The sequence below is a fragment of the Macaca fascicularis genome, chromosome 3 (genome assembly GCF_037993035.2).
Source record: "Macaca fascicularis isolate 582-1 chromosome 3, T2T-MFA8v1.1".
Classification (NCBI taxonomy): domain Eukaryota; kingdom Metazoa; phylum Chordata; class Mammalia; order Primates; family Cercopithecidae; genus Macaca; species Macaca fascicularis.
In genome coordinates, this window is record NC_088377.1 from 183,992,060 (window position 1) to 184,063,440 (window position 71,381).

The following is a 71,381-nucleotide window of genomic DNA, read 5'->3' on the forward strand; positions in this document are numbered from 1 at the left end:
TCAGGAAAGTTAAACCTTTTACTTCCAGCATTATTTAAGGTTTCTGTTTAAACTCTATTGCTTTTTTTTTTTTTTCATTTTCCTTGCAATTGGGTTTACTTATTGGGAACTAAACAATGCAATAAATTTTTATTTGTTCAAATTTGTTCTATTTCTTTGTAGAAGGACCAAAGTGTTTTCTTGCTGAAGTAGATACCAATTGAAATAATTTTAATAGGAATGATATTAGAGTTTGAAACAAGATTAATTTTAGGTTTTTATCTAGTATAGCAGGTTAGAGGTCCATCCTATATGTAACCCGTTGAGGGGAAGAATATTCAACCCCACTTTCTTAAAATCCAATCTACATTCCTTTACCTTCTTTTTTTTTTTTTTTTTTTTTTTTTTGCTTTATGGGCCACAACGAAAATCTGATAATATGTATACATTAGAGGAATGCTAAAATTTTCTTCCTGACTGAACATATCCCCAGGTTAAAACAAACCTAAATTATAAATCCTTGACTAAAATCATGGATAAGTATCCTCCCTAGGCCGAGTGTAGATTTACATATAACATAGATTTACGACCCTAATCTCACTCCTACAATTACAATGATCATCACAAAATGGTTATACTGCTGTAATACAACAATAAATAGATGGTAAAAATCCCTTAGAAAGTATGAATCATCTCATTTTTGTGTTTATTTGTGTTCATTTGTATCTTCACATGTTCTAGAATGAAAAGTCAATATTGGCATAACTTTACATTTTAAGAAAATTGATGATATTTCAATAAATGGTCACGAAGCATAAATAGCGTATGCAGCGAAATAGAAATGACCCATAGGAATTCATCGAGCTGGTTTCAAGTTGGAAAACTCTCCACAGAACTGATGACCTAATGTGGTTTCTAACATTTTAGAAATGGAAGGGCTTTGGAGATCATCTCCTTTCAGTTCCCCTGATTTAATATATGAGGAAATGTGGCATCACATATATGAAGTGATGGAACACTGACATACTGATTACATTTCCTAAAGTTCATGTAAGATACATTTTTATTCTCTAGCTGGTCACGGTCTTGCTCTGTCTGGAGTGCAGTAACACAAGGCTCACTATAGCCTTGACTTCCCTGCTCAAGCAATCCTCCCACCTCAGCCTCTTGAGTGGCTGGGACTACAGACATGCACCATTACATCCGGCTAATTTTTGGTAATTTTTGTAGAGATAAGGTGTTGCAACGGTGCCCAGACTCAGACATAGACAATTTCTGTTGAGTAAAACTTTAGAATGTCTTAGGTGTGGGGATACCTGGTGTTCCGACTGTTGACGCTCTGTATTGTTGCCAACATCTCTTTCCTTTTCATTCTCCCCTGGCCTTTCAAACCCATCCCTGCTGCCCAGGGATGTGGGATATGGATCCAGTCTGGATCCTGACACTGGGTTGGTGAGTGGCCAAGTGCTCCTTTGGCCACAGGGAGGAGCTGTGCTCCCGTGAAACCTCTGAGGCAGGGACCTGGGGAGGGATAGAGAGTGAGAGGAGAGATGGCCCAGGAGGGATCTTGCCCACGGGGAGCCATCCGTACCTCGAATGAGAGCATGGCTGTACTCAGGTCAAGCACACTAACATCAGCTTCAAGCTGATTTCCCTTTCCTTTGCACCACACACCTTGCGTTGTTCTTTTTCAGCATCCTGTGTATGTTAGCTCTAAGCCCAGCCAAGCCTCATGCCCTCCACTACAGGGACAGAAGGTGGCTCATCCCTTTCGTGCTCCCTCAGCTCCCTCCCCAGTGCCTGGTTGCTGGTTGGCATCACAGTCATACCCTTGAATGATGGGCGCTGGTCCACACTGCATCTGTGGTCATGCAGTCATCCTCCCTCCACAGAGCCAGGCAAAAAGGGCTCCACCGTGCTTAGACATTGAGGGAAGGGATGTTTTGAATGGTTCTGTCTTGTGTGATCCCGCAGGACAGAAGGCGATTCCTTGAATGGGAGTGGTCTGTTGCTGAGAGGGGTCCTGAAAGACAGGGAGACAGAGATAGAGGGAGGATCCACTTAATGAGGAAGCAGCTGAGAGCAAAGAGCCCCTGCCAGAGGAATATCCTTGGGGGGTAAAAAGCTGGCTCTGTCCTTTCTGCCCAGCCCATTCATCCCAGCCCAGAGTATTCAAATCTACCTTCTATCAGAACTTAGAAAGGATGTAAAACGGCTAGGAAGAAACATCCCCTGGGTCTGGGGAAACTGTCAGGAGCAGTGACATCACAGGGAAAACCACCAATCAGGGCCAAGGAGACCAGAGCCCAGTGCCTCACCCAGAGGACCCCAGTCAGAGGCCTCATCTCAGACCCGAGGCTAGCATGGGCTGCAGGCTGCTCTGCTGTGCGGTTCTCTGTCTCCTGGGAGCAGGTGAGTTAGGTTCAAACTGTCTGTCCTTGAACTCCAAGCTTTTTCCTTGTGGCTGCAGCAACAACCCTCCTCCTGGGCTCTGCCTGAATTTTGTCCCTTTCCTCCTACAGTCCCCACAGACACTGGAGTTACCCAGACACCAAAGCACCTGGTCATGGGAATGACAAATAAGAAGTCTTTGAAATGTGAACAACATATGGGACACAATGCTATGTACTGGTACAAGCAGAAAGCTAAGAAGCCGCCGGAGCTCATGTTTGTCTACCAGTATGAGAAACTCTCTATTAATGAAAGTGTGCCCAGTCGCTTCTCACCTGAATGCTCCAAGAGCTCTCTCTTCTACCTTCACCTACGCGCCCTGCAGCCAGAAGACTCAGCCCTGTATCTCTGCGCCAGCAGCCAAGACACAGCCTTGCAGAGTCATCGCTTTCCTGTGCAGAAACCTTCGGGGCCTGCCGGGAAGCTGTGGGGGCCACGGAGGGCTCGGGTGAGCATTTCCTGCAAGAGCCCCGACAGAAGCTTCAGAACATCACAGCACCTGCTAATTCATCCATGTGGCAACTTTACATCCTGTGCACATATTTAGAGTGTGGGTTTTCTTTTGCCTGAGTGTGACTCTGCCCTGTCAACTGCTTTGAAAAAAAGATAAACATATTCAGATCTACTTTTAAAAAATGCTTTTTTAAAATCATGAAATAGGCTGGGCATGGTGGCTCAGGCCTGGCCTGTAATCCCAGTACTTTGGGAGGCCGAGACGGGCAGATCATGAGGTCAGGAGTTTGAGACCAGCCTGGCCAATATGGTGAAACGCTGTCTCTACTAAAAATAGAAAAATTAGATGGGCGTGGTGGCATATGCCTGTAATTCCAGCTACTTATGAGGCGGGAGAATCGCTTGAACTCGGGAGGTGGAGGTTGCTGTGAGCCGAGGCTGCACCACTGTACTCCAGCCTGGGTGACAGAGTGAGATACCATCTAATAATAATAATAATAATAATAATAATAATAATAATAATAATTCTGAAATGAAGCAAGCATGCTCTAAGGATTTTTTAGCTTAAAATTTTAGAAGAACCCTCTAAATAATCACCTGTGTCACCACAGAGTTACACCTTGCACTAGGTCAGACACCATCCTGTGAGGAGCTATGTTCTCCTGACACTTCACGTCCAGTGGTTTTCATGACTCTTCTTTGGGACCAAGGGTTCCCTTCCATCATAGGTTGTTGTCATGCAGAGTCAAGCAGCACTGAGCATTGTGAAATCAGAGAACGAACTTCCAGGCAAGGGTCCCAGTCCAGAAGTCAGCTAGAGAGGACAGTAGTAGACTTACTCTTTGGGAAATGTGTTTGAGAAATATGTATCAATTTTCACCACTTCTATTGTTCTATATTCCAGTTTGTCTGTTCTCTATTATCTCGTTTTTACACTGAAAGCTAGACTGTGGATTCTAGCCCTGATCAAAGCTCCGAATGTGCACAGACACCTTCTCTGAACCCAGCAGGCAGCAAACGTGCCTCTGTCTGCTCCCCTTGCTCTAGAGCCTGTGGATCATGGTCTAGAAGCTTCCTGACTCATCCACTCTCCTTCCCTTGGCTGGAAGTCTCCTTGTCGGTTTCAGATCTCAGCTCCTCCCTGGATTTCCTCTCCAGACTGACATTTGAAGGATTATTTTCGCCCTACGGTCTCTTTATTCCCAGTGTGTTAAATCATCAGGCTCAGAGCCAGATGCCTCCAGAGCTCTACATTAGCCTTTAGAGAGGAGGGTGGGTCCTGGCTGTTCTGTTTACATCTTTTTTCATTCACTAATTCATTCATTCATTTATGATAGAGACAAAAGGCTCCCTATCCCAAGATATACGGTCATTTGTGCTGTATCAAAAGAGAAGATATTCTTCTCACAGTTTTGTGAAATGAGGTAGCTTCACAACTTGGGGGAAAGCAACCTTTTAAGTTAGTTGTCAAAATTAGCCTTTTGCCTAAGTTAAGTTAGGATCCTAAATTGGGCTCCTACCCCTCCCACAAAAACTGGGCGACAGGGACTCTATCTTCCATGATGATTACATCTGAAAATATGGTTCCCAGGAAAGCCTGGGAAAGGAAGGTCTTGGGAAAGACATTCCTGGGTCATAAAACTGGCAAGAGGTTTATATAGATTTTAACAGGATTTACACACATTTCAAAGAGACAAAGGAAGAATTTAGAATTTCAAGACTTTGAAACTAAATGCTCTTAGAAAAGGGGTGAGGAGGAGTTTCTTGCATTACTTTTCACAGGAAAAATTAAGCCTCTTTTATTTATTTTGCATTTTCCCTTACAGTAGCAGTAGATGAGTTGATACTTTAAAGCCTCCGGACCCAGCCACCCTGATGCGGTGGGGAGGTCATGGGGAAAATGGGAAGGGAGTTTTGCTGTGGGGTTTCCCTGACAGATCTGCCCTGATTCAGGAGCACAGTCCTTAAAGAACCACAAAAGTCTGAGCACACAGGCAGAATCTGGCTCTCAAGCTTAGCAATGCAGACACCTGAGTACTGGGGACTTTATTTGCAGCAAAAGACCCTTTCCCTCCCCAGTCCCTACCCCTGAGAGCAGCAGGCAAGGCCAGTGTTTCAGGCAGGTGGGAAGAAAGGCAGGACCTTTGGGAAACCCTGGCCAGCAGCACCCATGAGGCAACCCTTACAGAGCTCAACCGAAGGGGCAACGTATTTTGTGAACAGTAAACAACTCTGGGCTCCTTAGGAATATAAGGAAATCAAGCCCTGGATGAGGCTGGACTTCCAGGGATGCTGGTATGTTCAGGCCCAGAGTTAGTACCATTCGGATACCCGTGAATACGTGGCCTTCGTTTGTAACAACTGTGCAGTGAGCTCTGTGAACGTCTAATCACCTTTACATAAGTCATTTTAGAAAAGTGCTAGTTGAAAGAATAAATGCAGAAATATTAATGATTGTTAACTCTGGAGAGTGGGATATATTTTTGTTACTCTCAGTGAACTATGTAGTATTAAGCGTTCAGTTACATGCATTTTATCAAATGCAGTCACTCCGGTAACACCACCACGACCAAAATGTGGAGTATTTTATCACTTCTTAAGAGGAAGTGTTCCACTTTCTTTCAATGTCCCCTGAAACCCAGGGCAAATTTTATTAAAATGTCGCTAAGTAGTTAGTATTTTTGATGCTATATATTTTTTAAATTTCATCCTTTATTTTAGATACAGGGGGTACATATGCAGGTTTGTTACCTGGGTATATTGCACCCAGGTAGTGAACATAGTACCCAATAGGTAGTTTTTCAACCCATGCCCCCTTCTCCACTCCTCCCTCTAGTAATCTGCAGTGTCTATTCTTTGCATGTTTATGTCCACGTGTGCTCAATGTTTAGCTCCAACTTGTAAGTGAGAGTATGCATGTATTTGGTTTTCTGTTCCCAATATACAGAAGCTATAATGAAGTTAGACAAATCAACAAGCAGAAAACAAGTAACCCCATTTAAAGATGGGCAAAGGACATGAACACTTTTCAAATGATAATATTTTTAATGGCACTCCTTAATTCCAAATTTTTCTTGCTTTCACATTTACATAGAAATACAGTTTAATTTGGTATATTTAAAATGTATCCTAAAATTGTGCTAGACTCATTTATTATTTCTGGTAGAATTTTGTACCCTGTTTAGGGTTTTCCACATAGGTGCTTGGGTCCTCTGTGAATAAAGACTGTTTAACATCATCCCCTACCCTCTGTGCTTTGCTAGGAGCTCCATGGTCATGTTGAAAAGAAGGGATGAGGATGGGCATCCTGTTCTTCTTCCTAATCTTTGGGGAAAAAATTCAGTCATTTTTTCAGTTTTTGACCATTAAGTATGATATTAGCTATAGATGTTCCACGAATGCCTTTTATAAGGTAGAGGACTTTTTTTGTTGTTGTTGTTCCTAGTTTGCTAAGAGTTTTTAATCAGAACATTGAATTTTTGGGAAATAATTTTTCTATATCTATTAAGATGATTATAAAAAATTTTTTCTTTCCAAGTTCTATTTTAGTTTTAAGGGCTACATGTGCAGGTTTGTTACATGGGTAAATTGCATGTCGTGGGTATTTGGTATCCAGATAATTTTGTCACCCAAGTAATCGGTTCAATACCCAATTGGTAGTTTTTAATCCCTACCTTTCTCTCACCCCCCACCTTTCTGTAAGCCCCAGTGTCTACTGATCCTTTGTTTGTGTCTATGTGTGCTCAATGTTTAGCTCCCACTTATAAGTGAGAACATGTGTGGTATCTGGATTTCTGTTTCTGGATTAGTTAACTTAGGACAATGTCCTCCAACTCTCTCTATGTTGCTGAAACGAATGTGTTCTTGTTCTTTTTATGGATGCATAGTATTTCATGGTGTATATGTAGCACATTTTCTTTATCCAGTCCACATTGATGGGCATTGAGGTTGATTCTATGTCTTTGCTATTGTGAATAGTGCTACATTGAACATCATGTGCATGTTATCTTTATGGTAGAGTGCTGTATTTCTTTTGGTATATTAATTGGATTGCTGGGCCGAATGGTAGGGTTTTTTTGTTGTTGTTGTTTGAAAAATATCCAGACTACTTTCTACAGCGGTTGAACTAATTTACATTCCCACCAACAATGTATAAGCTTTCCATTTTCTCTGCAATCTTGCCAGCATCTGTTATATTTTGACTTTTTAATAACAGTTATTCTAACTGGTGTAAGATGGTATCTCATGGTGGTTTTCATTTGCATTTTTCCTACTAATTAGTTATATTGAACATTTTTTTCATAGGCTTGTAGGCTTCATGCATTTCTTCTTTTGAAAAGTGTCTATTCATGTCCTTTGCTCATTTTTCTTTTTTGAGATGCAGTCTTGCTCTGTCGCCCAGGCTGGGGAGCAGTAGCCGGAGCTCGGCTCACTGCAAGCTCTGCCTGCTGGGTTTACTGCCATTCTCCTGCCTCAGCCTCCCAAGTAGCTGGGACTACAGGCGCCCGCCACCACGCCCGGCTAGTGTTTTTTTTTTTTTTTGTATTTTTTAATAGAGACGGGATTTCACCATGTTAGCCAGGATGGTCGTGATCTCCTGACCTCGTGATCCGCCCGTCTCAGCCTCCTAAAGTGCTGGGATTACAGGCTTGAACCACCGCGCCCGGCTGAATGTCTTCTATTCTTTCTCTTGTGTGATTGCTCTTGCTATGTCTGCCACTGCTGTGTCGATTGGGAATGGTGAGAATGAGCATCCTTGTCTTGTTCACAGGAATGCTTCCAGTTTTTGCTGCGTCAGTGTGTTATTAGTTGTGGTATGTCATAGATAGTTCTTAATATTTTGAAATATGTACTTTCAATGCCTAGTTTGTTGAAGGGGTTTTAACATGAAGGAATGTTTAATTTTATCAAAAGCCTTTTCTGTATTTATTGAGATGATCATCTGGGTTTGTTTTTAGTTCTGTTTATGTGGTGAATCACATTTGTTGATTTGTGTATGTTGAACCAATGTTGCATCCCAGGAATGAAGCCTACTTGATTGTGGTAGATAAACTTTTTGATGTGCTGCTGGATACAGTTTGCCAATATTTTGTTAAAAATTTTCGCATCGAATTAAATAATTTTTAAATATGGTGACTTACATTAATTGCTTTTTAAATATAGAACCAATTATGCATTCCTGGGGCAAATCTCACTTACTGATTAGATATTAATCTTTTTATACATTGTGAGTTAAATTTACTTTATTTTTGTTAAGGATTTTTGCTTCTATGTTAATATTAGTACTATTTGTTCCTCACAATTTGTAAATTGATAAACTTGGGCAATTTCATCAATAAAGTAAGCTGGGTCTGGAGTTTTCTTTCTGGAAAAGCTTTTAATTATTATGAGTTCAATTTTTAAAACTTCATCTTTGTGTATTTTTTAATATCCCTATGGACATTCAAGTTATCTACTGCTTTTTGAGTGAGTGTGTTTCTTGGGGAATTTGTTTATTTTGTCTGCTGTTGAATTTATTGGCATAATATTAATCTTTCATTGGAGTTCTAATTTGCATTTCTCTAAGGATTAATGATGTTGAGTACATTTTAACGTTTTTATTACCATTTGCGGATATGTCTTTTTCATATACCTATTATTAATGCTTTTGCCCAGTTTTAAAAGTTAAATTATATACCTTTTATATTGATTTATAGGAATCCTTTATATAATCTGGATACAGTATTCTAGTCCAATACATGTATTGTGAAACTTTTTCCTCGGTCTGAAAATTTTCCTTTCCACTTTCTTGATGGTACCTGAACACAATCCCTATGAAATGAGAGTACCCTTCTTTCTCCTTTTGTTTTCTCTCTACCTTCACCCTTATCAGTATTAGGCAGGTAATTAATTCAGTCAGATTGAGATATGCAAAGGGTTCTAGCTAGTCCTCGCAACACTGGCTTGGATATACCTCTGATCTCCAATCACACGAGACCATTTTGCCAGCCCAGAAGCTACCCCTGCTATGTATTCTACCATGAGTAGACCTTCAATGCACACCTCCCACTCTCTCCGTAATACATATGGTAGAATGGTGATGGATCCTTCTTTTGGCAGACTTTCCACAATGCATGGAGCTATGCCTATCCAAGCACATCTCTGCATGGACTAAGGACGGGGTGAATAATTGAGTCAGTGTTCCTGCTTCTTGCTTGTGAGTTTTCCCCAGTAAATCTTGTTTTATGTGTATATTGCCCAGGGCTAGTGCTGCCTACATGTCCCTTTATATGATTGTGCTCTCACAGAATTCTGAGGCTGGAAGAAACAAACGAGTTCTCATAAAGAGAAACTTAATCACCTCTAGAAAGAAGTACATGCTAATGGCTTTGGAGTTTCTGTGAAAGAAGGGTTTCCTCCTGCCTTAGAGGGTGGGAAAAGTGGGCAATGTCTTCACCAAGTCAGCAACACTAGATTTCAGCCAGAGGCAGAAGTGGGGTTCTCTGATAATGCCCAATTGTGGTTATAGAGGCGCTACATGAGCAAGGCCATGGAGGTGAAAATGGAGGCATTTGGGCCGAAATGCTATAAATTGAAGTAAAACGGAAAACTCAGTACGCGTTCCAATGGAAGATACAGCTTCCTAATATTGTGCTTTCATTTAGATTCTCTCATCTGTAATTACTCCACACACTGTCTCAAATCATTAACACAACTGTGTGCCAGGTAATCATTTAGCCCCTTTGCTTGGTACAAGGTAGCCAAGATCTCTACTTAGCTCCCTATTTTTCTCTGGGAAGCTTTTCCTGAGATCTGCAGTCACCATGCTTCTCAGACTTCCCTCTTTCTTATTGTCCTTTCCATTTATATTTTACCTTTAATTGTAGTTTATTTGATTAACATCTGACATTTTTGTGTTTCTCTTTTACTTATTTGTCCTCACTTAATTGTAACTGGCCAGCTGCTGTTAATCAAGTTACATTTTCTGGGGTTACAATGGTTATTTTTTCCTCTAAAGTTTCTATCTCTGTAAGAATTGAGGTAGCAGAGCCTTGTCTTTTTTAAAAACAGGGTCTCTTTCTGTCACCCAAGCTGGAGTACAGTGGTGCAATCGAGGCTCACTGCAGCCTCAACCTCTGAGATTCAAGCAATCCTCCCACCTCAGCCTCCCAAGTAGCTATGACTACAGGCACACACCACCACCACTCGCTAACTTTTTTGTTTACATTTTTGGTAGAGATGAGGTCTTGCTACATTGCCAGGTTTCTCTCAAACTCTTGAGCTCTGGTGATCCTCCTGCGTTTACCTCCCAAAGTGCTGGGGATACAGGTATGAGCCCCCATGCCTGGCTTCTGCTATTGATTTCTAAAATTTAAATGTAGATCAGATTGTCTCCACGCAAGGAGGAAGTCAGACAGGGCAGAGCTTAGCCAATGTCCACGGTTTGTTTTCTCACTGCAGTCTTGGGCTCACCACTCATCTCTTCATACTCTGGCCCCAAATAGCTTCAATCTTCCCAGAAGATTCTCATGGTTTTCAGTTTGTTTCTGGTTTCTTAGTTATATCTTGTCTCATCAGGTTTCCCTGGGGAAGGAGCCAGGAGATGCTACAAGTCTGCAATTTTATGGGGAGTCAGATCGAGTGCTCTGGTATTTCACACATTTTTATAATATTATCTAAGCCTTCTCTTCTCTGAATATAATGGCTATTCATCATGGGATATGAGGCATCTCAGAAGCAATCTAGATATCTGTTTTGTTTCTTTTTCTAGTAAAGAATTGACCAGTATTCTAGCAATTTTATTTAGTTGAATCAGAAAAATTTTAGGCATTCCTTTTAAAGCAAAAAATACATAGTTTTTCTTAACGTGACTTCTACTGATAGTTGATATTTTTATGATTTTGTGTAGTAGCTTTACCTTCCCTAGGATCAGAAACCACATCAGAAAATCAGCTTCTATTATGAAAGGTTTTGGAGAGTTAGGTATGCAGAAAATCCATAAAAAGTATTAAGTTGTAGAACACTGCCATCTGAACTTGAGATAATTTTAACAGGTTTATATCCTTGAATACTCCCACAGTAGGGTATTTTTGTGATGGCCTCTTGGAAGAGGTACTGGTTATTGATCACATCTCACTGGCACATTGGCTAGTGACTGCTAATGTCAGATGCAGCTGGATTGGAACCTCTTCTCATTGATTTCTCATGGGGTCGTTTGCCTTTGGACTTAAATATCAAGAAATACTTCATAATGACAATATCTAGACTTGCTCTACATATGTAACTATTATTAAAATTCGATGACAGATATGTCAAATGTCGATATTTAAAGAAATTTGGATTGGAAATAAACTAAATCAGAAGTAGCAAGTGAAGGATAGTGGTTCTATAATGGAATCTTTCTCAGATTCTGTTTTCCCAAGTCTCATGTTTCTTTTTTAAATCCAGTCTGGCCTCTCCTCCTTAGCTTACTAAGCATAGAACCACAAATAGAGACTTAGAAATTTAATCATTTTCTGCACATATCTTTACTCATATATGGGAAAATGGGCAAGAGGATATTGTCAGTGAAATCAGCAAAAAGAGGATTTCTAAGAGAGAGAAACAAATTCCCCAGCAGCATGGCAACAGTGGGTATTGTTTTCTTTATTTTTGGATAAGCTGATTAGTTGGCACGTAGCACAGAGTGGTCTGAAAGGTCTGCTTCGAGGAAGTTGGCTGGAGTCATCACAGAAAGAAGAACTTTAATAATGAATCACCTACAAATCCCTGAGAGTCTGCCTGCAGCGAGGGGGACGGGATGACTCGGTGTGATTTCTGGCACAGTTCTTCCCGTAGCACACCTACATGAGCTAGGCCGGGTTTGCATCATCTCCTTCATCAGAATTTTCTCAAAGGTAAAATTTCTTCTCTATCACTTTTTCCCCTTTTACAATGCAAAAAGTGATCTTGAAGGACATAAATTTTAAAATGTGGGGGCTTCTTTTAGTTCCCCTAGAGAAAAAGTATAATAGTCAAGATGGTGAAATCGTTCCTAATTTAAACATGTCCCATGCACCGTGTTAGAAAGGCTGTATCCATCAGCTCAGACAGCCACAGCAAATAGCACAGACTGCACGGGTTAAACACAAATCTTTTTTTTTCTCACAACTCCAAAGTATGAAAAGGGGATGCCAGCATGCGGGGCTCTGGTGAGGGCCCTCCTCCTGGCTTGCAGAGCACCCTCTTCCAGTTGAATCCTCACATGGTGGAGAGAGAACAAGCCAGGCATCGAGTGCCCCATCCCAGAGGACATTAACCATACTGGATCAGAGCTCCACTTTTATAAGCTCATGTAAACATAGTTTTCTCTATAAAGACCCTATCGTCAAATATTGTCTCCCTGGGGGTTGTATTTTGGAGGGACATACATATTCAGTCGGTTAACAATGGCAAAATCTTGGTTACTGCGCAGCGGGCCACACGGGGGTGCTGTGGAACCACTGAGCTCCAAATGTCTCTGGGGTGTGCACAGAGCCAGGAGCCTGGGACACGGAGGGTTAAGGAGCAGCCTTGCTTGATGTTTGTGCTCACTAAAAATGTGATGGCAGATACGTAAAATTGCAGGTGTGCCTCTCTTCAGGGAGCCATGCACTTCAGCTCTGCGTGGGTTAGGAAGTCTCCGTGAGCTTGCAAGGGAGAATGAAAATGGGCTGTCCCATGCTGGGATGGGACCACCTGCATGTCCCCGGCAGGCACAGACAGAGGAACAACAGCCTGGAGGGAAAAGCAAAGGAACTTGGGGTGGGGAGGGACATGCAGCCTAACCTCATTCCAACTCAGAGCAGCCCAGTCCAGCCCCACATGGTATGTGAGAATATTTACAGCACAAAGCAGAGGTCTTCGATCGGGTAAGCCAGGGGCATAACAAGGAAGGCAGAGTGCATGAGAACCTGCAGAGATGACATCAGAGCAGTGACATCACAGCCTAACATCCGATCAGAGATGCGGTGCTCAAAACCCCAGCTCTCAGAGGACCAGTATCCCTTGCAGGTTGACACCTGACCAGCTCTGTCCCACCCGGCCATGGGCTCCAGGTACCTCTGATGGGAAGGCCTTTGTCTCCTGGGACCCGGTGAGTCCTTGGCACAGGTGGGATGTCTCTGAAGCAAGCCTCATCCAAGGCATCCTCAGGCTCCCTCCTGTGTTCTTGCCCCAGCCTTTGTCTCCCTCCGTCACAGGCCCAGTGGATTCTGCTGTGCAGAACAGAGAGCAGTGGACCTCGGGAGGCCCGCAAGGGGAGGACATAGGAGAGTGACATCACAGGATGCCCCTCCCACCAGGAAAAGCGAGGCTGAGAACTCAGCTCTTCCCCAGGAGGACCAAGCCCTGAGCACAGACACACTGCTGCCTGCCCCTTGGTGCCACGGGCTCCATGCTGCTCTGCTGGGCCCTGCTTTGTCTCCTGGGAGCAGGTGAGTCCCTGCAGACAGGACAGTACCCCATTCTGAGCCTGCCCCACCCCTGTGTCTTCCACTTTACCTTGGGGAGGTACCACCACACTGTCTCCCGTGCTCATCCTCCATCTGCTTTTCCCACAGGCCCAGTAGAGGCTGGAGTCACCCAAACTCCCAGATCTCTGATCAAAATGAGAGGACAGCAAGCGACATTGAGCTGCTCCCCTATCTCTGGGCATAGGAGTGTGTCCTGGTACCAACAGACCCCAGGACAGGGCCTTCAGTTCCTCTTCGAATACTTCAGTGAGACACAGAGACAAAAAGGAAACTTCTCTAATCGATTCTCAGGGCGCCAGTTCTCTAACTCTCGCTCTGAGATGAATGTGAGCACCTTGGAGCTGGGGGACTCGGCCCTTTATCTTTGTGCCAGCAGCTTGGCACAGCCCTACAAAGCCAACCACATTCTGTGCACAAACCTCCCGGGCCCAGTGTGGAGCAACCTCAGCCCTGACATATCTGTGAGAACCTGGGGACTGCAGGGAGAAAGAAAGGCAATTTAGAATGTTAGGACCCACAGCCTGGGGCTTTCTGCAATTCGGGGTTGGAGGAAACAAGGGCTGGAGAAAACAAGGCCAAGAGAGCCTACTCAGAGGACAGGTACTGCTTCCGCGGGTTGGCTGCAACATTACCTTCTTTGCCGACACAGTAAGCTACAGGGATAGAGGAAATGTTTGTAATTTAACAGCTGGCACGCTCCTTTTCAAGACAAGGGATTTAATTTTGTGGTCAAGATTGTTGATAACAGCGTAGTGTAGAAGGGAGAATAACAGGGTTTTCTTTATACAACTTGGGGAGAAGAAATCAAGATTTTGGGGAAAGTCAAGGATAGAGAAAATGAAAGATGATTGAAAATAGAGATAGAGCAGAAGGTGATGAAAAGTGGTGTTCTGTGCACCATGAACTCTCTTCTCCCCTCTCCCAAAGTTTTCAATACCTAGAAAAATTAAGGAAAGGTCTTATAGCAACTGGAATCACCTGGTAGCTGGTCCCAGTTGGAGACATCACCAAAGAGCCTCTTGGCCATTGTGAGAGCCCTAGAGCTGCTTCTGCTGTCTTCCTTCTTCCGGCCCTAATCTCCACTCCTCAGGCCACAGTCAGGTACTTCCCAAAACACAGAGGAAGGTAAAGTCACCCTTGTTCCTAAAGGGGCAAATACTTTCCAGTTTCCCCCCAAATACATTCTGTGGCCCTGGGATTCCTTTCTGACATTCACCTCCCAGATCCAATTACCTTCTATGACCAAATGCTCTTTGAACATTTTCTAAAACTCAGCAGTCTTTACATCCTCTGCGTTTGTCCTCACTATTTCCATGGCCCGGGAGGACCTTTGTTCTCCTAAGACGGGGTCACATACCAATCATCTGCCAAGGACAGGCTCACATCTGCCTTCCTCTTCACTTCTTACTGTGACATTCCCTGGGACTGTACTGTATCAGTCTCTTCCCTTTATTTTCATAGGAAAAGTCAAGTGTATAATTGATACTCTTTGATGTTTGTAAAACTAATAAGTTATTGCCCTCTTATACAGAATCCTGGAGTGTGATTAAGAGACTCCACTTGAAATATCATGCAGAATGATTATGAATAGTCTTAGTATTTCATGTAACTTCTGTAGTATTCCTAGCAATTGTGTCTTCACACAGGATTGATGACCAGTGCTGTTAAGTATCCAAAGTATATCTAATGCTGGAATTTGCAAATGTTCTTTTGGAGTGAAGAAAATTATGTTATTTGTGCTGATTGAAGAATCACTAAAAAAAGAAAATTATGGTATAGTAATATTCCTAAAGACTCATAATCCTGCAAAAAACTTCCTCACCATAACCACGCTTTCCACAACCACATTTTTTTTTTTTTTTTTTTTGAGACGGAGTCTCGCTCTGTCGCCCAGGCTGGAGTGCAGTGGCCAGATCTCAGCTCACTGCAAGCTCCGCCTCCCGGGTTCCCGCCATTCTCCTGCCTCAGCCTCCCGAGTAGCTGGGACCACAGGCGCCGCCACCTCGCCCGGCTAATTTTTTTTGTGTTTTTAGTAGAGACGGGGTTTCGCCGTGTTAGCCAGGATGGTCTCGCTCTCCTGACCTTGTGATCCGCCCGTCTCGGCCTCCCAAAGTGCTGGGATTACAGGCTTGAGCCACCGCGCCCGGCCTCACAACCACATTTTTAAAGATTTGGCGAAAGTGGAATGTAGTCAAAGGTGCTTGTTAATCACCCTTGATGAAATCAACCTAAATCAACCTAAAACATTGAAAAAAAAAAAAAAAACTAGTTTTGCTCAGTAATGGAATCTTATCATCCTTGACAATGAAAAGATATGTGTTTGTGAGTGTGTGTGTGTGTGTGAGTGTGAATGTGTGTGTGTGTTTTCTTGTGGATATTCACTCACACAGAAATAGTTTCTCCCCTGGTGGCATTTTATAAGGTGCTGGGTCACTAGCAGAACTCCTAAGCACTTCTAGGTAAGGATAGGAAATAGTAGACCTAACTGAATCTGCCTAAGTTATAGCTGATAAGATAGTTTATTTCAAGATTTTATAAACTCAGAAATAAATTTGTAAAATCAAAAAATCCTCTTTATAAAATGTGCTAACTAAAATTTGTGAATAAACTAAATACAATGTGTAAAAAGATGTGGGTCTGACTAATCAAAGGGAGCTCTGCAATGTAGTATTTTCAGCCCAGATTGGCTTGATATTGTCACACTGTTTCATCCTGTGACCTGTATGATTCTGGCTCCTCTCTTCCATCTTAGGATGCTCATTGCTATAATGTAACAGTAATTTATTGTGCAATCAAGATGTGTCCTTTTGTCTCCACTGGCCAAGGGTGAATTTGAAGTTCCACCCTAAATCAGCCCTTCCGGGAAAGCAATAGAGAGGGTGTGAGTGAGATAACGGGGTCTGCAGGGGTTGGAGTGGGGGCATCCCTGTTCTTAACTTGGACAATCCTGAGCTCATCAGGTCAGGTGTGAATCCATGGGGCTGTGGAACGTTGGCCACTTGGGGGCGCTGTGGCTCCACAATGCTGCAGGGAACCCTGGGGAGGGGTGCGAGGGTGGCCGGTAAAGGAGGGTGGAAGGGAATGCCTGGCTGCCTGCTGGCATCAGGAGATTAGGTGGCTATTAGAGTAGGTTCTGGCCTGGGACTGCCCAGGGAAAGGTAGGGCCGGGGTTTGCACCAAGCAGGGAGTGTCTCTGCCTCTGCATGGGCAGTGGAGAGTGTAGGGGCTGGGGTGGCAAGGGCTGGGAATCAGTGTCAAGGCAGGGACAGGGTGGGCAGAGGAAAATGAAGTGTGATGTGGGCATGTGGTGACTGCCCAACCACCTCCCCTTTAGTTGAGGGTCTGTGCGGGACAGGAATGCTGCGTGGAGCTGCTGAGCCTGGGTCTCTCAATGGGTGAACAAGGCAAGACTGGCCTGCAGAGACAGTACCTGGAAAAGGCCAAGGCAAGGAATTGGGTGACACTTTTCTACCCCCACTCAGGGAGTGACCTGAGGAGGGTGCTGCCAGCCAGAGGGGCTCAGGTCCTGGTGAGCTGACAGGCTTTTCCCCCTGACACTTCCTGTTGCTTCTGTATGTGATCTGGTTAAATGCTCACTGAAATCATGTAAGGTAGGTATAATTTCACCTGTTTATACATCTGAAGGAAAGCAGCTGTCCTAGGTCTCATATTAAGTAATTGGCTGAGGTGTTTTCCTCCGACACCTCTGCACCAGCCCTCTCCCCCGACTCTATGTATCTGTCCCTTCATCTGGCTTCCCCTTTCCAGGTCACATTAGCAGGAGGGCAAGGTCGTGCCTCATATGTGACCATTATAACCTCTTCCCTGACAAGTCCAAGGAACACGTGACTTCCAGGCCAAGCGTATCCATTCACCTTTCATTGAAGCAAAACAGAAGGATGAAATTTTCCGCACTATAGACTTCCTATAACTGATACAATCTACCTTAAGGAAAAGTAACAAGAAAAATTGTTATTCATTCATTATTATTGTATTTATTTTATTTGATATATGTTTGGAGGTCCTTTCTTTGTATAGATATTTTATGACAAAAAATGCAAAATGAAAAAAGAACAAATGAAAATAAAAAAGAAAAGCTTTAAAGAATAATAAATATGTTTCTTACTTTTTAGAGTATTAAGGTTTGCATTAAATTTTTTTAACTTATTCAAAGTAGTTTGTTCAGTTTCTGAATTATACAGATTTCCTTTTTTTCTTCTCTTTCTCTCTTTAGCCACCTACACCTTTTTCTGCCAGCTTTTTAAGTTTAATAACAGAAGGCTATCTTTTAAACAGATTCTTAAATGTACAATATAGTATCATAATCTACAGACACAAGGTTAGACAGTAGATCTCTAAACTTCCTCATCCTTCTTTATTGAAATTTTACAGCCACTGATGGCAGCCACCCATTTGCCCCACTTCCCAGCCCTTGGAAATTACCATTTTCATCTTCAGTTACATGAGCTTGACTTTTAGGTTGCCTCATGTAAGCACAATCATGTAGTATTTGTCTTTCTGTGCCTGACTTTTTCAACTCAGCATAATGTCCTCCAGGTTTAGCCATATTGTCAGGTATGGCCAGATTTTCTTCTTTTTAATGCTTACTGATACTCCACTGTATGCATACACCACATTTAAGGTGTGAATATTAAATATATAGTATCTTATTGTTTCTGTGAAACCATCTGTCACAAGAGCAGCAGGGTCATTTGCAGAACAGCAAGCACTGAGTATATGAATGCACATTCATTCGAAGTTCAATTCTGCTTCATAGAGAAGACTTCAAAAAATAATAATTTCATCATTTATTGTTATTTTACTATACAAAAATAGAATTTCTTTTTTCTTTTTTTTTTTTTGATACAGAGTCTCACTCTGTCGCCCAAGCTGGAGTGCAGTGGCATGATCTTGGCCCACTGCAACCTCCACCTCCCAGGTTCAAGTGATTCTCCTGCCTCAACCTCTCGAGTAGCCGGGATTACAGGCATACACTACCATGCCCAGCTAATTTTTTGTATTTTTAGTGGAGATGAGATTTCACAGTGTTAGCCAGGATTGTCTCAATCTCCCCACCTCGTGATCCGCCCACCTCGGCCTCCCAATGTGCTGGGATTACAGGTGTGAGCCGCCGCACCCAGCCAATACCATAAAATATTTAGCATATAGTAGAAATCTAGCTATTTTTATTTCCTTTGCTAATCTCAGGCAGCCTCTTCTACTGTGCCAATGCCCAAAGGCAGATAAAGACACATTTTCCCTGGAAATCTTAGGGTGAGGACTCAGGAAGTCACAGAAATGGCAATATATATGCATGATGATTACTTTGAAAGTATTAACTAGAGAACGTAGCATATATCCCACCTCAGGCATTTAAAACTCAATATTATTGATATATAAATTATATAAACATTACAAATTTTAAATAAACAGATCAGTTATACGTAACTAAATAATTAACAGAACAAGGAGCTCCTGAAAAGTTGTATGGTTTTAAAAGGGGTTGAAGCCAAGTGAGCTACCAGATCCACATTAGGGACAATTCTGTCTGGAGATGGATGTTGTGATAAAACAACCTCAGAAGGTCTTTCAAGCCGGTGCAGGCTGATTTCACAAAGTTTGTTTATTCATTTTCATTCATCTATTTTCTTATCTGCTCATTTACTCAAATTATTTTATAATGATATTTTGGCAAAAATTAATCATCTTTAAGGGAAATATTTTGAGTTTCATCAGACACATACGCAGCTGAGCTTTGTGTCCACACACTGAGTGCCCTGGGGCCAAACGAAACATGGTAATAGTGACCTTGCTGAGATATGACGTCACATTGGGAGAAAGGTTCCCTTTGTGTTGACTCTAAGTGTCCAAATCATGAGTCCTAAGCCTTGAGCTAGGAAATGCCCTTTTCTGCCCTGGGAAGCAGGCTCCTAGATTGTGTGTTTCTCTGTCTCCTGGTCTAGCCTGGGCACAGACAGGGCACCCACTCATGAACTTGTTACATCCTGGCTGTGACTTTCAGCACCAGGTGATCCCTTGCTCTGACTTCAATTTCTGTGTCCTTCTCTCCTAAACCCCACAGATGTTGAGTGACTCAGACTCCAGTCATGTGCTTGTGCCAAAAGGAAACCAGCACAAGAGGAGGTGAGCAGAATATGAAACCAAACCATGTACTCAGGACAGTCAATGAGACTTACTGGTAGCTCCTTTGCTCAAATATTGTAAGGAAGTTGAAGATCATGACAATGTTACAGCAACAGGGGTCTTTTTAAGTGTGGAGCTCTGTGCACTAAGATACAGTTTTTGAGCTTTTTTTTTTTTTTTTTTTTTTTTTTTTTTTTTTTGAGACAGAGTCTTGCTCTGTTGCCCAGGCTGGAGTGCAGTGGTGCAATCTTGGCTCGCTGCAACCTCGTCTCCTGGGTTCACGTGATTCTCCTGCCTCAGCCTCCTGAGTAGCTGGGATTACAGGTGTGCACCACCATGCTGGGCTAATTTATTATTATTATTATTATTATTATTGTTATTTTGTATTTTTAGTAGAGACGGGGTTTCACCATGTTTGTTAGACTGGTCTTGAACTCCTGATCTCATGATCCGCCCACCTCAGCCTCCCAATGTGTTGAGATTACAGGCATGAGTCACCGTGCCCGGCCTTTTGTTTGTTTGTTTGTTTTAATTGTTACTGAATTAGTGGTGAGAATCCTGACCAAGGGAATATTCCCTATGAAATATGACACTTCAAATAAAATGAGAGCACTTTTTCTTATCAGGATAAGAAACAAGATAAGCCTGCCTCCTCTCTCCTCGCCCCACGTACCTCACACATCAAGACACGCTTGTGCCCACAGATCATGGGCAGCGTTGGGCAGCCACCATCGTCCACACAGTGAGGGCAGTCAGAAGCGTGAGGTGGTTCTGCCTGCTGGGGTCTCACCCCAGGCACAGAAAACAACAGCCCTGGGAGGAGCTGAGGCTGCTCAGCTGGGCTTGTCAGGAGTCCCATCTGTCAGTGAATGGACAAGAAACAGAACAAAACGACTCCTCCAATGTTGATGAGCCTGCCCCTGGGATTTGGAAACTTGGTAACAGAGAAAACCAATATAGACAAAAGATTGTAAACAGGATTAAGGTCAGCTAAGCAAATTAGAAAAGGATACTTGAAGGAGTATTTGGGACACAGGAGTCAAAAACACCAGGAAGACATGAGGAGTGTCCGTAAGTGTCTAAATTAGAGAAATATTTAGGTAACTAACACCAGTGTATGAATGAGGAATTATATCATCACAGGGATAAAATTTACATTGAGTTACAAACTGCTTACAAAAAGGCTAAGAAAAGCTTGTAAGGTTGTGTCAATTCAGACAAAGGCATTCTTCCCATCCAAACTGTTCACTGGTGCATTTATTGTGAATTTGACCATCTAGGGAAGAGGTGTGGCCTCTCCTGACAGGAAGGCTCTGGGGCCCAGGCAGAGAGAGTGACATCTCAGAATGACTCCCTTGACAGTCCTGTTCTTCTTTCATCAATGCACAGACCCAGAAGATCCCTCAGTCCTGCAGCACCTGCCATGAGCATCGGCCTCCTGTGCTGTGCGGCCTTTTCTCTCTTGTGGGCAGGTGGGTCCTAGGCAGGGCCCCTGTCTGGAATTCAAGGCCCAGCGCCTTCCCTTTGGGGCTGCAGCATCAGCTTTGTCCTTCTCTGCAGGTCCTGCAAATGCTGATGTCACTCAGAGCCCAAAATTCCAGATCCTGAAGACAGGACAGAGCATGACACTGCAGTGTGCCCAGGATATGAACCATAACTCCATGTACTGGTATCGACAAGACCCAGGCATGGGGCTGAGGCTGATTCATTACTCAGCTGCTGAGGGTACCACTGACCCAGGAGAAGTCCCCGATGGCTACAGTGTCTCCAGATTAAACAAAACGGAGTTCCTGCTCAGGCTGGAGTCGGCTGCTCCCTCCCAGACATCTGTGTACTTCTGTGCCAGCAGTGAAGCCACAGTGCTGCACGGCCGTCTCCTCTCTGTACATAAAGGCAGGGAGGCTCTGCCCTCCTCTCTCACCCCAAACTCAGTGATGCCCTGAGCAGAGTTCTCTGCACCAGGGACCTTGAAACTCCATCATCATGGGTCTGAGGCCCCCAGGATGAAACAGGATTTGTATTTCAGATCCATCTAGACTCTTGTCTCTCCCTGGGGACCGTGTTGCTTCCTCTCTCTAGGGTTTCCCCCAGCCTACACTCTCATGTGGTCTCTTCTGTAGCCCACCTTTTCCATCTGGGCAGTGACCCTCCAAGGCCTTGCTGTGTCTCTCCTCCCCTCACCTCCCCGCCTCTCTCTACTGCAGCCGTGAGGGGAGTCCCTCTTCTGTGCCTCCTTCATTCCCATCGCGGAGACTTCAAAGGCCATTTTCTCTGCCCTGGGCTGGAGACTTCGTTTCTGCAGTGGCCAGCTCCTACCTGTGCTTCAGACCGCAGCATGATCAGCCCTCCTGTGGGAAGCACTCCCTTGCCTCCCAGCTGAGATCAATTTTTCTGTTATAAGCGCTGATGGTAACGAGCGCTGATGTGCTCATTAGTCAATAGAGTAGTTGGAGTTTTCCAGTTACTTGTCTGGATATTTTTCTGCTCAACTCGATTTTAAACTCCATAAAGGCGAAGGCTGTGCTTATTACATTACCAACAGCTGTTCCTGGCATGAAGGGAGACCTATTTCACAGATAATGGATGAGTTAATGAATGACAGGCTGATTGAGTGACAAGCAGGTGGATGAACCAATAACAGGAACACTCCAGGTCCGCTGTACCCTGGCAGAGTTCTAGAGTTAACTGTGCCTGAGATGCTCTGCTATGAGCTTATCAAAGGGCACTTGCTTGTTGAACAAGCATTGGACCATTCATTGTGTAAGCCAGTTTGTCAGTTCGTCTAGGAATTTCCAATTTAAAATATCACATGCTCTTCAAACTCAATGAGGGTAAAGTCTACATTATATAATTCTAATATCTAAGTTTTTTTTTTTTAAGTTTTGGGTTAAGAACCGAAAAGGAAAGAAGAGGGAATATCTTTAGACTTAGTATTTTTTTATTGAAAATGTATTTATATAATTTTTTCTTGGAAGAACAGGTAGGGGAAGTCATGACTACACAGCCTTATAAGTGCTAATTTATGGAGACGGTATCATGAAAAATAACAAATGTAAGAACTGTGTTCTGGAGGGAACATTGTGGCTGTCCTGAGAGTACGTTCTGACCCCAGGAACCAAACCCAGGAGAGTATTTGGCAACTCAGAGTGCGGCAGACAATTCTTGGCCCCCTGCATTTGGGATGAGACTGGAGACAGCTGGAAAAGCTACGGGCTGGACGTTCTGCACTCTCAATGCAGGCCTCTCTGAAATCCCACAGATTAATGTCAGGTAAATATACTCCCACTATTAAGACAAAACCAGAACCAATGAAGAAAAATGAGTAGAAACAATACGCAGTTGAAATGTATGAAGACAAGGAATTTTGCCATTAAAAGTTATAAAAGTTAAAGAGCCATATTTAAAGGAATACAGGAGCAAATTGATATGTGAACAAGAAAAAGGAGACTGTCACAAATCATCAAGGAAACATTAAAAATAATCAAAGAGAATACAGTAATGATTAAGATTATCATTGAAAACAAAGTGGAAATGAAGAAAAGATGACATGCTTCAAAAGAGATTGTTACTGAGGTCAAAGCCAGATCTGAAGAAGTTACCTAGAATGCAGCACAGAAAATTAAATAGGAAACAAGAAAAGGTAAGGGATAAGGAATAAAAATCTTGTGGGTTCTAGTATATTAGGATATATATAATATTTTGTTGGAACTTCCCATTTTTCTTACACATCATTGAAGTGTCACAAAGAGAAAGTGGAGAGAATGATAGGTGATAATTATGAGACATTAACTGAGAATTTTCAAGATGTGTTTCAGGACCTAAATCCTCTGTTTCAACAAGTTAAATGAATATGTAGTAGATGAATACATATGTTATAGTGAAATTGTGGAACACAAATGACAAAGAGAAGATTTTAAAAGTAGCCCAAAAGATAGCTATCTCCCAGACTGAAAGGCACAGTGAAAGTCAAGAAAGGAGATTAAAAATAAGTATCAAGTCAGAATTATAATTCTCGTTCATTAAATACTGAGATTGAAGTAAATATATTTATAGGTAGAGAAAGAAAAAACACTGAGTTTGTCACCAAGGTATCCTTTCTGAATTATAGTTAACAAAGATGGGAGGTAGTCCCAGAAGAGAGGGATGAGGTGCCTCTCATGAGGGAACCCATGTGATGGGACAGTCCCATTGGGCACGTGTGACTGGTGGATGGAGGAGGCTGGCGCATGAATGGGGATGGTACAGGGGACCCTGACTTGCAGGAAAGACAATGAGCTCACCGTTTGGTGCCTTGTGTTGGTGGAGCTGTTGACACATCCTAGAGAACATGCCCAGCAGACAGAGGAGCGGCTGTGGGATGAGGAGGTGAACTCAGAGATGCAGTGTGAGGCCTCCGGGTCCAGACAGCATGGGATCCCAAAGCGATGATACATGCATTGATGTTGTTAAAAAGGAATTTTTTTTTTTTTTTTTTTTGAGAGGGAGTGTCGCTCTGTCACTGAGGCTGGAGTGCAGTGGCACAATGTCAGCTCACTGCAAGCTCCGCCTCCCAGGTTCCAGCCGTTCTCCTGCCTCAGCCTCCCCAGTAGCTGAGACTAGAGGTGCCCGCCACAACGCCCGGCTAATTTTTTTGTATTTTTAGAAGAGACGGGGTTTCACCATGTTAGCTAGGATGGTCTCCATCTCCTGATCTCATGATCCACCCGTCTCGGCCTCCCAAAGTGTTGGGCTTAAAGGCGTGAGCCACCACACCCGGCCTAGAAAGGAATTTATAGGCTGGGCGTGGTGGCTCACACCTGTAATCCCAGTACTTTGGGAGACCAAGGTGGGTGGATCACTTGAGGTCAGGAGTTTGAGAACAGCCTGGGCAATATGGTGAAACCCCGTCTCTACTAAAAATATAAAAATTAGCCTGGTATGGTGGTGCGAGTCTGTAATACCAGCTACTCAGGAGGCTGAAGCAGGAGAATCACTTGAACCCAGGAGGCAGAATTTGCAGTGAGCGGAGATCACACTACTGCACTCCATTCTGGGCAACAGAGCAAGGCTCTGTCTCAAAAAACAAACAAGCAAAAAGCAAGGAACTCACAAATAAAGTCATTTAAGTGTGTTCTAATGTAAATCCTTTGTTCCTGTCATTGCGTGGATTGAGAGAGGAAGTGATGTCACGGTGGGTACTTCCATGTAAGGACAGGAATGTCCCTCTTTCTCTGCTCCTGCTTATGGTGACTCTGATCTTGCAAAGCTCCCACCCTGCCCTGACTCTGCCATGGGCACCAGGCTCCTCTGCTGGGCAGCCTGTGTCTCCTGGGGGCAGGTGATTCCTCAGACGCCAAGCAGTCTCATTTTGTGTGTGTGTGTGTGTGTGTGTGCGCGCGCGTGCGTGTGTGTGTGTGTGTGTGTGTGAGATGGGTGAGAGAGAGATGACTATAGTTGTTTTTCTTATTCAGTTCCCAATTTCTGTCTCCACAGATCACACAGATCACACACAGGGACTGGAGTCTCCCAGTCCCTGAGACACAAGGTAGCAAAGAAGAGAAAGGATGTAGCTCTCAGATATGATCCAATTTCAGGTCATAATGTCCTTTATTGATAACGACAGAGCCTGGGGCAGGGCCTGGAGTTTCCAATTTACTTCCAAGACAAGGATGCAGCAGACAAACTGGGGCTTCCCCGTGATTGGTTCTCTGCAGAGAGGCCTGAGGGATCTGTCTGCATTCTGAAGATCAAGCGCACACAGCAGGGGGACTCGGCCGTGTATCTCTGTGCCAGCAGCTCAGCCATAGCGTGGCAGAGTCACTTCCTTCTTGCTCACAAACCTCATCCTTCTCTCTCCTTGCAGCTCCTGCAAACCCTTAACAGAGGCTTTGCTCCTCTGTTTGCTCCTCCTTCTCCAGGAGAAAGAAATAGATTTGGACCTCAGCTGTCCACAGATTCACCCCTGAGACACAGTAACTGTAAATGTGGGTGGTGGAAGCAATCGTGGCCCATCAGGCTCCAGGAGTCCTCAGAGCCAACTCACTGCTCTAAGGCAAGCACTGGGTGTCTTAGCCTCGGCCTTCAGGGCTGGGATACGCAGTTTTCTTCGGGGCTGGGAGGTTGCTGCCCACATACGGAAGCTTCGGGCATGGGCGGGGAACAAGCCTCTTCCCTTGCATGTGTTGGGGCATCTGGCATCTGCAAGGTCTGATGCTTCATCCACAAGAACATTCATTCTTTCTTCTGAAGCCTCTTCTATCCCTGTCACATTGGAAGTTTTCTGCATACAGGGGCACACCGTTCTTCATGTTTGACTTGAACATCTTTGTGGCTTTTGTGACAATTACTTGATGAATACAGCCATGATAACAACAAGACTTCGTTTCTTCTGCCTAGTGTAAGCAATGCGTGTTCTTTATTTTGTTTTCCGTTACCACTGCTCCTGTCCTGGGAGACTGAAGCCGCGTGCACTACTGCTCCAGTGTCAGCTTGGCTCCCTAGGAAATGGCGTTTCTAGAACCTGAATGCTGACAGATAAGAGTTGTATATATGTATACCATGCAACCTGCCATTTAAAAATGTATGTCCGTAGTGCAATGACTAAATCTAGCTAATTAACATATGCAGTACCTCAATCCTTATCCTTTCCAGTGGTGAGAATACTTGAAATGTACTCTGTTAGCATTTTCCCAGAATACAATCCACTGCTACTAACTCTAGTCATTTGTTGTATAATAGATCTTTGTAATATCTTCATCTTATCTGAGTGAAATTTTGTATCTGTTGACCAACATCTTCCCAACAGTCCATCTCTACTCCAGCCTTTGCTAACTACTGCTCTAGTCTTTGGATTTGAAGTAATTGCCCTGAGGTCTTTAACTCAAGACGATGGGGGAATTTTCTCTATAATGATGCTTATATTACTTTTGTTTTGTTTGTTATTTTACATCTTGCAATATAGGGTTTGCTGCAAATGTAAATAATTATATTGTAATAAAAATCCTTCGCCTGTCTTTGGGTGAAGCTACAGTTCACATATTCGAAATTTCAAGCTGTGACCAAAGCTGACATGATTATGTCTCATGAATTTCTGGGAGTCCTCAGAGACAGCCCTGTACACCAAAGCTAAGATAGAATATTCCAGACCCAGCCAGGACAGAAGGGCATGGTCCTGCATAGCTTCTTGGAAAATTATAGTTCCCCAAATTCACTTATCGGATATTTTGGTGCCGCAGACACCAAATTTCTTTCTCTTGCAAATGATGGTTCTTGGCAGGGATTGTTCTGAACCCATTATAATTTTGCCATCATCAAATCACACCTTGTGTGGAAGCCCTGGGCACAGATGGAAATTCCCTGACCTTATTATGCTATTTCAAAGACTTCCTAAGACCTTGTATCCATCTTTTTCCACCTTCATCCCCATGACCCGTGAGACCCACGCTCCCAATAGTGGACCAGCTCTGATTCTTACGCTTGAACAGAACTCAGACCACAGCTGTAAACACTGTTGCTGAAAGAAGATGTAAAAAAGGCAGGCAGGGTTTCCCACCTACACTGAGGGTGAACAACAAGGGCAGAAAGGGAATATTTTATTAATAACCAAAAAAAAAAAAAAGAAATAAAACCCCTGCTCTAATGGAATGTGAACCGTAGCTTCACGCACAGAGAGGTGGAAGATTTTGTTACAATATACTTATTTATATTCATAACAAATAATATATGTGAAAAATAAAGAAAACTAAAAGTAACATAAGCATTCTTACAAAGAAAATATTCCCATCTTCTTGAGTTAAAGACCTCAGGGAAATTAAGCCTCATCAAAAGACTAGAGCAGTAATTACCAGAGGTTGGGGTGGAGATGGGGTGCTGGGGAGATGCTGGTCAAAGGATACAAAATTTCACTCAGATAGGAGGAAGAAGTTTAAAAGATCTTTTACACAACAAAGTGACTGGAGTTAGTAACAGTGGACTACATTCTGGGAAAATGCTAACAGAGTTGAATTTTTGAGTCAAACAAAAGCAGAATGTCCATAAAATTATTTTGAATCAAAGTCTAGAAGCTTTCAAACCAGTTGTGTTCTGTGATCTCAGCAGCTGCAGAGGACTTGGCAATCCTTTCTCTGCACAAACACCCCTTTGTCCGCTCTAAGAACTAGGGACACACGCTCTTATGCTATCATGAAAATGACAGGCTGTGCTATAGTTGCTGGTAACTCGTTTTAAGTGTGTTGAGTGTGAAGCATTGAACAAGATTGAAAGGTGTGCTCCTGAGTCTGGGAATGTGCTGCAGCCAGTTAGCACGATTCAGAAGAACCAAAGAGGCAAACCCTTCCCAAATCCTCATTCAATGAAGCCATGTTGACAGCTTGAAATCCGCCATGGTGGGTGTGTTGATACCATAGAAACTGGCAAATGCTATTAGGCATGGCCCCACCCTCACAGACGTCCAATTTACCAGGACATCACTGGAATGTTTTCTGATACAATGATGTTCCTATTAGGGCATGTCTTATGGGGCCAAAAAGGCTTAGAATCCACCTTCCTTCTGTTTCTGCTCCTAGAAGCTATAGTCTAAGGGAATCTCAAGTGATCCTATTTCTATCCAATCTCCAAATTCCCTTGCTCTGTGGGTCTGTGTCTCCTATGAGCATGCCAGTCTGAAACAAGACAACTATTTGGAATGTAGCTAAAGGAAACAGTGAACCAGTCCATTATTTTCAAATTATCCTTCCTTGCATGAAATATACAGATGCTGCAATCACTGGGAACAGAGATGGGGCAAGCAGAAGCTCTAGGCTGTGAGTCATTTTAAACTGTAGTGCATCACTGTTCCTCTGTGGCACTGACAGACCCTGCAGCACGGACTAATTTACATAGGAAACTAAGCAGCCCCCGACCAGTCAGGTATGACCTTGGATTCATTTTGGGATGAGAGGTCAGAAGGATCATACTCACCTTAAATATTATCCTCTCCAAGCTACAATACTCCCACCGCCCGTCTTAGTCCCAGGATGTCATCCAGAGCTCCAGAGAATCCCTTCTCTTGGGGCAGAATCACCGAGGTTGTTCCCTCCAGATTTCCACAGTCTCCAGCAGGTATGGGGCACAGGTAATATAATATAATGTATAAGTAATATAAGCATTCTTATAAAAAAAATACCCCCGTCTTCTTGAGTTAAAGACCTCAGGGAAATTAAGCCACATCAAAAGACGAGCAGTAATTACCAGAAGCTGGTTCTTTCTCTCAGGTAGAGAGAGGCATCGTGTCAAATGATATTTGCATAAAAGGGATTAAAATTCTGAGGCTCCTCTCAAATATTTGACATAATTTTCTTTGTTTATTGTTTCATTCTACAATCTCACAATTTAGGAGAGCAATTCTTTTGTGGTTGCATTGTTTACAGCATTTGGGAAGGTTTTTGTGGTTAAATTAATTTAAACAATCATTTTAATTGTGCATTTATTCTGTTCACGGATAGAACAGTGAAAGCAGTCATTTACACATCCTATGATGAAGGTGTTGTTTAAGGTTCAGATCCACACCTAACTTTCAATCCAGTTGGAATGAAAAGATGAAGAGTTAGGTGGCACATGCTGTGAGAGAGGCTCATGCCAGTCACTGTGGGATTTGGAGGGAGGGAGGGATGACGTCTACTTTAGACCATGCTCCACAAAGAAGGAGTGGGAGTTTGTCCATGGGAAACTTCAGAGGAGTAAATACCAGCAGCTTCTAACTAGGGTGGAGTGAGGGCCGTGGGAGCAAATCCTTGGAACAGAAAATGGTGCATTTGAGCTCTCACAGAGGACAGTGGAAAGAAAAGTCAAATAAGCCCCAGTCCCCTGGCAGGTTCTGCTTGCTAATGATACTATTTTGCACCAGTGTGTCCTTATCTCACATCACTCTTCTACCTCTTCCAGAATAATCCCTTCCCTCTCCACTGCTCAGATCAGCAAACGTGCATTGTAGAAGTTACTCATTTCACGTAGCAGGCCTTTTGCTGGTCTTAATTATATCCATCCTTACTTTCCACATGAGATACTGTTTATTGCCCTGCAAATGATCCTACTTTTTATATTCCAGTTTTCACTAGTCAATACATATTTGATCCCTTCTTGAAGGTCAAGATGACCTTGGAAATAATAAGCCTATCTCATTATCTGGTCAGTCTTTTACTAATCTTTATTTCTATGGTAACATTGATTGTCATTTTGGGGGACATGTTTGTTTATCTTGAATTTCATTGAGTTTCCTTAAAACATCTATTTTGAATTCTTTGTCTAAAAGGTCGCATATCTCTGTCTGTCTAGGGTTGGTCTCTGTTTTATTTATTTATTTATTTATTTATTTATTTATTTATTTATTTTGAGAAATTACCGACTTCACTGGCCACTGTACACTACCAGGATAGAGGAAACTTTTTGTAGTTTCATAGCTTGGGCTTTCTTTTTTCAGAGCAGGGAATTTCATTTTGGGGTCAAGACTGTTGAAAATGGCATAGTGAAGAAGGTAGAGTCACCGGGGTTTGCTTTATATACTTGAGGAAGCAGGAACTGAGATTTGGGAAAGGTCAAGAAAAGAGAACCTGATCAAAGACGGCTGAAAATAGAGCAGAAAGCGATGAAAAGTGGTGTTCTGTGCACCATGAACGCTCTTCTCCCCACTCCAAAAGTTTTCAACACCTAGAAAGTATGAAGAAAGGACTGATAGCAACTGGAATCACGTTGCAGCCAGTTCCAGTTGGGAAAAACACCAAACAGCCTCTTGTCGGGTGTGAGAACCTGAAGTTGGTCCTGATGTCTTCCTTCTGGACTTGTGGCCCTAATCTTAACGCCTCCGGGAAGTCAGGCACTTTCCAAAATACAGAGAAGGTCAAATTGCCTTTGGTTTTCAAGGAGAAAATGCTCTGAGCTTCTCCCCAAGATAAACTCTGCTTTCCTAGGAATGCTTTCTCACACTCGTCACCCACATCTGATTGCCCTCTGTGATCGAATGGTTTTTGAAGATATTGGAAAACTCTGCAGCCTTTAACATCCTCTGCATTGGCACTCACTGTTTCCATGGCCCAGAAGGACCTTCATTTTCCCACGACAGGGCCAGACACTGCCCATCTGTCAAGGACGGGCTCCTACCTATCTTGCTCTTCACTTCTCTCCCTGGCATTCTCTGGCACTCTATGATATCACTCTCTTTGTTTTCATAGGCCAAACCAAGAATAAAATGGGAACTGCCTGATGTTTATAAGAATAAATTGAAGTCCACTTATACAGACCTGTGGAATATTACAAATTACTATCTTCTCTTTACAAGAGGCTTCTCCTATGTGAAATAGACTGGAGAGTCTTCAGGGATAGGCTCAGTTTTCTCCACAAATTCTGCAATATTCTAGGCAATTCTGTCTTCATAGTCATAATTGATGACTTGTTCTCTAAAGTACTCAAACTGTGTTTAAGCCAGAATTTGTAAATATTCTTCTGGGAAAAAAGAAAATCATTATGTTTTAGTAACATTTATCCAGTCTCACGATCTTGCTGAGAAATATTTCTCATCATACCCACACTTTCCATGACCACATCTTCAGAGATTTGGTGAGACTGGGAACATCAACAATGGTCCTTCTCAGAAAGCAACCTAAAGCACCGAGAGGAAAAGTAGCTGTGCCGGTAATTGAACTTCAGCAGACTTGTCCATTAAAATGTATTGTGTGTGCGTGCTTGTGAGCTTGTGACTGTGAGTATGTTTGCTTTCTTTTCTTTTTTGGAGACGGAGACTTGCTCTGTTGCCAGGCTGGAGTGCAGTGGCGATGTTGGTTCACTTCAACCTCCACCTCCCAGGTTCAAGCGATTCACCTGCCTCAGCCTCCTGAGTAGCTGGGACTACAGGCGTGCGCCACCACACCCAGCTAATTCTTGTATTTTTAGTAGAGTTGTGGTTTCACCATGTTGGCCAGGATGGTCTCGATCTCTTGACCTCGTGATCCACCCGCCTCGGCCTCCCAAAGTGCTGAGATTACAGCCATGAGCCACCGCGCCCAGTCGTGAGCGTGTTTTCTTGTGGAGATGCAAATAGTTTCTGTGGGCAGTATTTACTAAGCATCACTAGATCACTGGTAGAGTTCATAGGCACTTTCCTAACCCCAGGAAGTGATAGGAAATGTCACAGCCAACTGAATCTGGCTAAGTCATAGCTGACAGGGTTGTTTATTTTAAAATTTTACAAATTCAGAAATAAATGTGTAAAATCAAGAAATCCTCTCTTATAAAACACATGATGTAAAATTTAGTGATATTAATTTAAATACAAAATATGAAAAGATTGGGTCTGATTGAGCAAAAGGATCCGGGGAACAGTGCAGTGTTTCTGGGCTAGGTGGGCTTGACATCCTCACACTGTTTAATTAAGGGTCTGTTTAATTCTGGCTGCTCTCTAAGTGCGACAATTATTTATTTTGCAATCAAAAGATTGGTTCCTGTGTCCCTTTGGCCCGGGGTGAATTTGAAGATCAACCCTAAATTGGCCTTTTGGGGAAAGCATAGAGGGTGTGAGGATGGGGGTTGCAGGGGTGAGAATGGGGCATCCTTGTTCCCGATTTGGACAATCTTGAGCTCATCAGGTCAGGTGTGAATCCATGAGACTGTGGAACGTTGGCCACTTGGAGGCGCTGTGGCTCCACAATGCTGCAGGGAACCCTGGAGGGGGGTGGGAGGGTGATCCAGGAGAGCGGGGCTGAAGGGTATGCTTGGCTGCCTGCTGGCTTCAAGGGAGTGGTTTGATTCAGAGTGGATCTTGAGTTAAACACAAACTCCCCACTGCCAGGGAAGAGTAGAGGTGCCTGAGGCCTCAGTTTGCACCAAAGAGTACAGTGTCTCAGTGTCTCTGCATGGGCAGTGGAGGGTGAAGGAGCTCGGGCCACAAGGGCTGGGCATCAGTGCCAGGGCAGGGACAGGCAGGCAGAGGAAAGTAAGGTGTGATGTGGGCATGTGGGGCCTGTTCTCCACCCACCAAATCTTTAGTTTCGGGGGTGTGCAGGACAGAGGCACGGGGCAGCTAAGCCTGGGGCCTGCCACAGGGTGCAGGGGGCAGCGGTGGCCTGCAGGGAGAGTAACTAGGAAAGGCCAGTTACCGTAAGAAGCTCCAGAATCATTCCTGCCCCCACTCAGAAAGTGACCGTGAGGCACATGCTGCCAGCCAGAAGGGTTCAGGCCCTGGAGAGCTGACAGGCCTTTCCCAGGCACTCTCTGCTGCGTCTACATGTGATCTGCTTTAAGTCACATAAATCGCGCAGGATAAGTATTATTTTACCTGTTTATGTATCTGAGGGAAATCAGCTGTCCTGGGTCTCATATTTAATAACTGGCTGAAGGCTGGGTGCAGTGGCTCAGCCCTGTGACCCTAGGATTTTGGGAGGCCAACCTCAGGAGTTCGAAACCAGCCTGGGCAGCATAGTGAAACCCCGTCTCTACCAACAATATAAAAACTCGGCCAGGTGTGGTGGTGCATGACTGTAATTCCACCTACTTGGGAGGCTGAGGCAGGAGAATTGCTTGAACCTAGGAGGCAGATGTTGCGGTGAGCCAAGATCGTGCCATTGCACTCCAGCCTGGGCAACAAAGTGAGACTCTGTGTCAAAATAAAATAAAATAAAAACTGGCTTAAGTCTGTCTCTCCAACACCTCTGCACAACCCCTTCTTTGTAGCTCTGTCCTTTCACCTGCTTGCCCCTTTCCAGGTCCCCATTAGCAGGTTGTGAAGGTCATGCCTCATACATAATCAGTAGAATCTCTTCCCTGAGAAGTCCAAGGAACACTTGACTTCCAGGCCGAGCATCTCCATTCATCCTTCATTGAGACCAAAAAAAAAAAAAAAAAAAAAAGTGTTATTTTCTGGCCAGGCGCAGTGCCTCACACCTCTAATCCCAGCACTTTGGGAGGCTAAGCAGGTGGATCCCTTGAGCCCAGGAGTTCGAGACCAGCCTGGTCAACATGGAGAAACCATGTCTGTACTAGAAATAAAATAAATTAGCCAGGCATGGTGGTGGGCACCTGCAATCCCAGCTACTCAGGAGGCTGAAGAATGGGAATTATTTGAACTCAGGAGGTGGAGGTTGCAGTGAGCTGAGATTGTGCCACTGCACTCCAGCCTGGACAGCAGACCTAGACTCCACACACACACACACACACACATACACACTTAGAATAAAAGAAAAAGGAAAAAAAGGGGGTAGTAATTTTCTGAACTGTAGACTTCCTGTAACCGATGCAACAGATCTTGAGAAGAAGGAACACTGAACGTAAATGTTCTCTAGGCCAGAAAGGTGGTGGATACCCCTCAAAGCCTCTGGCCCGTCAGTCCTCCCTTTCTTCTCAGCTTCTCAGCCATCAAAATGAAATTGGCAAATGACTTTAAGGGAAAAGTAGGATTTTTGTTGTCTTTTAGATTTATCCATTTTCTATGAGATCCAAATCTCTTAAGCTCTTACTGCCTCAGTAGCTCCAAGTGCCTTCAAACATTTCTGTTTTATATTTTGTTAAGCTTTTCTAGTTGTTTCTGGTGGGAATGTTGTTCTGCAACAGTCCAGTCTATTAACTCTGAAAGTCAGTTTTTATGTTTATTAAAGATGAAGTGCAATTGAGTTTGTAGGTTTGTATGTTTGTATTATGGTGGAAGCTTCCTGAAGAGAGTGAGGAATGAAGCGCTTCTAGTCTCCCCTCACGTGTCTATAATAAGACCTCTACCGCCCTGCCCTGCTGCCTTTGGTCCACCATGGGACTGAGCCTTGACATGTTTGACACTTTGACCACAAGGCGGAGCTGTGACTCTGCTGAGATTCAGAGAACTTGGAGGAAGGGGAGACAATTCTCTGGATGGCAGAGGGTAAAGAGAAAGATTGGGTTTATTTACAACAAGGGAAAATGTGGTCTGCAGAGAATGCTAGTCAAGGCTCTAAGTGTGAGGGTTAAATACAGACTATACATTTTGCCTTGATGTGCAGGCGCTTTTGTCCTAGGGAAGAGCCTGGACTGTCAGACTTGCACTCGAGCCTGCATGGGATTAGAAAGGACGAGGCATGAGCTGGGGAGACTGGGAGCCCACAAGCAGGCACAGATGGAGGACCCCTTCCCAAGAGGAATAAGAGAGGCTCTGGGCATTGGGCCTCTGCTCCAGCTCAGCCCAGTACAGCTGAGCCCTGCCATGAAGTGAGTCTGGCCGGCCAGGGGTCCCTCGGGGATCTTGCAGAACTTAATAACTGAGGGAAATCTTCTTAGAAGACCAAAAGTGACCTACAGCCCCGTTCTCCTCATTCTAAATTATCAGGGAATTAAGCTAGAAAGAAGTTTTTTCTTGTTCCCCTTCTGGATGGTCCTCTGAGTCTTTGGACCAGGAGCTCCCCACAGTGATAGGAAACCCCTCTCCTAGGCCTGAGCAAATGTTTCTATCAAAACAGCATCAGCAGACTCCCTTTCAGCTTCCATCTCCAACTTCTCTCCCTATCTACAGAGACCCACGGAAGCTAGACTTGTCCAGATGTCAAAAGATCTGATGATGCCAAGACACCTGGAGATGGGAAAGAAGGTGGCATTGACAGACCTCCAGGATGCACACCTGAAACACACTTTGTTTTCACTTCAGGCTCATGTTTCACCTTTTTAAAAAGCATTCGGAATTTCCCTGACTTCTTGGAAATCCCCAAAAAAAAAAAGCCTGACTCTGGGAGAAGAGCCCAAAAGGGAGAGGAAGGGAGGAGGTGGTCAGATCCCAGGTAAGGAGCGGGGAGGGAAGGGGTTGATGGCACAGGAATGACTGTCAGAGACACATCCTGGAGGCCACAATTCAACCCTCTCAACTATTCCCAGAAATTCCAAAAACTCCTTTAAAGCAGCAAGTGCAGGGCATGAAAAGGAGGAGCCATGCTAGAGGAGAGCCTGGGAATGGGGAAATGATTACAGGCTGTGACCTCACTGGCGCAGCCCCTCTCAGCGGCAGTGGAAAGCACAGACTAGACTTCTCACCACTGCACACCAGAATCCTGCCCCAGGCCTTGCCTGGTCTGCCTGACTCTGCCATGGGCTGCAGGCTCCTCTGCTGTGTGACCCTCTGCCTCCTCCAAGCAGGTGAGTCCTGGGACCAGGTGACATGATCCTGTTGGAGTCCCTAAACCTTTTCACCATGACAACAGCAGGCTACCTCCTGGGATTTGCCTGAATTCTGCTTCTTTCCTTTACAGGTTCCTTGGACACAGCTGTTTCCCAGACTCCAAAATATCTGGTCAGGCAGACGGGAAAAAACGAGTCCCTTAAATGTGAACAAAATCTGGGCCATGATGCTATGTATTGGTATAAGCAGGACTCTAAGAAATTGCTGAAGATAATGTTTATCTACAATAATAAGGAGCCCATTTTAAATGAAACAGTTCCAAATCGCTTCTCACCTAAGTCTCCAGACAAAGCTCATTTAAATCTTCACATCAAGTCCCTGGAGCTTGGTGACTCTGCTGTATATTTCTGTGCCAGCAGCCAAGACACAGCCCTGCAGAGTCACCACATCCCTGTGCACAAACCTCCCGGATCAGCCAGGAAGCTGTGGGCCAGTGTGTGCACCTGCACCCAAGGCTCCAGTCTCCACTCCCTGACGGCCTCTGATGGAGTCTCAGTCTATAGCACAGCCGGCTAGTGCACCTGATGTGGCAATTCTCCATTTGATGTACACAGAACTCTCCGAATTCTGTTTATCAGCTAAAGCAGGGGTTCACAAAAAACTCAGCAAAGTATCAGGGCTCAGCTAACAAAACAGGAGCCTGTCCCATGCACTGAAGATCTTAACTGATGGGAGAAGCCATTTCTTATCTTTGTCGGCTGCACATATGGGTACATATTTTAGCTAACGTTATGATTACAAACACAGTGTTGATAAAAATGGTTGATGAGCATAAGCATAAAGGAAGGGGAAGGAAAGCATTTCTAAGATCAAGAGACAATTTGGATTATCAGTGAGTACTTTATTTAACGAGAAATATTTGGAGAGGCATGAAATTCCATGGCAATAGGTAAACTGGAAAGTGTTGAGGAGAAGCCAGTGGAGGCAGCCTTGTGCCTTGTAGACTCCTTCTCTTCAAGAAGGGTGACCAGCGAGAGTCTCTCCCAATTCTGATGAACGTCTTCTTGAACTCTCCTCAACAGCAAGTGATAGCTTGATGACAGGGGATATTGGGAGACATGCAAAGGACTTTGGAAACAAATCCCTAGGTAGTGGTGAGCCACTGGTCCTACTCCAAGTGAAACAACACGATGAAACTGATATTTTGGTACAGGAACACTGAAAGTAGTATGAATCAGAAAGGAGATAGATTTTGGGGTGGTCTGAAGGATTAGGAGACTTCTAAATATCCTCCATGAAAGAAAGGGTTTATGTAAAGCATTGCAGACGATATACACTTGAGGCTCTGGATTATGTTATCTCTTGGAAAGAGTGTTGGGTTTTATTCTGGGAGGGTTAAATGTAGGACTTGTTAGGGTCTATTTCAGCTTCGCCCTCCCTCTTAGGGAGCCCCAGCACGTGGTCATCATTGCTAGTGCATGGCCTTCCCAGGGTCTTAGTGGGAATCACAGTGTATTCACCACATCACTCCACTGTAACTGGGTCTGAATGCCCTGGCTCTTCTGAAATCTCTGCCCTTGTCTTCAGCCTTCCAGAACTTGTTCTCTTCTCAGCCTTCGGGTCTGCCACCCTCTGCATACACAATTTAGGATCTGGCTCAGGAAAAAAAAGGGGGGGGGCAGGTTTCTTACATATGATTTTTGGGTTCCTTTTTAGTACACTGTGTCCTAAATCCCAACTGTCTTGGAGTCAGTTATGTCCTAGCTTCAATCACATATAGTACTGCTATTTGGTACAGACATGTTAACTTGACTTTATTTCACGTTTACCATTCCACTCTTCTTTCTCACAACTCTGACTGTCCTGAGGTCATCCTCCTCTTCAGATCCATCCCGAATTCAGATGACTTAAACTCACCTATCACCCACCCTGTGCTTTGAGAAAGGTTTATGTTAGCTACTGACCTCAGGGCAGTCAAGCCTTTCATTGTCATTGTTATTCAAGGTAGGTTGAATTCCATTAAAAAAAAAAAAAATCCTTGAAATTTGGTTCACTTATTGAGAGCCACACAATGCAATCAAATTTTTTTTTAATTCAATTTTTTTTTCTTTTTTGGTGGAAGGGCCAAGAATTGTTTCCTTGCTGAAGCAGACTCCTATCATAATAACTTTAATAGTAACGTTAGCCTTTAAATCAGGTTGATGTTAGGTTCTCATCTAAGAATGAAATAAATCCAACCATAGCAGGTCGAAGGTCTCTCATATGTGGAACCTGTTCAGGAGGAGACGATTCAACCACTTTTCTTAAATTCTGATGTACATGCCTTTACGTTCTTTGCTTTAAGGGCCACATAAAAATAATCCAAAACAATTTACACATGAGAATATTAGCAATCTAATACTTTCCTCCTGGCCCAGCACATCTCCAAGTTTAAAAATCTCTAAATATCAACCCATAGTTTCATCACGGTAATGCCTTTCTACCCCCAACATAGATTTTTATGTAACTGATTTATAACTGCAACCCTAACCCTACAATCAAATTGTCATTACACTATAGTAACAAATACGTACTATAACAGTAGATGGTTAAAATCACTTAGGGATTATGAATCATTTCATTTTTGTGTTTATTTGTACTTACCTTTTGTGTTTATTTATTATGTCAGCTTCAAGCTGATTCCCCTTTCCCGTGCTCCCCACACCTTGCATTGTTCCTTTTCAGCATCCTTTGTAGGTTAGCCGTAAGCCCAGCCAAGTCCCATGCCCTCCACTTCAGGGACAGAGGGTAGCTCATCCCTGTCATGTCCTGCAGCTCCCTCGCCAGTGCCTGGTTGCTGGTTGGCATCACAGTCATACCCTTGAATGATGGGCGCTGGTCCACACTGCATCCGTGGTCATGCAGTCATCCTCCCTCCACAGAACTGGGCAAAAAGGGCTCTACTGTGCTTAGACATTGAGGGAAGGGACGTTTTCAGTGGAGCTGTCATGTGTGATCCCAGAGGGGAGAAGGAGATTCCTTGAATGGGAGTGGTCTGTCCTTGAGAGGAATCCTGAAAGACAGGGGGACAGAGATAGAGGGAGGATCCACTTAATGAGGAAGCAGCTGAGAGCAAAGAGCCCCTGCCAGAGGAATATCCTTGGGGGGTAAAAAGCTGGCTCTGTCCTTTCTGCCCAGCCCATTCATCCCAGCCCAGATAATTCAAATCTACCTTCTATCAGGACCCAGAAAGGATGTAAAACCTCCAGGAATAAACATCCCCTGGGTCTGAGGAAACTGTCAGGAGCAGTGACATCACAGGAAAAACCACCAACCAGGGCCAAGGAGACCAGAGCCCAGCCCCTCACCCAGAGGACCCCAGTCAGAGGCCCCATCTCAGACCGGAGGCTAGCATGGGCTGCAGGCTGCTCTGCTGTGCGGTTCTCTGTCTCCTGGGAGCAGGTGAGTTGGCTTCAAATCAGCTGTCCTCGACCTCCAAGCTTTTTCCTTGTGATCCCCCCGCCCCCAGCAACAACCCTCCTCCTGGGCTCTGCCTAAATTTTGTCCCTTCCCCCCCCACAGTCCCCATGGAAACTGGAGTTACGCAGACACCAAGACACCTGGTCATGGGAATGACAAATAAGAAGTCTTTGAAATGTGAACAACATCTGGGGCACAATGCTATGTACTGGTACAAGCAGAAAGCTAAGAAGCCACCGGAGCTCATGTTTATCTACAACTTTAAAGAACGGGCTGAAAACAACAGCGTGCCCAGTCGCTTCGTACCTGAATGCCCAGACAGCTCTCACTTACACCTTCACCTACACGCCCTGCAGCCAGAAGACTCAGCCCTGTATCTCTGCGCCAGCAGCCAAGACACAGCCTTGCAGAGTCATCGCTTTCCTGTGCAGAAACCTTCGGGGCCTGCCGGGAAGCTGTGGGGGCCACGGAGGGCTCGGGTGAGCATTTCCTGCAAGAGCCCCGACAGAAGCTTCAGAACATCACAGCACCTGCTAATTCATCCATGTGGCAACTTTACATCCCGTGCTCATGCTCATATTTAGAGTGTGGGTTTTCTTTAGCGTGTGACTCTGCTCTGTCAACTGATTTGAAAACGATAAACACATTCAGATCTAGTCTTTTTAAAATCCCTTTTTAAATTGTAAAATAAAGCAAGCATGCTATAAGGGGATTGTTTAGTTTAACATTTTATAAGACCCTCTAAACAACCACCTGCGTCACCGCAGTCATACCCTGCAATGGGCCACACAGTGTCCTGTGAGGAGCCAAGCTCTTCTGACACTTTATGTCTGGTGGTCTCCAAGCCTCTCTTTCTCAGGAACCAAGGGGTCCCTTCTGTCATAAGTTGCTGACACCCAAGGTCAAGCAGCACTGGGTTTGGGGGAATCATAGAGGTAACTTCCAGGCAAGGGTCCCAGGGCAGGAGGCAGCTGGAGAGCACAGTAGATAACCCAGGTTTTGGGGAAAGGATTTGAGAAATATGTCAAACCAGTTCTGTTATTCTATCTTCCATCTTGTCTATTCTCTAATTTTCTTATTTAAACTCAAACCTACAGCATAAATTCCAGCCCTGATCAAAGCTCCACATCCGCACAGACACCTTCTCTGAATCCTGCAGGAAGCAAACTTGCCTCTGTCCACTCCCATCCATTCAGATCCCGTGGACCATGGTCTGGAAGCTTCCTCACTCATCTACTCTCCTTCTCTTGACCTGAAGTGTCCTTGGTTTAAGATCACAACTCCTCACTGGATTTCCTCTCCACACTGACACTGGAAGCGGTGTTTTCTCCTTCTGGTCTCTTTATTCCCAGCATGTTAAATCATCAGGCTCAGAGTTCAGTGTCTCTGGATTGTAGCTTTACATTGGCCTTTAGGGAGGAGAGTGGGTCCTGGCCGTTCTCTTCGTGTCTTAGCTTGCCTAGGTCTCCTGAATTCTGTGTTTCTTGGGGGCTCCTCAACTGCACTATTTCACACAGGGTCTGCAGGACTGCACCGCAGGGAAACACAGAGGTCAAGCCTGGGGGCATCCATGCACTCCCAGGATACACAGAGGCCGAGCCTGGGGGAATCCGTGCACCCCCAGAAAACACAGAGGCCGAGCCTGGAGACATCCGTGTCCAGTGTGCCACTAAGGCTCCCACTCCTCCAGTGCAGGATCCTGAGTCTGTGGCTGCAGCCGGCACTGTGACCTCACAAGATCTCCCCATTTGCATGGCTAATGACCAGAGCTTCAGCTGGGAGTGGCCTCAGCCCTGCCCAATTCTGCCGTGAAGAGACAGCACGCTTCTATGTAGGGTGATCTTTGGTCTCTTTGGAGCACGTGAGTCCTAAGAGTGCTTGGGAAATTCTTATCCTGTTTACCTAAGGCCAGTTCCAAAGTTATGTTTCATTCCATTTCAGGCCCCTGTTTACTCCACAGGATACATGGAACCTGGAGTCAGCTAAACCCCTAGCCAGTATGTCACAGATGAGACAGAGCGTGGCTTGGAGGACCCACTTTCTGATTCATAGATGGCTCCTTCTCACTCTATCCTCACATGGTGGGAGGGCCAGCTAGTGCTCTGGTGTCTCTTTGCAAGGGCACTAACCCCTTAGGCCTTCATGACCTCATTCCCTCCTAAAGGCTTTACCTCCTAATCTCATCACATCAGGGCTTAGAATTTCAACATATGAATTTCAAGGGACACAAGCACTCAGATGATAGAAATTATCTTTCTTTTGGTATTCTTGGTGTCCCGATGGTATCAGTTACTCTAATATGATTTCTAAAATGAAAGTGTAAATAAGATTGTCTCCATGCAAGGAGGGAGTCAGACAAGGTAAGATTTAAACCATTTCCACCATCCTGTTTTCTCATTGCAGTCTTGGGCTCACCACTCATATTCTTTATACTCCTGTGCGAAATAGCTTCAGTCTTCCCGAAAGATTATCATCGTTATTCGTTAGTTTCTGATATTTATGTTTCTTTCTTGTCTCATCGGGTTCATCTGGAGAAGGAGCCAGGAGACGATGCTAGTTTGCAACTTTAGGAGAAGTCAGATCCATGCTCTCATCTTTCAGTCATTTTTATACTATTATCTCGGCCTGCTCTTATGTGAAATATAATAGTTGTTTATCATGGGATATGAGGCATCTCTGAAGTAATCTATGTATTCTGTTTTGTTTCTTTTTCTAGGTAAGGATTGGCCAGCAATCTGGCAATTTTATCTAATTGAACTCAAACATTTCTAGGTATTCATTTTACAGTAGAATAATTCACTGTTCCTTAATGTGACTGGCAGGGTGCGTGGGGACCTGCAGAGATGATGACATCACAGCAGTCACATCACAGGCTGACATCCGATCAGAGATGCGATGCCCAAAACCAGTACCCCTGGCAGGGTGACTCCTGCCCAGCTCTGTCCCACCCGGCCATGGGCTTCAGGTGCCTCTGATGGGAAGGCCTTTGTCTCCTGGGACCCGGTGAGTCCTTGGCACACGTGGGATGTCTCTGAAGCAAGCCTCATCCAAGGCACCCTCAGGCTCCCTCCGGTGTTCTTGCCCCAGCCTCGGTCCCCTTCCCTCACAGGCCCAGTGGATTCTGCTGTGCAGAACAGAGAGCAGTGGACCTCGGGAGGCCCGCAAGGGGAGGACATAGGAGAGTGACATCATAGGATGCCCCTGCCACCAGGAAAAGCGAGGCTGAGAACTCAGCTCTTCCCCAGGAGGACCAAGCCCTGAGCACAGACACGGTGCTGCCTGCCCCTTGGTGCCACGGGCTCCATGCTGCTCTGCTGGGCACTGCTTTGTCTCCTGGGAGCAGGTGAGTCCTTGCAGAGAGGGGAGAGCACCCCCATCCTGAGCCCGCCCTCACCCCTGTGTCTTCCACTTTACCTTGGGGAGGTACCACCACACTGTCTCCCGTGCTCATCCTCCATCTGCTTTTCCCACAGGCCCAGTAGAGGCTGGAGTCACCCAAACTCCAAGATCTCTGATCAAAACAAGAGGACAGCAAGTGACACTGAGCTGCTCCCCTGTCTCTGGGCATAACAGTGTGTCCTGGTACCAACAAGCTCCAGGTCAGGGCCTCCAGTAATTGTTAAAATATCATAATGGGTTACAGAGAGTAAAAGGAAACTTCCCTGATCGTTTCTCAGGGCACCAGTTCCCTGACTATCACTCTGAGCTGAACATGATCACCTTGGAGCTGGCAGACTTGGCCCTGTATCTCTGTGCCAGAAGTTTGGGACAGCCCTGCAGAGCCAACCGCATCCTGTGCACAAACCTGCCTGCCCCAGTGTGGAGCAACCTCAGCCCTGACATATCTGTGAGAACTTGGGGACTGCAGGGAGAAAGAAAAACTAATTTCATGATGCTGGATCCAGCAACCTCGGGCTTTTCTGCCATTCGGGGCTGAAGGAAATAAGGCCAGGCAGCTCTGCTCAGAAGATGCTGCTGCTCCAGTAGGTTCACTGCAGAATCGCCTTCTCTGCTTGATACTGTAAGCTACAGGGGTAGAGGACATGTTCATCATGTAACAGCTGGTGCTCTCTTTTTAAGGGCGGGAAATTTCATTTTGGAGTCAAGATTGTTGATAATAGCATAGTGTTGGAGGTAAAATCACAGGGATTTGCTTTGTATAATTTAGGGTGAAGAAATTGAGATTTGGGAAAGTGGAGGAGAGAGAATATGATTAAAGATTTTGAAAATAGAGATAAGGCAGAAGGTGATAAGAAGTGGTGTTCTGTGCACCATGAGCTCTCTTCTCACCCTTCCCCAAATTTTCAATATCTAGAGAACATAAAGGAAGAACTCACAGCAATTGGCGTCACTGGTGGCCGGTCCCAGTTGGGGATATCACCAAAGAGCCGCTTGCCTGGCGTGAGAGTCCTGGAGTTGGTTCTGATGTCTTCCCTATGGTCTTCTGGCCTGAATCTGAACTCTTCAGGACACACTCAAGTACCTTCCAAAACACAGATGAGGTCATTTTATCCCTGACGGTAAACAGGTAAAGGCTCTCCAGTTTTCCTCAAATAAATTCTACTTCCCTGGGATGCCTTTCTAATGCTCATCACCTAGATCCAATTACCTTCTGTGACCAAACAGCTCTTTCAACATTTCCTAAAAGTCAGCAGCCTTTATATGCTCTGCGTTTGTCCTCACTATTTCCATGGCCTGGACGGACCTTTGTTCTCCTAAGACATTACCAGGTACTGATCATCTGTGAAGAACAGGCTCACACCTGCCTCCCCCTTCATGTCCTACTGTGACATTCCCTGGGACTGTACTGTATCACTCTCTTTCCTTTATTTTCATGGGAAAAGCCAAGTATATAATTGATCTTATTTGATGTTTGTAAAGTGAGTAAGTTAATCCTACTTATACAGAGTCCTGGAGTATGATTAATCACTGTCTTCCCTTCACAAAGGATTCTTCTTACCTGAAATATCATGGAGAGTGATTATGAATAGCCTCAGGATTTCGTGCAACCTCTGCAATATTCTGAGCAATTGTGTCGTTCTAGTTTGGATTGATGAGCAGTGCTGTGAAGTACCATAACTGTGTCTAACGCTGCAATTTGCAAATGTTCTTTTGGAGCAAAGAAAATCACGTTATAGTAATATTTATCCAGTCTCATGATCCTGCAGAAATATTCCTTGTCATAACCACACTTCCTCAACCACATCTTTAGAGATTTGATGAGGCTGTTAACATCATCAAAGATGCTCTTCAGAAATCAGCCTAAAACACTGAAAGGAAAGTCAGCTGAGCTTAGTCATGGAATGTTATCGTCTCTGGCAAGTAAAAGATATTGTGTGTGGCCGGACTCTGTGGCTCACACCTGTAATCCCAGCACTTTGGGAGGCTGAGGCAGGTGGATCATGAGGTCAGGAGTTCAAGACCAGTCTGGCCAACATAGTGAAATCCTGTCTCTACTAAAAATACAAACAGTTAGCCGGTGTGGTGGTGTGTGCCTGTAATCCCAGCTATTTGGGAGGCTGAGGCAGGAGAATCTCGTGAACCCGGGGGGCGGAGGTTGCCGTGAGCCGAGATCTCGCCATTGCACTCCATCCTGGGCGACAGCGTGAGACTCCATCTCAAGAAAAAAATAAAAGATATAGTGTGTGTGAATGTGTGTGTGCATGTGCATGTGTGTGTGTGTGTACATGTATGTGTATGCATGTGTGTTCTTGTGGAAACTCATTCACATGGACATAGTTTCTCTGGGTCGCATTACTGAGAGGTGCTGGGTCACTGGTGGAGCTCATAGACACTTCTGTGGAGTGACAGGTAATGTCACAGCCAGTTGAATCTGCCGAGGTTACAGCTGAAAGGGTTGTTTATTTCAAGATTTTGTAAGTTCAGAAATACATTTATAAAAATCTAATTTTCCTTCTAAAATACACTATGTAAAATTTGCTAATAATTTATTTAAATACAAAATATGAAAACGTGGGTCTGATTAATCAAAAGGAACGATTGAATACAGTTTCCAGGTTAGGTCTATTTGATATCTTCACACTGTTTAAATCTGTGGCCTGTATTTTTCAGGCTTCTCTCATCCCTCCTAGCATACTAATTGCAGTACTGTAACATTGTTTATTTTGCAATCAAAATGTTGGTTAATGCATACTTTTGCCTCCACTAGCTAAAGGTGGACTTTAAGGTCAACTCTAGATTGGCCCTTCTGGGGAAGTATAGAGAGGGGTGTGTGAGAGGGTGGGGATTGCAGGAGTGAGAGCAGGGCATCTCTGTTCTTCTTTGGACAATCTTGAGCACATTAGGCCAAATGTGAATCCATGAGACTGTGGATTTTTGGCCACTTGGTGGCGCTGTGGCTCCACAGTGCTGTAAGAAACCCTGGGTAGGGCTGGAGGACCGCCAGGAGAAGGCTGAAGAGGATGCCTGGCTGCCTGATGGCATCAGTGGCCCTTTGGGATTCCCTGAGTAGGGCCTGGACATGTGGAGTTAAGCACAGACTCCTCACTGCCAAAGAAGGGCAGGGGTGTTAGAGTCTTCAGTTTGCACCAAGGAGGGAGTGTCTCTGCCTCTGCATGGGGAGTGGAGGATGAAGGGGCTGGGATGGCAAGGACTGGGAATGAGTGTCTGGCCTGGGACAGGGAGGACAGAGGAAATCCAGGTGTGATGCAGGCATGTGGGGACTGTGTTCCACCGGCCCCACCTTTAGTTTCAGGGCTGTGTAGGACAGGAAGATCTCCTGGAGTAGCAAAGCCTGGGCCCTGCCAATGGTAGCAGCATGTAGGGGTGGCCTGCAGAGAGAGTAACTGGGAAAAGCCAGTTCCCCAAGGAACTTTCCTGCCCCATTCAGGAAGTAACTGTGAGGCACGTGCTTCCAGCCAGAGGGGCTCAGGCCCTGCCAAGCTTACAGGGTTTTCTTTCCCAGACATTCCCTGCTGCTTCTATATGTGATCTGCTTTAAAGCTCACTGAAATCACAAGTCTTTATTATTTTGCCTGTTTTTGTATCTGAGGGAAGGCAGCTGCCCCTGGTCTCATATTTAATAACTGGCTGTCGTGTGTTCTCCAACACCTTTCCACCCTCCCCTACTCTGTACATCTGCCCCTCACCTGGCTTCCTTCTTTCGGGTCCCGTTAGCAGGAGGGGAAGGTCATGCCTCCTATGTGACCATTATAACCTCTTCTTTGACAAGTACAAGAAACATATGACTCCCAGGCCAAGCATATCCATTCATCCTTCATGGCAGCAAAAAGAAAGATAAAATTTTCTACACTGTAGACTTTCTGTAACTAATGCGATCTACCTTGAGGAAAAGTAACATGAATAATTGTTATTCATTAGTTAGTTTATTTTATATCTTTTCTTCAATGAAGTTTTTGAGGCCCTTTCTTTGTATATTTTATGGCATAAGATAAAACATGACAAAAATTGTTTAATAAAAAATATTTCATTTTAGAGTATTAAGGCTTAAATTTATTTTGTTTTATTTTAGTTTTACTTATTCAAAGTACTTTACTTGGTTTCTGAATTATACAAATTTCCCTTTCTTTCTCTTTCTCTCTTTAGCTACCTCCCCCATTTTTTGCCAGCGTTTTAATTTAATGTAGTAGGAACATGGAACATGAGATCCTCATGTTAAATAGATTTTTAAGTGTACAACACAGTATTGTAATCTACAAGTGCAAGGTTGTACAGAAGCTCTCTAGATCTTACTCATCTTGCTGACTGAATTTTTATAACTGCTGACAGCAACTCCCCATTTTCTCCACTCCCAGCCCTTGGATATCACCACTTTTATCTTTGCTTTCATGAGTTTGGCTTTTAGGTAGCCTACTAGAAGCAGAATCATGCAGTATTTGTCTTTCCGTGCCAGGCTTACTCACTTAGCACAGTGTCCTGCAGCTTTATCCATGCTATCAAGAATGGCTGGATTTTCTTCTTTTTAATGCTTAATAATATGCCATTGTATGAATATACCATATTTATGGTCTTTCACTGTTTCTACAAAACCATCTGTCACATGAGTGGCACAGTCATCTGCAGAACCGAAAGCATGGATTACATTAATGCACATTCACACTTCAATTCTACTCCATGGACAAGACTTAGAAAAAAATAATGATTCCACCATTTACTGTTATTTTACTATACACAAAATAGAAGTCCTTCTTTTGAGAAGTTTCAGTTATTTAGAAATTCAAGTGTCAGAAGGAAACCCTAAGACACAAATGCTTTTCTCATGGTACAGGTGAGACAATTGGCCCATTGGTTAAATAACTTGACCAAATTAAATAGCTATTAGGATGTAGTACTGATACTCCATCCCTGCCCAGTCTAAGTTCTGTGTTTATAGCTCTGTGCTTAAAATATTTCATAAAGCTGCCAACCTACAATAAATTGGAATGTTTTCCCCTACACCCCTTTTAGACCTGCTGACTCTAATAGCATCGTAGTCGGAGATCAGTTTACCCTGGAGACAGTGGTGTAGGGAAAGTGGTCTGAAGAGGCACCATGACTCCCAGCCGTGACTTCCACTCTAACACCAGCTCATCAAGATCTCAGGCCAGTTCTTAATGGGTTAAGTTTAGCTTTAACATTTTTTTTTAAATCTACAAAATGAGACTAACACTCTCCATCAGCAGAGATCTATATAACCTTTAATGGCATAAAGTATCTAGCATATAGTAGAAGCCTAGATATCTTGGTTTCCTTTGCTGGTCTCAGACAACCTCTTCCACTATGCCAATGTGCAAAGACAGATATGGACACATTCTGCAAAGAAATCTTAGGTTGAGGACTCAGAAGTCACAGAAATGGAAATATATATGCTTGATAATTCATTTGATAAAATTAACTAGAGAATGTAGCATACATATCTCCTCAGACATTCAAAAATCAACATTTTTGATATATAAATTATATGAAGTAAACACGACACCTTTTAAATGAACAGATCAGTGATTTTTGAGCAACATATATCGACGTATGCAACCCCGCCTCTATGAAGATGTATCTGCCTCACCCCGAAAGTCTCTCACTCCCCTCTGCAATGCCTCTCTCTGTCCCAACGACCAATGAGGTGACCTCTATCACTGGAGAGTCATTTTGTTCGCAAATATTTTTAATGCAAATGTCAAACCTCATCTGATTAATCCCCTTGAATACACAGCTAAGTAGTCAAGGCAGGGAGGAGTTCCTGGGAGGTTTTCTGGTTTTAGAAGGGGTTGAAGCCATGTGAGCTACCTGACCCATGGTAGGGACAATTCTATCTGGAGATGGATGTTGTGCCGAAATAACCTCAAAAGGTCTTTTCAGCTGGTAGAAGCTGATTCTACAAAATTTATTCATTTTCATTCATTTATTTTCTCATCAGCTCATTCAATCAAACACATTTATGTCATGTTTTGACAAAAGTTAATCATTTTTAAGGAAATTATTTTGAGTTCCCATCAGACACACATGCAGCTGGGCTTCGTGTTCACACAGTGAGCATGCTGGGGTCAAGCAAACCAACATCACAGCGACTTCATTGACAGATGATGTCTTATTGGGAGAAGGGTTCTCTTTGACTTGACACCAAGTGTCCAACCCGTAAAACCTGAGCCTTGAGCTAAAATCGATCTTCCTGTTCTGGCCCTGCCCTGGGCACCAGGCCACTGTGCTGTGTGTTTCTCTGTCTCCTGAACCACAGTCCTGGACACAGATATGGAACCTATTCATGGGCTTGTTTGATTCCAGCTGTGACTTTCAGTACCAGGTGGTCCTTTGCTGTGACTTTAATTTCTGTTTTCTTTATTCTTAAGTTCCGTAGATGCTGAGTGACCCAGACCCTGGTTGTGCTCTTGTGCTGAAAGGAAACAAGCACATGGGGAAGTAAGCAGAATATGAAACAAAATAATGTATTTACAACCAGTGGCAAAACTTACTGGCAGGTCCTTTGTCCAAACACTGTTGAGAATTTGAAGATCATGACAGCAGAGTTTAAAACTAAGTGCAGGGTCCTTCCAAATGTGGGGCTCTGTGCACCAAAGGTACAGTTTTGGAGCTCCTTTTTTAAAACAAAAACACTCCATGTTCATGGCTGCAGGCCATGAGAGAGTATTTTTCTTTTTACATTTTAATTTAATTTTTATTTTTCCATATGTTATTGGGGTACAGGTGGCATTTGGTTACATGAGTAAGTTCTTGAGTGATGATTTGCAAGATTTTGGTGTACCCACCACCCGAGCAGCATACACTGCACCATATTGTGTCTTTTATCCCTCACCCCCTCCCGCTCTTCCCCCCGAAGTCCCCAAAGTCCATTGTGTCATTCTTATGCCTTTGTGTCCTCATAGTTTTGCTCCCAGATATCAGTGAGAACACACGATGTTTGGTTTTACATTTCTGAGTTACTTCACTGATAGTCTCCCATCTCATCCAGGTAGGTCACTCCAAATGCTGTTAATTCATTCCTTTTTATGGCTGCAGAGAATTTAATTTTATATATATATATATATATCTTTTTTATATTATATATATTTTATATTATATATGTCACAGTTTCTTTATCCACTCGTTGATTGATGGGCATTTGGGCTGGTTCCTTTTTATTTATTACTAAATTAATGGCAAGTACATTCTTCCTTACCTTAAAGTCTTGCCCTGTCCCCCCAAGTACCTTATACATCAGGACACCTTTGTGCCCATAGATCATGGGCAGTGCTGGGCAGCCACCATCGTCCACACAGAGAGGGCAGTCAGCAGTGTGAGGTGGCTCTGTCTGCTGCGGTCTAACCCCAGGCACAGAAACAAGAGCCCTGGGTGGAGCTGAGGCTGCTCAGCTGGGTTTGTCAGGAGTCCCATCTGTCAGTGAATTGACAAGAAACAGAACAAAATGACTCCTCCAATGTTGATAAGCCTGCCCCTAGGATTTGGAAACTCGCTAACAGAGAAAACCCATATAGACAAAGGATTTTAAACAGGATTAAGGTCAATTAAGCAAATTAGAAAAGGATACTTGAAGGAGTATTTGGGACACAGGAGTCAAAAACACCAGGAAGACATGAGGAGGTGTTCTAAGATTCTAGACTATAGCAATACTTAGATAACCAATATCAGTGTATTAATGAGTTATTATTATGATTGTTATGATTTTGAGATGGAGTCTCACTCTGTCATCCAGGCTGGAGTGCAGTGGCACGATCTCAGCTCACTGCAACCACTGCCTCCCTGGTTCAAGTGATTCTGGTGTCTCAGACTCCTGAGTAGCTGTGAGTACAGGTGACGTCAGGATGCCTGGATAATTTCTGTATTTTAGTACGGATGGGATTTCGCCCAGTTGGTCTCCAACTCCTGACCTCAAGTGATCTGCTCTCTTCAGCCTCCCAAAGGGCTAGGATCACAGGTGTGGGCCACTGTGCACAGCCAAGTAATTATACCATCATGGGAATATAAAATATACTTTGAGTTACAAACTAATTACCAAAAGATCTAAAAAAAAAAAAAATGGTACACTTGCACCAATTCAGACAAAGGCATTCTTCCCATCCAAACTCTTCACTGGTGAATTTATCTTGAATTTGACCATCTGGGGAAGGGGCGTGGCCACTCCTGACAGGAAGGCTCTGGGGCCCAGGCAGGGAGAATGAGGTCTCAGAATGATGCCCTTGAGAGCCCTGTTCCCCTTTCATCAATGCACAGACCCAGAAGACCCCTCCGTCCTGCAGCCCGTGCCATGAGCATCAGGCTCCTGTGCTGTGCGGCCTTTTCTCTCCTGTGGCCAGGTGAGTCCTGGGCAGGGCCCCTTGCATGGATTTCAAGGCCCAGCGCCTTCCCACTGGGGCTGCAGTATCAGTTTTGTTCTTCTCTACAGGTCCAGTGAATGCTGGTGTCACTCAGACCCCAAAATTCCAGGTCCTGAAGACAGGACAGAACATGACACTGAAGTGTGCCCAGGATATGAACCATGACCGCATGTACTGGTATCGACAAGACCCAGGCATGGGGCTGAGGCTGATTCATTACTCAGCTGGTGAAGGTAGCACTGAGAAAGGAGAAGTCCCCAATGGCTACAATGCCTCCAGATTAAACAAAAAGGATTTCCTGCTCAGGTTGGAGTCGGCTGCTCCCTCCCAGACATCTATGTACTTCTGTGCCAGCAGTGAAGCCACAGTGCTGCACGGCCGTCTCCTCTCTGCACATAAAGGCAGGGGAGGCTCTGCCCTCCTCCCCACCCCAGACTCAGCAATGCCCTTGGTCCTAGCACCAGAAACTTTGGAGCCTCAGTGGGCCTGGGCAATGCCAGTCTTGGTCTGTGCCAGGTGCCTCTGCAGTCGGTCTTGGCCCGGCCTGGACTGGACTGGTCCCAGCGCCTCAGATGTCTTCTTTGTCCCCCTCTGGTCTTTCCTCTGAGCTGTCCTTTCGGGCTGGGACCAGAGGTTTCCCAGCTCTGACTTTCCTAGTCATTCACCTGAGTCTGAGGCCTCGTAGGTGAAACAGGATTTGTATTTCAGATCCATCTAGACTCCCATCTCTACCTGCGTACCAGATGCTTTCCTCTCTATGATTTTTCCTCATATTGAACCCTAAAGTCGTCTTAGCCACAGCCTGCATTTCCTATATTCACAGTCACCCTCCAATACCTTGCTGGGTTTCTCCTCCCCGACCTCCCTGCCCTTCTCTACTCTTGCCATGTTGAGAGACTCCAAAGTCCACTTCCTGTGCCCTGGGCTGGAGACTTCCTTTCTGTAGTGGTCAACACCTACCTGTGCTTCAGATCTCAGCATGATCAGCCCTGGTGATAATCACCACTATGTTTCCCTCAGCTTCCAGCTGAGGTCAGTTTCCCTTTAATAATCTCTCATGCTATCATGTGTCTGTTAGTCAGTAGAATTTAGCACAATTGGAATCTTCCAGATACTTTAAACCCCATGAAGGCCAAGGCTATGTCTGCTTTATATCCCAACAGCAGTGCCTGGCACAGGGGGAGACCCATTTCAAAGAGAATGGATGAGTCAATGACGCAGTGAATGATGGGTGGATGGATGAACCAATAACAGGAGCGTCCTAGATCCATTTTACCCTGGCAGAAATCTGGCATTAACTACAAGAAATCTTACCCCTTTGATTGCTGGGCTTGGGTAAGTCCCTGAAACATATATATATTATATCTATTTCATATATATTATATCTATTTCATATATATATCTCACAGTTTCTTTATCTACTCATTGATTGATGGGTATTTGAGTTGGTTCCTTTGTATTTATTACTAAATTAATGGCAGCAATACATCCAGAACATTCTTCCTTACCCTAAAGTCAGCCTTGTCTCTCCAAGTCGCTTACACATCAAGACACCTTTGTGCCTGTAGATCATGGGCAGCTGCCATCATCCACACAGAGAGGGCAGTCAGCATCGTGAGGTGGTTCTGCCTGCTGCGGTCTAACCCCAGGCACAGAAACAACAGCCCTGGGTGGAGCTGAAGGTGCTCAGCCGGTTTTGTCAGGAGGCCCATCTGTCAGTGAGTTGACAAGAAACAGAACAAAGTGACAACTCCAATGTTGATGAGCCTGCCCCTGGGATTTGGAAAGCTAATAACAGAGAAAATCAATATAGACAAAGGATTTTGAACAGGATTATGGTCAATTAAGCAAATTAGAAAAGGATACTTGAAGGAGTATGTGGGACACAGGAGTCAAAAACACCGGGAAGACATGAGGAGTTTTTCTAAGATTCTAGACTATAGTAATGCTTAGATAACCAATGTCAGTGTATTAATGAGTAATTATTATTATTATTATTCTGAGATGGAGTCTCACTCTATCACCCAGGCTGGAGTGCTGTGACATGATCTCGGCTCACTGCAACTTCTGTCTCCCTGGTTCAAGCAATTCTGGTGCCTCCGACTCCCGAGTAGCTGTGACTACAGGTGCACGTCAGGATGCCTGGATAATTTCTGTATTTTTAGTACAGATGGGATTTCACCATGTTGGTCAGGCTGGTGTCCAACTCCTGGCCTCAAGTGATCTGCTCTCTTCAGCCTCCCAAAGGGCTAGCATTACAGGCATGGGTCAGCGTGCACAGCCAAGTAATTACATCATCATGGGAATAAAAAATACACATTGAGTTACAAACTAATTACCAAAAGATATTTTAAAAAATGGTAGACTTGCATCAATTCAGACAAAGGCATTCTTCCCATCCAAACTCTTCACTGGTGAATTTATCTTGAATTTAACCATCTGGGGAAGGGGCGTGGCCTCTCCTGACAGGAAGGCTCTGGGGCCCAGGGAGGGAGAATGAGGTCTCAGAATGACGCCCTGAAAGACCTGTTCCCCTTTCACCAATGCACAGACCCAGAAGACCCCTCTATCCTGTAGCACCTGCCATGAGCATCAAGCTCCTGTGCTGTGTGGCCTTTTGTCTCCTGTGGCCAGGTGGGTCCTGGGCAGGGCCCCTTGCATAGATTTCAAGGCCCAGCGCCTTCCCACTGGGGCTGCAGCATCAGTTTTGTGCTTCTCTGCAGGTCCAGTGAATGCTGGTGTCACTCAGACCCCAAAATTCCAGATCCTGAAGACAGGACAGAACATGACACTGAAGTGTGCCCAGGATATGAACCATGACTACATGTACTGGTATCGACAAGACCCAGGCATGGGGCTGAGGCTGATTCATTACTCAGCTGGTGAAGGTAGCACTGAGAAAGGAGAAGTCCCCAATGGCTACAATGCCTCCAGATTAAACAAAAAGGATTTCCTGCTCAGGCTGGAGTCGGCTGCTCCCTCCCAGACATCTGTGTACTTCTGTGCCAGCAGTGAAGCCACAGTGCTGCACGGCCGTCTCCTCTCTGCACATAAAGGCAGGGGAGGCTCTGCCCTCCTCCCCACCCCAGACTCAGCAATGCCCTTGGTCCTAGCACCGGAAACTCTGGATCCCCACTGTGCCTGGCCAGTGGGAGCCTTGGTCTGTGCCAGGTGCCTCTGCAGTCGGTCTCACCCAGGCCAGGACTGGTCTCAGGGCCTCAGATGTCTTCTTTGTCCCCCTCTAGTCTTTCCTCTGAGCTGTCCTTTTGGGCTGGGGCCAGAGGTTTCCCAGCTCTGACTTTCCTAGTCATTCACCTGAGTCTGAGGCCTCGTAGGTGAAACAGGATTTGTATTTCAGATCCATCTAGACTCCCATCTCTACCTGCGTACCAGATGCTTTCCTCTCTATGATTTTTCCTCATATTGAACCCTAAAGTCGTCTTAGCCACAGCCTGCATTTCCTATATTCACAGTCGCCCTCCAATACCTTGCTGGGTTTCTCCTCCCCGACCTCCCTGCCCTTCTCTACTCTTGCCATGTTGAGAGACTCCAAAGTCCACTTCCTGTGCCCTGGGCTGGAGACTTCCTTTCTGTAGTGGTCAACACCTACCTGTGCTTCAGATCTCAGCATGATCAGCCCTGGTGATAATCACCACTATGTTTCCCTCAGCTTCCAGCTGAGGTCAGTTTCCCTTTAATAATCTCTCATGCTATCATGTGTCTGTTAGTCAGTAGAATTTAGCACAATTGGAATCTTCCAGATACTTTAAACCCCATGAAGGCCAAGGCTATGTCTGCTTTATATCCCAACAGCAGTGCCTGGCACAGGGGGAGACCCATTTCAAAGAGAATGGATGAGTCAATGACGCAGTGAATGATGGGTGGATGGATCAACGAATAACAGGAGCACCCTAGATCCATTTTACCCTGGCAGAGATCTGGCATTAACTACAAGAAATCTTACCCGTTTGATTGCTGGGCTAGGGTAGGTCCCTGAAATTAATGGGGAGTCGCTATCATGGGTAAGATTCCTCCTGTGTCTGCAGCACCAGACCTCCTCCAGGTCTCTATGCTCTCCTTCGGACTCTTTCCCCACAACAACTCTAGACAGATCAGAGATCCATTTCCAGAAACTCATGCACACAGGTTTGTGATTTTGGAACCACTTCTGGTACCAAAAACTCCATTACGTTTACATCAATAAAACAGAGCCACTAAGAGTACTATGGAGAGGAGGATGTATGACAGGAGTTAGACCTTATGTAAATGTAGGGGGAGCTGAGGAAGAGAAGGTCTGGAGGGGAGATCTAGCCAGCAGATTTAATTCATGATTAATGTGACCTCTTATTCTACTCAAAGGAGAGCATATGATTTCAAATAAAAAAATATTGATTTTCCTTTGTAAAAGTTGGACCTAAATAGTGAGCTACTTTTGTCCCGTAATTGTCTTAAGTTGGCTAATGGTGGAACAAATCCTTGATGCTAGGACTTTGGTTTCCTTGGAAGAACAGGAAAAACAAAAACAAACAACCACAACAACAAAAAAACAAAACCTCATGCATATACAGCCTTACAGGCTCTGTTTTTTGGAGGAAGCATAATAAAAAAGAAACAGAAAATCAGAATTCTCTTCTGGAACCTACATTGGGGCTGTCCTCAGAGCAGGCTGTGATGTAAGGAATCTAATCTACGGGGGTATTTCGCAGCTCAGAGTGCAGCAGACAGTTCCTAACCCCATACATTTGGGGGTGAGACCGGAGACAGTTGAAAAGCTATGGAGTCTTGACGTTCTGCACTCTCAACCCTGGCCTCTCCCTGAATTTCACAGATTAACATCAGACCAATTCACTCCCACTATTAAAAATATTAAAACAAAAACCGAGGAGGAACAGTGAGCAGAAGCAATAAACTATTAAAATGAACATCTTGAAGATTTAAAATTCTGCCATCATAAGATGTGAATGTTTGAAGAGCTACATTTAAATGAATACAAGAAGGAACTGAAATGAGGACACGAAAAAAGAGGCTGCCCCAAACCATCAAAAAACATTAAAGAAATAATCAAATAGAATGTCTAGAAACATTATGATTACTCCAGAAAACCAAATGGAAGCTAAACAGCAGATTCAATGCTTCTAAAGAGATTAGTAGCAATATCAAAGATGGATCTCAAGAAATCACCTAGAATGAAGCACAGAAAATTAAATGTAAAATATTAAAAAGTGAAGGAACAAGGAAAAAATTAAGTTTCTAGAATATCAGAAAGTATATAATGTTTTATTGAAATTTTTATTTTTTTCTTATATATAATTGAAGTTTCAGAAAGAGAAAATAGGGCAAATGGCCTGAGATGACTGTGTATATGATATTAGCTGAGAATGTTCCTGAGATGTTTGAGACCGAAATTCTTGTTCAAGAATTCAGATGAATTGCAAGACGAATAGGTAGGTCCTAGTGAAATTGCAGACCACAAATGACAAAGAGAAGATTTTAACAGCGGTCAAAAGGGAGAGATAAATATCTTTCAGTGGAATAGAATGAGAGAAATAGTTAAAGTCACGAAAGAGAATTAAAACTAACCGTTAAATCAGAATTGCAGTCCTCAGTTATTGAAGATTCAGATTGATTTAAAAAAAATCTATAGGACAGGAAAAGAAAATATGGAACACTAAAAAAATTCTGTGAGTTTGCCCCCAAGGTATCTTTTCTGAATTATAGTTAACGAGGGTGGGAAATGATCCCAGAAGAAAGGCATGAGGGCAGTTTATGAGGAAACCCATGTGATAGGGCAGTCCCGTTGGGCACGTGTGACTGGGGGAATGGAGGAGGCTGCGGCATGAATGGGGATGGCAGAGGGGACCCCGACTTGCAGGAAAGACAATGAGCTCACCCTTTGGTGCCTGGTGTTGGGGTTGCTGTTGGCACATCCTACAGAACGTGCCCAGCAGACAGAGGAGGGGCTGTGGGATGAGAAGGTGAACTCGGAGACGCAGCATGAAGCCTCTCGGTCCAGATAGTACAGGAGCCCAAAGCGATGTCCCATGCAAATAACGTTGTTTACAAGGAGCGTATAAATATTTAAAGTAATCATCCAAGTGTGTTCTAATATAAATCCTGTGTTCCTGAGGTCATGCAGATTGGGAGAGGAAGTGATGTCACTGTGGGAACTTCCGTGTAAGGACAGGGACGTCCCTCTTCCTCTGCTCCTGCTCACAATGACCCTGATCTGGTAAAGCTCCCATCCTGCCCTGACTCTGCCATGGGCACCAGGCTCCTCTGCTGGGCAGCCCTGTGCCTCCTGGGGGCAGGTGAGTACTCAGACACCAACCAGCCTCATTGTGTGTGGGGGGGTGTGTGTGTGTGTGCCGGGGGGTGTTTGTATGTGTGTGTGTGGAGGGGTGCGATTCGTGTGATGACTGAAATTGTTTCCCTTGTTCTGTTCCTAACTTGTGCCTCCACAGATCACACAGGTGCTGGAGTTTCCCAGTCCCCCAGGAACAAGGTCACAGAGGAGGGAAAGGATGTAGTGCTCAGGTGTGATCCAATTTCAGGTCATACCGCCCTTTATTGGTACCGACAGAGCCTGGGGAAGGGCCTGGAGTTTTTAATTTACTTCCAAGGCAACGATGCACCAGACAAATCAGGGCTGCCCAGTGGTCGGTTCTCTGCAGAGAGGACTGAGGGATCCGTCTCCACTCTGAAGATCCAGCGCACAGAGCAGGGGGACTCGGCCGTGTATCTCTGTGCCAGCAGCTTAGCCACAGCGTGGCACGGTCGCCTCCTTCCTGTTCACAAACCTCGTCCTTCTCTCTCCTTGCAGCATCTAGAGACCCTTAACAGAGGCTTCTCTTTGCTCCCCGCTCCCCGCTCCCTGTGGGAAACAAGTAGATTTGGACCTCAGCTGTCCTTTGGGTAGAAAGAGACCACAGATTCACCCCTAAGACACAGTAACTGTAAATGTGGGTGGTGGAAGCAATCGTGGCCCACTGGACTCTAGGAGTCTTCAGAGCCAGCTCACCGCTCTAAGGCAAGCACTGGGTGTCTTAGCCTTGGCCTTCAGGGCTGGGACATGCAGTTTTCTTTGGGGCCTGGGAGGTTGCTGCCCGCATACAGAAGCTTTGGGCATGGGCAAGGAACAGGCCTGTTCCCCTGCATGCATTCGGGCATCTGGCATCTGCAAGGTCTGAAGCTTCATCCACAGGTACATTTTTTCTTCTGAAGCCTCTTCTATCCCTGTCACATTGGAAGTTTTCTGCAGTACCAGAGCAAAACAATCTTCGTGTTTGACTTCAACATCCTTGTGGCTTTTGTGACAATTACTTGATGAATACAGCCATGATAACAATAAGACTTCGTTTCTTCTGCCTAGTGTAAGCAATGAGTGTTCTTTATTTTGTGTTCGTTTACCACTGCTCCTGTCTTGGGAGACTGAACCTTGTGTCCACTACTGCTCCAGTGTCAGCTTGGTTCCCTAGGAAATTGGGTTTCTAGAACCTGAATACTGACAAATAAGAATTGTACATATGTATACCATGTAACCTGCATTTTAAAATGTGTGTACATGGGCCTGTAATCCCAGCACTTTGGGAGGCCGAGGCAGGCAGATCACGAGGTTAGGAGATCGAGACCATCCTGGCTAACACGGTGAAACTCCGTCTCTACTAAAAATACAAAAAATTAGCCGGGTGTGGAGGCAGGCACCTGTAGTCCCAGCTACTTGGGAGGCTGAGGCAGGAGAATGGAGTGAACCCAGGAGGAGGAGCTTGCAGCGAGCTGAGATGGCGCCACTGCGCTCCAGCCTGGGCGACAGAGCAAGACTCTGTCTCAAAAAAATAAAAAATAAAAAAGTATGTACATGGTGCAGCGACTAAATCTAGCTAATTAACATATGCAGTACCTCAATCCTTATCCTTTCATGTGGTGAGAATACTTGAAATGTACTCTGTTAGCAATATTCCAGAATGCAATCCACTGTTACTAACTCTAGTCACTGTGTTCTACAATAGATCTTTTGAACTTCCTCCTCCTATTTGAGTGAAATTTTGTATCCTTTAACCAACATCTCCCCAGCACCCCATCTCCACCCCAGCCTCTGATGATTGTTGCTCTAGTCTTTTGATTTGAAATAATTTCCCTGAGGTCTTTAACTCAAGAAGATGGAGTTTTAAAAATAATAATGCTTATATTACTTTTGTTTTGTTTGTTATTTTACATATTGCAATATAGTTTTTTTGCAAATATAAATAAGTATATTGTAATAAAAATTCTTCAACTCTCTTTGAGTGAAGCTACAGTTCACATATATGAAATTTCAAGATGTGGTTAGAGCTGACATGATTATGGATCATGGGTTTCTGGGAGTCATCAGAGACAGCCCCATACACAAAGGTTAAGATAGAATACCCCAGACCCAGCCAGGACAGAGGTGCCCTGAGTCCTGCAGAGCTGGTTGGGGAATTATAGATCCTTAAATTCACTTATCAGAAATTGTGGTGGCTCAGATATGGTATCTGAATTTCTTTCTCTAGCAAATGATGATCGTTGACAGGGATTGTTCTGAACCCATTCTAATTGTTCCATCAACAGATCATTCCTTTTTTAGTTGCCCTGTGTGTCCTGGGAGTGCATAAGTCCCAGGCACAGATGGGAATTCCCTTACCTTAGGATGCTGTTCCAAGGACTTCCTTGCTGGACCCTGTCTCCAACTTTTCCCACCTTTATCCGCATGACCCCTAAGACAAATGGTCCTAATAGTGGACCAGCTCTGAAACTTAAGCTTGAACAGAATACTAACCACAACGGTAAACACTGATGCCGAAAGAAGTGGTAAAAAAGGTGGGCAGGGTTTCCCACCTGCACTGAGAGTGAACATACAAGGATAGCAAAGGGAAGGTTGTATTAATAAGCAAACAAGAAGCAATAAAGGCCCTGCTCTAAATGAATGTAACTAATCTCTTCGAGCTAAAAAAGGAGCACGTCAATAAAAGTATTTCAAATCAAAGTCTAGAAGCTTCCAAATCAGCCAGCACAACCCTGAGAGCTCTGCACTCTGAACAACTAACTTCAGAGAACTCTTCAATCCTTTCTGGGCTCAAACTTTCCTTTGTCTACCTGAAGACCCAGGGTCACACTCTCATCCTATTATGAAAACAATGGGCTTCGATATTGTTGCTGATGCCTCATTTCTAGGAGTTGAGTATTAAGCACTGAAGAGCTTTGAAAGTTGTGCTTCGGAGTCCAGTGATGTGCTGGAGCCAGCTTTTCTGACTCGCGAGAGACAAATAGGCACACTCTTCCCTTCAGTGAAGCCATGTTGACAGTTTGAAATCCACCATAGTGCCTTTGTTGATACAACAGAAATTGGTAAGTGCTACTAGGCACGTGCCCACCTCCACAGACACTCAGTTTTCCAGCACATCACTGGAATGTTTTCTGAGAAAATGATGTTCCTGTTACGTCGTCATGTCTTGCGGGGCCAAAAGGACTCCGAATTCACCTCTTCTCTGTTCTTGCTTTTAGAAACCATGATCGAAGGTGACCTCAGTTGACACTATTTCTATTCAATCTCCAAATTCCCTTACTTTGTGGGTCCGTGTCTCCTGTAAGCACACCAGTCCAGAACATGACAACTATTTTGAGTGTAGCTAAAGGATACAGTGAACCAGTTTATTATTTTCACATTATCCTTCCTTGCATGGAATATGTAGATGCTGCAGTCATTGGGAACAGGGATGGGGCAAGCAGCAGCTCTGGGTTGTGAACCACTTTACAGCCAGAAAATTCTTCAGTGGCACAGACACACCCTGGGGCATGGACTAATTTGCTTTGGAAACTAAGCAGCTCCACACCAGTCACCAATGACCTTGGATCTGTTTTCAGCTGAGGTCAGAAAGATCACACTCACCCTAAATGTCTTCCTCTCCAATACATAGCACAGCCCCCGTCCATCTCAGTCCCTGGAGGTCATCCAGAGCTCCCAGAGAACCTCTGCTCTGGGGCAGAACCACCAAGGCTCCTCCTCGCCAGCTCTCTACAGGCTCCAGCAAGGCTTTTCTGCCAGGTGCAGGGCATGAGTGTGGCTCTGCTGTCTGTCAGGTAGAGGGAGGCCATATGGTGATGTTTGTATAAGAAGGATTGGGTTTCTGAGGCTCTTCTCAAATACTTGATATGATTTTATTTGCTTTTTGTTTCCCTCTACAGTGTCACCATTTAGGAGAACGATTATTTTGGTTGCATTCTTTATGGCACCGTGAAAGATTTTTGTGTTTAAATTCATTTAAGAAATCATTCCAATTTTGCATCTTTTCTGTTCAGATATAATCTGAGGCAGTGAAAGAAACAGCAATGATTTTGAAAACAGTCACTTACATGCTCTATGATAAAGGCCTTGTTCAAGGTTCATGACTCACACCTAACTTTCAATCTACTGGAAATGAAAAGGCACAGACTTGGGGACCTGTGATCAAGCCACGAGAGAGGACTATGCCAGTTACTGTGGGACTTCAGGGCACGAAGAGATTACCTCCCCTTTAGACTCTGCTCAACGACGAAAGAATAAGAGTTGGTCCATGAGAACCTGAGGAGAGAAATTCCGGGAGCCTTTCCCTGGGATGGAGCAAGGGCTGTAGAGCAAGTCACTGAAAAGGGAAATGGTCCCTCTGGTCTGTCACAGAAGACGGTGGATAGAAAGGTCATATAATCCCCAGTTCCCTGGCTGATTTGCTTCCGTATGATACTATTTTGCAGCAGCGTACCCTCATCTCACGCCACTCCAGTACCTCTTCCAGAATCATCTCCTCCCTCTCTGCTCTTCAGATCAGCACATGTGCGTGGTACAAGCTATTCCTTTCCTGTTGCGGGCCTTTTGCTGGTCTTAATTATATCCAGCCTTATTTTCCTATTAGATACTGCTCCTTCCACGATTGTTTATTGCCTTTCAAGGGATTTTTTTTTTTGTCTTTCCCCCGAGATGGAGTCTCACTCTGTCGCCCAGGCTGGAGTGCAGAGGCGCGATCTCGGCTCACTGCAAGCTCCGCCTCCAGGGTTCACGCCATTCTCCTGCCTCAGCCTCCTGAGTAGCTGCGACTACACGTGCCCGCCACCACACCTGGCTGATGTTTTGTATTTTTTAGTAGATACAGGGTTTCATTGTGTTAGCCAGGATTGTCTCAATCTCCTGACCTCGTGATCTGCCCGCCTTGGCCTCCCAAAGGCCTGGGATTACAGGTGTGAGCCACCACGCCCGGCCAAGGGATCCTATTTCATATATCCCAGTTTTGCTTTTTATTAATACATATCTGACCCCATCTTGAAGGTCATCACATTATCTGCTTAGTCTTTTGCTAATCTTTATTTTTATGGTAGCATTGTCATTTGGGGGACATGTTTGTTTATCTTTGGTAATGGAAATGAAATAACGTTACACTTCACTTTCTGTATTTTATTCCTGCTTTAGAGTAAACACTATTTCCTTCCATTCTTCCTATTCTATTCCTGTCTCTTTAGATAGTTTTAAGGGAGAAAATTCAGTGAGACTGTAACTGCAGCTACGGGGTAAGAATTATTTAGAATGAGGATGGGATGTTAAGCTTAATAACTCAAAGGAACAGTCAGGGTTAAAACTAATGTTGGGATTGGGGTTTAGGGAAGTAGCTCATAAAACATGCAAGATGGCATTTCTAGAATAGTGTCTCAGCTCACTCTGCAGACACTTCCCAGCATCCCTTGAGCTATTGCAGAAGCAATGATGAAACTTCACTTATTGGCCACAGGATGGCACTGTGGTCCACTGGGATCTAAGGGGCTCTGGAGAGGTTTGTAAAGCAGCCTAGGAGGGAAAGGGTTAAGAAAAATTAGGGCTCGAATCCAAGATTATGTAGATTTTGCAGCAGTTTTCAGTTATTTCTAGACTACCTACAGCTATACAAGATGCAGGAAATACCTGTAATCTTTAATGAGATCCACAGTTGAAGAATTTTGGCCTGTCAGCCTTGGTGTCAGGGGCAGGTGCAGACAGAGGAGCAACTGTCTCAGAGGAAAATGGGAAAGTGAAGCGGGGGCTGGGCTGTGGCTTAAGCCCAGTGAGTCTCTGCTGCACCTCATCTTCCCTGCAGCTCTTGCCAGGCAACAGCCTCCATGAGAATAGTCAGAAGGTCCTGGACTAGGTGAACTCTGTAGGCATGGGGGGTAACACAGCAGGCCCACCTTTCACAAGTTTGCAAAGTCTGGGCTCCAAGCCTTTTTTTTCCTTTCCTCTGCAGAGTTCTGCCACTTCTGAAGTCTTGTCTTCACTTTCTGCCTGCCTCTCCAACAGTCCCCATGGAGGCGGGGATCAGCCAGACACCAAGATACCACAGATACACAGGGAAAAAGATCACCCTGAAATTTGCTCAGATTAGGAACCATTATTCAATGTTCTGTTATCAATAAGACCAAGAACAAGGGCTGAGGCTGATCCACTATTCAGGTAGTGTTGGCAGCATGACCAAAGGTGATGCCAAGGAAGGGTACAATATCTCTGGAAACAAGCTCAAGCATTTTCCCCCAACGCTGGAGTCCACTAGCACCAGCCAGACCTCTGTACCTCTGTGGCAGTGCATCTGCAGCACTGCACAGTCAGCTGCTCTCTGCACAGAAAAGGGAAGCCACAGGCTACAGGTGGACAATCCTTCCCAAGGTCTCTGTCTCAACCAGGAGAAAAAGCTGCCCTTTTTGAAGCTCTTCTCAAACATCCCCGCAATGGGCTCTCAGTCTGTGCATCCTCCTGCAGCAGGAACTTCAGTGTGAGCTGAGGTCCTCACTGTGATATGGATGCACGAATGCAGACAACACTTAATGTTATTTTGCCCAATTTGGAATATTCAGGCAGTTGCCCTTTTTTTGTTTCCCATTGGCTTGGTCATTTTTTCGCCATCGCTTTATGTTGAGCCTATGGGAGTTGCATATGAGATGGGTCTCCCGAAGACAGCATACAGTTTAGTGTTTCATTTGTTTATCCAACTGTCACTCTTTTAATAATAAATGACTTTTATGTGCTGTATCTAGCATGTCTACATCCAAGGTTAATATTAATACGTGTAGATATGATCCTGCCATTGTGTTGTTACTTTGTTGTTATGCAGACTTGATTGTGTAGTTGCTTTATGGTGTCAATGGTCTATGTACATAAGTGTGTTTTTTTGGTGGCTGGTAGTGGTCTTTCATTTCTATGTTTAGCACTCCCTTTAGAACCTCTTATAAGGCAGGTCTGGTGGTCACAAATTCCTTGAACATTTGCTTGTCTGAAGGGATCTTATTTCTCCTTTCCTTATGAAGCTTAGTTTGGCTGGACATGATATTCCTGGTTGGAATTTCATTTCTTTAAGAATGTTAAATATTGGCTCCCAATTGTTTCTGCCTTGTAAAGTTTCTCCTGAAAAACCTGCTGTTAGTCTGATGAGGTTCCCTTTGTAGATGACCTGCCTTTTCTCTCTCGCTGACTTTAATATTTTTTCTTTCATGTTGACCTTGGAGAATCTGATGACTATGTGTCTTGGGGGAGGTTGTCTTTTATAGTATCTCATAAGGATTCTCTGTGTTTCCTGAATTTGAATGTTAAACTCTCTAGCAAGTGTAGGGAAATTTTTGTGCTCAATATCCTCCAATATGTTTTCAATGTTGCTTACTCTCTCTCACTCTCTTTCAGACACATCAATGAGTCATAGGTTTGGTCTTTTTACATAATCCCATATTTCTCAGAGGTTTACTTTATTCATTTTTCTTTTTTTATTTATTTTTTGTCTGACTGAATTGATTCAAAAACAAGTGTTCAAGCTCTGAGATTATTTTCTCAGCTTCATCTATTATGCTGCTAATACTTCTGATGATATTGACATTGTTGAGGTTAGTTTTTCAGCTCTATCACATCAGTTTGGTTCTTCCTTCAAATAGCTATTTCATCTTTCGGCTAGTGTGTCATTTTATTTGATTCATTAGATTCCTTAGATTGACTTTCAGCTTTCTTCCGAATCTTGATAGTGTTTGTTTCTATCCTGTTCCTGAATTCTATGTCTGTCATTTCAGCCACTTCAACCTGGTTAAGAATCATTGTTGGGAAGCTAGTGTGTTCTTTTGGTGGTAAGAAGACACTCTGACTTGTTGAGTTGCCAGAGTTCTTTCACTGGTTCTTTCTCATCTCTGCGGGCTGATGTTTCTTGAATCTTTTAAGCTGATGTCTTTTGGAAGGGTTTTTTGCTTTTATATTCTTCTATGCCCTTGAGGGTTTGACTGTTACGTAAGCTGGGTTCAGTAGACTGGCTTCATTTCTGGAATATTTCAGGGGGCTAGGATTCAGCTCAGTACTTCTCGGCTGCGTGTTGTAGGCCTGTGGTGCTGGAATTAGGCCCAGAGCTTTGACTTTTGACACCTCAAGGTTAAAGCATCTGCTACACCAGAGGGACTGAAGCATTCCCAATTCCACTGGCAACAACACTGCAATGGGGGATGCCAGCCAAAGTACTTTTTCCAAATGGTGGCATTGGGGTACATGCTCAGAAGTATGTGCCAATAATGGCAATGTGGCAGTTTCCATGTATATGTTTGTGCTAGCTTTTTTGTTGTTACACAGTAACCTTTGCCTCTTTTTATAGTTATTATCTTGAAATACATTTTATCTGATATAGATATAACTACTTGTGATCTTTTTTGGTTTTCATTTGCATGAAACATCTTTTTGTATCTCTTCACTTTCAATCTATATATCTTTTTAGGGGAGGTGTGTTTCTTGTAAGTGACAGATCGTTGGGTCTTGTTTTTACATTCATTCAGCTATTCTCTGTCCTTTGATTGGTGAGTTTAAATCATTTACATTCAATGTTATTGTTGATAAGTAAGTACTTGTTACTGCCATATATTTGTTTCCTGGTCTCCTCTTCATTTGTTTCTTCTTTCCTGCCTTCTTTTCAGTAAAGGTGATTTTCCCTGATAATGTATTTTCATTTCTTGTTTGTTATTTTTGTGTATCTGTTGTATTTGTTTGTATTTAAAGTTACTATGTTGCATATGTTTGTATTTAAAGTTACTATGCATGAGGCTTGCAAATAATATCTTATACTGATGACAACATAACACTGATTGCCTAAGCAAACAAACCAAAAACAAGAGAAAACTAGTAAAAATCTTATAGCTTAACATTGTCCTTTCAACTTTGTGTCCTTTCTGTTTATATCTTAGGTACTGTCTATGTCTTGAAAAGCTGTGTTTTTTTTTTTTTTTATTGGTTCATCTTTTAGTCTTTCTAAGTAGTTTACACGCCGTAATCACAGTATAATAATATTGTGTTTTTCTGTGCACTATTATCAGTTAGTTTTGCACCTTCAGATAATTTCTTATTTCTCATTAATGCTCTTTTCTTTCAGATTGAAAAACTCTCCTTTTCATTTCTTCTAGGACAAGTCTGGTGTTGAGGAAGTCCCTCAGGTTTTGTCTGGGGAAGTCACTCTTTCCCTTTCATGTTTGAAGGATATTTTCACTGAATATACTATTCTAGTATTAACTTTTTTATGTTTAAATATGTCATGCTCTTCTCTCATGACCTGTAAGATTTGCACTGGAAAATCTGCTGCTAGACCATATTGGTGTTCCATTGTATGTTATCTGTTTATTTTCTCTTGCTGCTTCTAGAATCCTTTCTTTATCCCTGAAATTTTGATTTATCCTTGAAGTTTCATTATTGTCTTGATGTAGTCTTTGACTTAAATGTGCTTGGTATTCTATAATCTTCTTTGACTTGAATATTGGTATCTTTCTCTAAGATTGGGAATTCCTCTGTTATCATGACTTTGAATAAACTTTCAGCCCTATCTCTCTCTCTACCTCTTCTTTAAGGTCAATAACTCTTAAAGTTGCCCTTTTGAGGCTATTTTCTAGATCTCATATTTGTGCTTCATTAATTTTTATTCTTTTTTCTCCTCTGATGGTGTGTTTTCAAATAGTCTGTCTTCAAGCTCATTGATTCTTCTGCCTCATCAATTGTGAGGTTGAAACCCTGATGCATTCGACAGAATGTCAATTGCATTTTCAGCTCCAAAATTTATGCTTGATTGTTTTAAATTATTTAGATCTCTTCAGGATTCTGAATTTCTTGCCTGTGTTATCTTGAATTTTGTTGAGTTTCTTCAAAACAGGTATTTTGAGTTCTGTGTCTGAAAGGTCACACATCTCTCTCTCTTTTTGGGATTGGCCTCTGGTGCTTTATTTGGTTCATTTGGTGAGGTCACGCTTTCCTGAATGGTCTTGAGGCTTGTGGATGTTTGCCTGTGTCAGGGCATTGAAGAGTTAGGTATTTATTATAGTCTTTGCAGTCTGGGCTTGTTTGTACTCGCCCTTGGAAGCTTCTCAGGTATTTGAATGTACTTGGGTGTTGTCATCTAAGTTTTTTGTCTCTGAAAACTTATCTGCATTAGGGGGCACCCAAGACCAGTAATTCTGTGGCCCTTGTGGACTCATAGATGTACTGCCTTGGTGGTCTTGGATAAGATCTGAAAGAATTCTCTGGATTATCAGGCAGAGACTCTTGTTCTCTTCCTTCACTTTCACTCAAACAAACGTTTCTGTCTCTCTCTGTGTTGAACTACCTGGAACTGAGGGAGAAGTGGCACATGCTCTCCTGTGGCTACCATCACTGAGACCCTAGGTCAGAACTAAAGCCAGCATGATAATGGGTTTCACCCAAGGTCCACGGTAATCACTGCCTTGCTTATTGCCTATGTTCACTCAAGGCCCCAGGGATCTACAATCAGCATGTGGAAAAGTCAGCCAGGCTTATATCCTTCCTTTCAGGGTCACAAGGCCCCCTGACCCCGGGGACATCCACAGATCCATCCAGGAGCCAGAGCCTGGAGTCAGAAACCTTGGGAATCTATCTAGAGCTCTATTCTACTGCAGCTAAGCTAGCACTCAAGTCACAAGACAAAGTTCTTTCCACTCTTCCCTGCCCTTTTCACAACCAGAGGAGTCTCTCCCTGTGGCTACCACTGTCCCAGCCCACAGCAAGAGTTGCCTGACTATTGCCAATGTTCACTCAGGGCCCAAGGACTTTTTAGCCAGCTTGTGGTACATGCTGCTAAGCCTGAGATTCTTCTTTCAGGGCAATGAGCTCTCCTCTGGCCCAGGGCAGGTCCAGAAATGCAATCCAAGAGCCAAGTCCTGAAATCCAGGACCCCCGGAGCCTATCTTGTACTCTGCTCCACTGTGGCCAAGTTGGTACCTAATCTGCAAGACAAAGTCTCCTTTATTCTTCCCTCTCCTTTTATCAAGCAGAAGGAACCTCTCCCCATATTCACCACAGCTGAGTATGTGCTGCATCACACCCGAAACCAGCATGTCTCAGATTCTCACGTTAGCTCTATGGCAAGTACTACCTGGGCATTGCTGCTGATTATTCAGGGTCCAAGTGCTCTTTATTCAGCAGATGATGAATCTTTCTGGGTCTTGTTCCTTCCCCACAAGGCAGCAGGTTCCCTTCCGGCCCATGGTGTATTTAGAAATGTTATCCAGGAGATAGGGCCTAGAATTGGGGCCTCAGTACTCTGCCCTTTGCCCTATCCTACTATGACTGAGCTGGTGTCTGATTTTCAAGAAAAAGTCCTCTTTACTCTTCCCTCTCCTGTCTTTAAGTGGAGAGAAGGTATATTAGGCCATTCTAGCATTGCTATAAAGAATATGTAAGACCGTGTAATTTATAAGAAAAGGGGTTTAATTGGCTCATGGTTCTGCAGGCTGTACAAGAGGCATAATACTGGCATCTGTTTCTCAGAAGGCTCCAAAAGCTTATAAATATGCAGAAGGCCAAGGGAGAGCAGGCACATCACATCGCAAAAGCAGGAGCAAGAGATAGAGAGTGGAGGGTGTATTAGTCTGTTCTTATGCTGCTAATAAAGACATACCCAAGACGGGGTAATTAATTAAAAAAAAAAAAAAAAAGAGGTTTAATAGACTCACAGTTCCACGTGGCTGGGGAAGCCACACAATCATGACAGAAGGTGAAGGAAGACCAAAGTCATGTCTTACATGGCAGCAGGCAAGAGAGCTTTCACAAGGGCACTCCCATTTATAAAATCATCAGATGCCTCAGATTTATTTACTATCATGAGAACAGTACGGAGAAAACCACCCCCATGATTCAATTATCTCCACCTGACCCTGCCCTTGATACATGATGATTATTACAACTCGAGGTGAGATTGGGTGGGGACACAGAGCCAAAGCATATCTGAGGGGGAGTTGCTACACACTTTTAAATGATAAGATCTTGCAAAAACTCACTCACTATCATGAAGACAGCACCAAGCCATGAGGGATCTGCTCCCATGACCATGACCAAAATACCACCCACCAGGCCCCACCTCCATCACCAGGGATGACAATTCAACATGAGACATGGGTGGGGACAAATATTCAAACTCTATCATTCTGCCTTTTTTCTCTCTCAAATCTCATGTCCTTCTCACATTGCAAAATACAATCGTGCCTTTCCAACAGTCTCCCAAAGTCTTAACTCATTCCAGCGTTAACTCAAAAGTCCAAAGTCTAATGCTTTATTTGAGACAAAGCAAGTCTATTCCACCTTACTGGCCTGTAAAATTTTAAAAATATATATTTATTCTTAAGATACAATGAGAATATAGGCATGGGGTAAACATTTTTCTTCCAAAAGGCAGCAATCGGGCAAAAGAAAGGTGCTACAGGCGCCATCCAAGTTTGAAGCCCATCAGGAAAGTCATTAATTTTTTTGGTTTGTTTGTTTGTTTGTTTTTGAGACAGAGTCTTGCTCTGTCACCCAGACTGGAGTGCAGTGGTGCGATCTCGGCTCGCTGAAACCTCCACCTCCTGGGTTCAAGCAATTCTCCTGCCTCAGCCTCCTGAATAGCTGGGATTACAGGCACCTGCCACCATGCCTGGTTAATTTCTGTATTTTTAGTAGAGATAGGTTTTTGCCATGTTGGCCAGGCTGGTCTCGAACTCCTGACCTCAGGTGATCTGCCCGTCTCGGCCGCCCAAAGTGCTGAAATTATAGGCATGAGCCAGTGCACCCAGCCAAAGTCATTAAATCGTAAACCTCCAATAGTTCTTGACTACATGTTCCACATCCAGGGCATACACTGGTGCAAAGAGGGGCTCCCAAGGCCTTGGGAGTCCTTCCCCTGTGGCTTTCCAGAGTTCAGCCCCCTGGGTTGCTTTCACATGTTGTTGGGTGTTTTGGCTTGTCCAGGCACAGGGTGCAAGCTGTCAGTGGCTCTATTGATCTGGGGTCTGGAAGGCAGTTGTCCACTTTCCAAAACTCCAAAATAAAACTGTGTTGTAGTAATATTCATCCAGTCTCATGATCCCATAAAAACGAATTATTCAGCATAACCACACTTTCCATAGCTACATTTTTAGAGATTTGATGAGACTAGAACATCATCAAAGGTGCTTCTCAGAAATCAACCTAAAAAACTGAAATAAAAATTAGTTAAGATCAGTAATGGAATCTTATCATCCTTTCCAAGTAAAAGATATTGTGTGTGCAGGAACAGAAAACCAAACACCACATGTTCTCATTCATAAGTGGGAGTTGAACAATGAGAACACATGGACACAGGGAGGGGAACATCACACACTAGGGCATGTTGTGGGGGTGGGGGGAAGGGGAGGGAGAGCATGAGGACAAATCCCTAATGCATGGGAGGCTTAAAGCCTAGATGATGGGTTGACAGGTGCAACAAACCACCGTGGCACATGTATACTTATGTAACAAACTTGCATGTTCTGCACATGTATCCCAGAACTTAGAGTAAAATAAAAATTAAAAAACCAAGATTGTGTGTGTGTGTGTGTGTGTGTGTTTTCTGTGGAGACTCAGCGCATGGAAATAGTTTCTCAGTATGGCGTTACCAAGAGGTGCCAGGTCATTGGCAGAGCTCCTAGGTACTTCTAGGTAGAGAAAGGAAACATCAGACCCAGTTGAATCTGCCTAAGTTATATATAGCTCATAGGGTAGTTTATTTCAAGATTTTTATAAATTCAGAAATATTTTTGTAAAATCGAAAAATCCTCTTTATAGAGTGTGCTATCTAAAATCTGGCAATAATAAATCTAAATACAGGCCAGGTGTGGTGGCTCACACCTGTAATTCTAGCACTCTGGGAGGCCAAGGTGGGCGGATCACGAGGTCAAGAGATTGAGACCATCCTGGCCAACATGGTGAAACTCCATCTCTACTAAAAAACAAGAATTAGCCGGGCATGGTGGCAGGCGCCTATAGACCTAGTTACTCGGGAGGCTCAGGCAGGAGAATTGCTTGAACCTGGGAGGCAGAGGTTGCAATGAGCCAAGATTGTGCCACTGCACTCCAGCCTGGGTGATGGAGCGAGACACCGTCTCAACACACACACACACACACACACACACACACACACACACACACACACAAATCTAAATACCAAGTGTGAAAAGGTGTGGCTCTGATTAATCAAAAGGAGCTCTGGAATGTCGTGTTTCCTGGATCTGCTTGATATCCTCATACTATTTCATCCTGTGGCC

The 71,381-nt window shown here is 44.2% G+C and overlaps 2 long non-coding RNA genes and 6 gene segments (V, D, J or C); 6 read left to right on the forward strand and 2 right to left on the reverse strand.

The window, feature by feature from the left end:
- Positions 1-2,828, reverse strand: part of LOC102115346 (uncharacterized) — a 3,941-nt gene extending 1,113 nt beyond the window's left edge. The window contains exons 1-2 of the long non-coding RNA XR_012432944.1: positions 2,706-2,828; positions 1-2,002 (exon numbers count right to left, since the gene is read on the reverse strand). The exon at positions 1-2,002 is cut by the window's left edge and continues 1,113 nt beyond it. This is a non-coding gene — a long non-coding RNA (uncharacterized lncRNA). The remainder of the gene's footprint in view (positions 2,003-2,705) is intronic.
- On the forward strand, positions 2,314-4,375 carry LOC102116745 (T cell receptor beta variable 4-1-like). The segment is given in 2 exon segments: positions 2,314-2,391; positions 2,502-4,375. Coding segments are annotated over 2 exon segments (525 nt in total).
- Positions 4,376-19,094: 14,719 nt separating this feature from the next.
- Positions 19,095-21,963, forward strand: LOC102146902 (T cell receptor beta variable 6-1-like). The segment is given in 3 exon segments: positions 19,095-19,499; positions 20,889-20,971; positions 21,060-21,963. Coding segments are annotated over 3 exon segments (528 nt in total).
- A 1,766-nt stretch (positions 21,964-23,729) lies between these two features.
- Positions 23,730-26,002, forward strand: LOC107129149 (probable non-functional T cell receptor beta variable 7-1). The segment is given in 3 exon segments: positions 23,730-23,896; positions 24,972-25,278; positions 25,940-26,002. Coding segments are annotated over 3 exon segments (537 nt in total).
- Positions 26,003-34,400: 8,398 nt separating this feature from the next.
- Positions 34,401-37,610, forward strand: LOC102119576 (T cell receptor beta variable 3-1-like). The segment is given in 3 exon segments: positions 34,401-34,676; positions 34,978-35,591; positions 35,705-37,610. Coding segments are annotated over 2 exon segments (666 nt in total).
- On the reverse strand, positions 37,091-39,462 carry LOC135969798 (uncharacterized). The gene is made up of 3 exons (XR_010585202.2): positions 39,340-39,462; positions 38,218-38,626; positions 37,091-37,226 (listed from the first exon to the last, which is right to left on the reverse strand). It is a non-coding gene; the product is annotated as an uncharacterized lncRNA (long non-coding RNA).
- Positions 38,938-44,668, forward strand: LOC107129307 (T cell receptor beta variable 4-2-like). The segment is given in 4 exon segments: positions 38,938-39,015; positions 39,136-39,512; positions 41,856-42,376; positions 42,507-44,668. Coding segments are annotated over 3 exon segments (579 nt in total).
- A 12,363-nt stretch (positions 44,669-57,031) lies between these two features.
- On the forward strand, positions 57,032-59,096 carry LOC102146279 (T cell receptor beta variable 7-2-like). The segment is given in 3 exon segments: positions 57,032-57,127; positions 57,281-57,592; positions 58,247-59,096. Coding segments are annotated over 3 exon segments (432 nt in total).
- The last annotated feature ends 12,285 nt before the right edge of the window (positions 59,097-71,381 follow it).